This window comes from Cyprinodon tularosa, unplaced genomic scaffold (genome assembly GCF_016077235.1).
Source record: "Cyprinodon tularosa strain WSP-4 unplaced genomic scaffold, ASM1607723v1 ctg666, whole genome shotgun sequence".
NCBI classification, from domain to species: domain Eukaryota; kingdom Metazoa; phylum Chordata; class Actinopteri; order Cyprinodontiformes; family Cyprinodontidae; genus Cyprinodon; species Cyprinodon tularosa.
The window spans coordinates 143,677-215,765 of record NW_024039414.1 but is presented as its reverse complement, the minus strand read 5'-3'; the positions used below and the strand labels follow the sequence as shown (position 1 = coordinate 215,765).

Below are 72,089 nucleotides of genomic sequence, written 5' to 3'. Positions count from 1 at the left end.
GGTCACTGGAAACACTGCATTGTCTATAACTGAACAATTAAACCTCAGTGTTTTGGAATCTGGTAGCAGAACCATTTGGAACAGCAGATTAAGAAGTCACTTGTAAAGACAAGGCCACATTTACCTCTCTAGATTAAATCCCTAAACAACCAAAATATCTGATTAGGTCACATCACTCATTCAGTGACAGATCCAACCCTGTCAAGTTACACAGGGGAGTTTTTGGAAAGGGCAAAACTTGCACAGTGTTGCTTTAATATGATCTCCATCAGGGGTGGATTTAGGAAATTTGGGGCCCTAGGCAAAGACAGGCATGGAGCCCTATTAATTAAGAAGACAACACATAAAACAGACCCATTATATGGATACAGAAATGTTTATAGACATACATTATTTTTTCTACCTTTTGTCCCTCTCTTCTTAACCTTTTCCTTGCTGTTTTCCTGTCTATGTTTTATTTTGTCCCCTTTTCTTTTCATATTGCCAATGTACTCAGCTGACTTTTAATGCTAACTTAGCTGATTGCTCCTTCCTGTGTTTCCAAGAAGGTAAAAGTAAATAACACAATCCTTCTTTTCACTGTAGACAATCTAATGATAGCTGCATGAATCATGACAGCAGACAAAATAGAGGAGAGCAGGAGGTGGGGTTAACAATCTACTTGCTCTGGAGAGCAGAGTTTGCTTCCTTTTTATGTTGTCGCAAAAATCTCTAGTAGCAGAAAAAAGCAGCTAGATTTGGCACTAGGCGCTTTTTTCAAATAAAAGTCCTAGAGGAGTCTGAAAAGTCACTAAATATTGTGACAAAAGCGCTAAGATGGCAACACTGCTCTTTGCATCGTTTGTTTTCAAATGGTTTACTGCTGTCTGTTTGGGCCTTTCTGAACATGTGCAGCAAATAGACTGATGAGACACACTTGATATTATAAGCATTCTGATGGCATTTTAGCGGAAGGATTATTATCAAAAACATAATTAGTGTGCACAAATAAAGAATAGTTCTAATAACCATTCATGTAAAAGGAGTTTTATTGGGCCCCCAGGATCTTGGGGCCCTAGGCAACTGCCTAGTTTTGCCAAACAGTAAATCCGCCCCTGATCTCCATAGTGGTGCCACCACAAGCTAACCCTGGTTTGTTTTTCTCTTTTCTGCAGATTGTCTCCAAACAATACGGTGATCTGGTAACTCACGACTCCCATGCTGAATCTCTTAAAGAACCTTATTAAATCTTCCTGCACCACTTATCCACAAGGAGCTTCATTAAAAAGTCCTTCTGGCAACCGATTCTTTAGTGCTTCAAAGTGTTGGTTTCCAAGTAAATCTTTATTCTTCAATGACTTTCTCAGCCTCTACCTCAAAGTTTAAGATGGCTTCTGGACTCCATGCTTTAGATTCAGTAATGGGTTTAAGGGCTAAACTCCCTTTCAGAGTGGAACCAGGAAAACCTTCTATGCCGACCATGTTCACCTTGATGCTGTTTATCTGGTGTTTCCTGTTTGTCTCCCATGTTGGCTGCCAAAGTAACTTCACACCTCAGCCTCTTCAGTCAGAAGTGGGGATATCTGAACTGCCCAACAACGACCCCCCTCCTCGACTGGCCGCAGTCCATCGTACTTCAAACACAGAGACGCATATCTCACAAGAGACTGTTAATAAACCGCCAATCTCGTTGGACTCTGAAGAAGGAAAACTGAAGGCTTTGAACAAACCTAAGCCCAAACTTGATAAAAAACCTCTACCGCCCATATCATCCTCCAACTCATCAAAGACACAAACGCCCCCCTCCTGCCAGCAGAAAACCTCAATAAAAAGTGCTTTCAAATATGTTAACACAGTGCTGTCCTGCTTGATCTTTGCTGTTGGGATCATTGGAAACGCCACCCTGCTGAGGATTATCTACCAAAATAAAAGCATGAGGAATGGACCCAACGCCTTAATAGCCAGCCTCGCCCTGGGAGACCTCATATACATCGCCATAGACATCCCAATCAATGTCTACAAGGTAGAGTTCTTCATGTATTTAAGCCTTTTGCTTAATTGGTTATTTCCAAACAATCTAATTTGGTTGTATCGAATCAGGAAGAACTTTCTGGCTGTAGCTCCTTGTGTTGAGAGTCTCTGTCAGGAGGTTGAGTGTTATGCTGATAAGAGCACAAAAATACCCCTTTGATTGTGATAACACACCCCACACACACTTCCTTCAGATAGATCACAAAGACTCCCTGGTATCATGTTAATCTCCTGATGACTCGTTGCTTTTTTCTTCTGTGCAGCTCCTGGCGATGCAGTGGCCCTTCGCAGACAGCCTCTTTGGTCTTTTCCTCTGCAAGCTGTTTCCATTCCTGCAGAAAGCTTCAGTCGGCATCACCGTCCTCAACCTGTGTGCTCTCAGTGTGGACAGGTAATGCATAAACACAAGTTGGACTTGCAAATTTAAGCAAAAAGCATAGTTTTATAGATGGTCCTAAAACTATGTAAAAGAGACTGTAGAAAACATGCTTGCAAGATCAACCATTAAAGATTTTTAGAATAATGCTGCGATTTTTTAACCTTAACAGTCTATGAAATGTAATAAAACAAACATCTGGATCTTGTTGGTGCTTATTCTCTTTAAGATATCTATAAAGTTGTTTTAAATGGATCTACACTGGTTTGAGGCTTTTTTACTCCAAGCCCAAAAGGGAGGAGAGATTTTAATGCCTTAAACTGATGTTCCTGTGAAAGGACATGGTTTATTGTAAAACAGCTGCAGCACAGAAAAGACAGAAAAAGATTTGAGCAGATGGCGTTTCTGTCTCTTGAGCCGACTGGGTTTATACCAGAATTGGATAGTTTTTAGTTTTACTTTGTGAACCCTTCATAAATCCTCAGGCAGGTAAGCTTGTTGACGGAGTGTTGTAATCATAGACCTATTACAGTAGACACAGCATCACCCAATCCAACACAACTTAGAGCTCTATGCTGCTCAACCATATAGTTACCTTCCTGTTGTGAGAATATTGGGTTGTTATGTTGAAGGCATTCAACACTGCAAAAATGATCTAGAAATAAGTCAAAATTTCTTAAATAAAGCTTTTTTTTTTTAACCCTTTTTATCCTTAAACTGAGTAGGTGAATAATGCCAATGGATAGTTAGATAATATGCACTTGAAATAAGACAATGCAATTTATTTTCTTATTTTAAATGTAAATTGTCTTGTTTCATTGGCAAAGTGTCTCACTTACCTACTCAATTCAAGAAAAAAATGCATTTATTTTAAGAAAGAATTACTCATTTAGATTTTTTCCAGTGAAGGAGCTGACCTGATCTTTAATCATAAAGGTCCTTAGAGAAAAGTGTTTTAAACTAAAGCAACCAAGATTAACTTTACCCTTAATCCATGTTTGCTACTACAAACGAATAGTTTAAGCGACACGTTTACGTTAACATTTTCCCTTCCCTTATGGCCTTTAATTTGACAAAGCAAAAATCCATTTAGTCATTTAGAACTATAATGAAATTAATTAGTACTATGTCTGAATGGTGAGACATTGAGACAGGAAAAATAAAAAACATGGAAAAGTTTAGCTATTAGGAAGGAGATGGGTTCCATGCCACAGAAAAGAAATGGATTTCAGTAACAATGAAACCTCTCATACAGGAAAAGGTTTTTACTTTAAAACAACTGGCCTTCTCCAGTAAAGAGCTGCAATTGGACAAATTTTGCATTTGTCCAATTGTGATCTACAAATAAGGACCTAAATTTTTGAACATATGCCCTTTGGTCTAATTAAGCTTGAAAAGTTTGGCCATGGTGGCTGCATTTTTTAGGAAAAATGAGGGAAGCCTACATGCCTAAGGAGCCTAACTGGTAAGCCTGGTGGTAGGAGCATCATTTGTTGGGGAATCTAAAGGAGTAAACTAGAATACACAGGAAATAAAACACATGAAATAACTAAAAACTAAACCACCACAGATTCAACTAATATGGGAAAACCTTTTAAACCTAAACACTGTCGGTTGAGCTTAAATTAGTTTCATTGATGCATAATTTAACTTTGTTTGCAGGTATCGTGCCGTGGCGTCCTGGTCCCGGATTCAGGGCAACGGCGTTCCCACGGTAACGGCGATAGAGATCGCTGTAATCTGGCTGCTGTCCATTGTCCTCGCCGTGCCGGAGGCCTTAGGCTTCACCATACACACCTTCGAACGCCATAACATCACCTTTAGGACCTGCATCCTGCAGCCCCAGACTCCCTTCATGACTGTGAGTTCTCACAGGTTGGAGCTGATAGTGTGTTCATGTGTGGGAGGCGTTTCTGTGTGAGGTCCACATGTGTGTGGCAGGGTGAGTGCGTAGATAGACATCTGTGGCGGCTGACTGCAGCTTCTGTAGTCATTTATACATAAACACACGTTTCGAAGAAACTTTAAACATTTATTTCTGCATCTAAATAAACAAGTTACCTCACTAAAAAGGATAATTGTGGAAAAGAGAGCAAACCCATCCCATTAAGTCTCAGATTTTCCCAAAAGACTGCAAATCAAGTTGATTTTCAATTTCTATAATCCTGTAGAAGAGCTCCATGGTGGGTAATCATGAATACTTTAGGGTGGAGGGGTTTAGGCCCAGCTCCACAGGACCATGCTTTATCTCCAGCAGTCTGGTCCACTTCCATGTCCTCTTTGTTGTTGTGTTTCTGGGCGAGGTCTCATTGACTCCGATAGTTTAGAGCTACATTTCCTGTTTATGTCTCCAGGTCATGACTGGAACGAAACATGCTCTGAACAGGCACTTAAATCTGAACCCAGGTCAGCTGATTTACAGTCAACCATTAGGCGGAAAACTTTCCCCGCTGCTACTAAAACCCAAACTGATGGAAGAGTTAAAACAAACAACTCTTAATCAATAAATCACCTAAATAATATTGTAAAAAAAAAAAAAAAAACATGTTGTAGAGGAATATCATTACAAAATGGATGTAATACATCACGGTGAGGAGGTCGAAGCAGGATATCTTGTTTATCTGTATGGAGTGTTATTAATGCTCAGCCACTGTTCTCCATTGAAACAATAAGCTTCAGTTTTTAAGCTAAGCATCTGGAACTTCGCTTGTTAACATCCTGCAGCACTGAGTCAGATTTATATCCTTGTACTGATTGAAATTTTCCACCTGTCATGACAAGGCTAATAGGATAAACCTGGAGCTGAAGCTGCTTCCACACAAAAAAGGTCTGTCTGTGAAATAAGTTTTAAAAATGGAATTGCATCAATCCCATATGAGTTGTTAATTAGGCTTAACCTGTACGTCCTCTTATTGTTTTTTTGGATTATCTGCCTGACTCGCCGCTGTTCTAGTGGAGTTAACTGAAAATAGTATTTTTCTTGACCTCTGACCTGGCTTTGAAGCTTAGTCCTCAACATTTTAAAAAGGTTAAGTTCCTTGCTGGCTTTATCCATTACAAACCACTTTACTTTTTTAGTTTTGTTTTGGGATATTTTACCAAATGATCAAGCTCTGACCAAAACTGAAACACTCAAATAAAAATGAATTGGTCAGGGTCATCAAGATGAACCCAGCCAGCATTGAGACTTAATTTCCTCATAAACTAAAAGCTGCTGAAGCACCAGCGTCAGTTTCCACCCTAAAGCCAATTTATTATCACATACTAGTTGAAGGGAAGGACAGAAAGGAGCTCCACTAACGCTCACTGACATTAGCAGCTTGTGAACAGATAAGCCATTTTTTGTCCAGCAAAGTTTGGATCAATTCAATTCAGTTTATTTATATAGCGCCAAACACATGTCATCTCAAGGCACTTTACAGTTCAACCAGATCATACAGTCAAATTGATTCAAAGTTTTCTATCTAAGGAAAACCAGTTGATTGCATCGACTCATTGACTCAAAGGCAATCCCTCACACTAGCATGCTTGTAGCGACAGTGGAGAGGAAAAACTCCCTTTTAACAGGAACAAACCTCCAGCAGAACCAGGCTCAGTGTGAGCGGCCATCTGCCGAGGCCAACTGGGGTTTAAGGAGACAAAAGTTAGTTCTGTTTGGCTGTAATATGATGGTGTTGTGGTCATTCATGTAAAACTTATTCTTTTAGATTTCTGTTTAGTTTTATACTGTAGACAGAATACATTAAAGTTAGTTTGAAACAAATTTCTTTTTTATATTCTGAATTGTTTTATATTACTCTGATAAATGTTAGCCCCGCCCATTAATTTAGACGATGAGGAACACAAAACAGGGGCAGGGAAGATGTTTTGTTGTTGTTCAAATGTCTGGTCTGAGGACGTGAGGTGGTAAAAAAAGATTTTTTGACTAAAATGTTTTGGCCCTCCATGTTTCAAAACCAAAATTTCCCTGAAAGCCGTGGATGGCAATGGGAGGTGTTTCATATTAGCACTTTTAACCATTTTTGAGGGCTTTTATTTAAGCTTTGAGATATTTTTTTTTGTTATATTCTGTCTTTTTTATTGCTGGAAATAAAATAAAAACATTCATTTTTCCAATTAAGAAGTCAGTATACGAAACACCACCTGTTGCCACCTTTTTTTTTGGAACATGGAAGGCTGCTACAGATGGTAATAAGTGAAGAATTGAGGATAAAGCTTTAAACCCAATCAGTGCTTTAATTGTCATCTCTGAAAACAGGTCACTTCACATAGATGGTGGGATGGTAAATGTTTAACAGATTATGTGATTATTTCACCCTAAAGAGAGAACGGTTAAGCTATCAATTAACTTTCATGAACTCGTATATAAACTTCTGACAGGATCTAGTGCAAAGCTCCTGTAATGATGCAGGTTATCTATTTAGTTGTTTCATGAATTTGTCTCATAGCTCCCTCAATAAATCTGCTAACATTTTTATCTTAGATATTTGCTCTTTTGGCTTAGTAAAATTCAAATATTGATTATTTTTTGGACCAAAGAAGATGAAAACAGGGGAGGGATGGGGTTGGGGGGGCTGAGATGTGCCTATCTCCAGCAGCCCTGAGTGAAATCTAATCAGAGAAATTAGGCAGGAAAAAGATCCTCCTTAGTAGTCAGCAAACATCCGGCAGGATTAGGGAATTAGCAGGAATTCATTTCTGTAACCCAGTTATCAAAGCGACGATCAATCAGACATGGAGGCAACCGAATCGCTTCAGGTAAATGGTACATTTAAAAATGTTTTCTTGTGGCTGAATCAGACATTTCAAGCTGGGTGATCATCTGAATCTTTCTGTTTCAGTTCTACCGGGATGCCAAGGACTGGTGGCTGTTTGGCTTCTACTTCTGCGTCCCTCTGGCCTGCTCAGCTGTTTTCTACGGCCTCATGACCTGTGAGATGCTGAGGCATCAGAAGGGACACCTGAGGATCTCGCTGAGTGAACACCTTAAACAGGTTTGCAAATAAAATATCCTTAAACCAAAAGGGAAGACAACATTTTAACAGATTTATTTAAAATGCATCCCAAAACCCTTGATCTAAACCATTATTTAATTTTTAATTCGTAACACAAATCAAATTCTAAAATTTGGAATTTGGTTCAATATTTTATGGAGCAGTATTACAGAATCAGAAATACTTTAATAATCCCAGAGGGAAATTACTTTTGTTACACGCTCCAATTAAAGTTTTTTATATGTATATATTTATATATATATATATATATATATATATATATATATATATATATATATATATATAGACATCCAACTACACGAGATAATAAAGATAAAAGTAAAACAGATAAAATATATACACATATAGCTCTTCTGTATATATATATATGTATGTATATATATGCATATGTAAAACTAAATCCAAGTAATGGTCAATTACGGGGAGGGGGGGGGGGGGTCTGAATCATTTGAGGGAGGCATTATAGAGATTGATGACCACAGGTAGGAATGATTTCCTGTGGCGCTCTGTGGTGCATCTGGGTAGGAGGAGTCTGCTGGACCAGTGTGTCATGGAGAGGATGTGAGTCATTGTCTAAGATGGACTGAAACCTGGACAGCGTCCTCCTCTCTGACACGCTCGTCAGAGTGTCTAGCTCCTCCCCCACAACATCACTGGCCCTCTTGATCAGTTTGTTCAGTCTGCTGTTTTCAGCAACCCTCAGCCCACTGCCCCAGCATGTGACAGCAAAGAAGAGCGTGCTAGCAACAACAGACTTATAAAACATTCTCAGCATCGTCCCAGATGTTAAAGGACTTCAGCCTCCTCAGGAAGAATAGTCGGCTTTGGCCTTTTTTGTAGACCGCCTCGGTGTTTCTAGTCTAGTCAAACTTATTGCTAAAGTACACTTTATATACCGGGGTCCCCTACAATTCCTTTTTAAACATCAATCTTTGAACTAAAATATTCTTTCTGTCATGATTTATGGACATTAAGATCTAAAGAAAAGCATCATCTTCTGGTCAGACCATGTAATTCAGTGAAAGGGTTGACTCACTGGAAAAAAATATGCACGCCCACACTGCAAAAACGATCTAGAAATAAGTAAAAATGTATTTAATTAGGTGTATTTACCCTTAATTTGAGTAAGTAAATAAGATAGTTTGCCAATGGAATAAATATTTTTACTCTTAAAATAAGATAATTAGATAATATGCACTTGAAATAAGACAAAGCAATTGTGTTTTCTTATTTTAAATGTAAATTGTCTTGTTCCATTGACAAAATGTCTCTTTTATCTCCTCAATCCAAGAACAAATGGACTTATTTTAACAAAAAATTACTTATCTAGGTTTGGATTTTTTCCAGTGCAGGAGAACGCCAGCGGCTGGAATTTTGCTGGGAACTGCAGGGAAGTGGGCTGCCATTCAGCTGGCGTTTGACTGGGAAGGGCCGGTTTGAGTGGCTGCTGCTGTAAATGCACAATTCATAGCAACAGAAACAAGAAGGAACTCAGACTAATTAACTGCAGCACTGAATTCAGGTTTTCACAAACAAACTTCATAAATTTGGGAGTTTTTATAGGATACATCTAATCTAACAAAATGATGTACTTTTTTAATCAGTTTGTAAAAATAGTGGATTTAGTCACAAAAAAACAAACAATAGAAAATAGCTGCCATAGACTGTAATTGGTTTAACTTTTCTATTTTTGGCAAACAAACTGGTGAAGAATATATAAAACTAATGGTCGATGGTTAGAATGGTTGTCAATATCTACTTTTTTCCCCCATGTAAGAGTCTCATTGAAGTTAAAAGGTCTCATGCCTGTGTAAAAGTTTCTTTTCCAAAACTTTCCACAAGTTTGACCTTTCAACTTTCAAAATGCCATCCCTGACTCTATGTACAAGATCATCATAATAATTGAACTTAACCCATCCCCTTGGGGAGCAGTGGGCTGCTATTGTGTGGCGCCCCGGGGAGCAGTGTGGGGTTAAGGGTCTTGCTCAGGGTACCAGAACTAGTAGGACTTGTAGGGGATAGAACTGGGTACTTGAAACATCCTCAAAGCACAAGCGCCCTGCTCTAACCCACTACTCCAAAAACCTTAATCGTTTATTATATATTTTCCAACACAGAGGGACAAACTGATCATAAAGCCAAAATAGCATCTATTTTATCCTCTAATAGAATCTAATAGCAGAATTAATCCTAAAACTAGATCCTTTAAATTTGATCTAAAGGAAGTAATAAAAATACACCTAGAGTCAAATGTCTTTATGCTTAGATACTGCATGATTGCATTAGATTTGAATCGCACATAACATCCGATTCTTAAAGACGAGTGATTTTTGCAACACATAGTTTTATGGGGAAAAAATACCACCTGGTGAAAGCTGGCTGTGATTTTATGGCCTCGTGAGACCATCCTGATCTCGCAAGCTTTCAAGGTTTCACTCCCAGATCAGTCTGGAGACTCTCCGTTAAAGAAAATTTGGAGCCGTTCACCAAACGAACGTCCAATAAGCGTTGGCTTTGAGGCGGGTTGAGGTGTGACGCAACGAGAAGCGCGACAGTTCAGTCTAAAGAACATGGCAGCTTCAGCCGATGAAACTAGCGTTAGCGTGGCTATCAAGCAAGTTTTATCGGAATTACAGAGTATTTCTTCACTGAAAGAAGAGCAAAACACTGCTCTGGAGGCTTTTCTCAGAGGAAAAGATGTTTTTGCTCTTCTCCCGACTGGTTTCGGCAAGAGTAGCCTGGCTTGTGGTTGTGTTTTCGTCGTCGCTCTGTTAGTTTCATATGCTTCGTTGATCTGATTGGTTTATTTGGCCCGTCTATCACCAACATAGGCCAATCAGCTAACCAGTATTTTCGCCCCTTCCCAAATTACTTCAACGGAAGGTTTCCAGATGGATATGCGGAGCAAATCCATCTTACGGAGTCAGGTTAATTATTTTAAGGCAGCAATGGAAAAAGCTGCTTTCATTACGATTCTCATTTACTCTCTGCAGCGCCGTGAAGTGGCTAAAGCCGTATTCTGTCTGGTGGTGATCTTCGCACTCTGCTGGTTTCCGCTTCACCTGAGTCGACTTCTAAAGAAGACGGTCTACAAACCGCATGATGTTCACCGCTGCGAACTCTTGAAGTCGGTGCAAAGCTTAAAGCAAATATTGAGCCATTTCTCCTTCTCTGGTTCTATTTTCAAATCCTCTCTTATGTTGGTTGCAGCCTGCTGCTGGTGCTCGACTACTTCAGCATCAACATGGCGACCATAAACTCCTGTATCAATCCCATCATCCTCTTCTTTGTCTCTAAGAAGTTCAAGAACTGCTTTAAGGTAAGACATCTCGGTGCTTTGTGTGTGACCACAGTGGTCATCGGGTCCTGAGAGACAGATTTCAGACTGTGGGTTTTTACGATGTTTTGAGATAGCAGCTATCAGCGGGACAGTAGGGAGTCGATTGACACAGATGGGTCGCGACCCGTGATAAACAGTTTGTGGGAAGAATGCTTGTTTAGAGGGACACTCCTCTCAGTTGTGACATGTTTACTATCTTGTTCTTTTTATATTTTCTGAGAATATTTGGAGAACTATTTCTCTCTCTTAGCCCCATACTGTTTTTTTAAATAAAAACAACAATTACGCAATTAATTTAGCAGTTAACGTTAACAGGATTGTTGTTTCTGACAAATAAGGAACCAGATTAAACTAAAGTGATCTGACACATTATTTAGATATGTAGACAAATGCAAAGATTGAAAAAAAAAGAGTAAATTTGATGTAAATAAATGCAGTCCAGTGCCCACAGCATAATACTGCCACCATCATGTTTCACCTAGGGATGAAGTGCAATATTAGTTTTCCACCATGCACGATGTTATTCAAGTAAGTCAAACTGTTTTAATTTGTGCTGAACTGAGAGCACAGCTGGCTAGATCGACAGGTAAGTCAGTCACCCTGCAAACGGGAAGCCTGGGTTTGGATCCCAGCTGGGAGGAATGAGCTGCCTGCTTTCTGGTTCTGATTTTAAGCCCTACTCCCATAGCCTGACACTCTGGCTCTCTGAGCAAGACCCTTAACTGCTCCCTGGGCGCCGCACAGAGAGTTGATTTTGTTACTTGGTGCTTGTGACAGTGTAATGACAATAAAAATGTTGGGGGAAAAAAAAAAACAACTTCTCCCACATGTTAGAATAGACATAATGTCAGCGAAATGTTCCACCTGAGCTGCAGATCTCTACAGCTCCTCCAGAGTTATAGTGAGGGTCTTGGCTGTTCTGATTAAAGCCCACCTCATCCATCAAGTCAGCGTTCATTGAAAATTTAAACAATAATAGGAAATAGAACAATGTTTTAAATGGGTTTCATTATATGCTTGATCATTTCAATCTGAAGCTGGTTAAATTTTCCTAAAGAATGACATTCCTAAACAGGTTCATTTTTTTTGATTAATGGATATTTTCCTTAGAACAAATTTAAAATGTTAGTGCCTTGTATTCCTGAATTATTGTTCCATATTGTAAAAAAAAAGTGCTTTTAAAAGGGAGAGATGGGGACTACAGACTTATTTCCAGTTTGGTTGCTGAAAAACACAGAATATAATATCACCTTAAATGAAAAAGATATTAGAATAACTTCCTCGTTTTCAACAAATGATGAATAATATTTGAATTAGTCAGATTTTCCACCCTTTCATCATAAATGACAATCTCCAACTCTTTAGGGTTTTATTCCATTAAAATTACATCACAATTTTAACATATTCTTTAAAAATAACAAGAGAAAGGTTTATTGGAATGCCTTTTAATGAGGGTCCTATTTATTATTTAGGCTGTTAACAGGGTAAAATAAGTGATAAATCATTTCTTTATATGTAAAATCCTGTTGGTTCCAGTCGACGGGATGCTATAGTTTTTTTCTGGCAACAGGAATGGATTAAATAAATGCATTTTTTGGTGTCAGCCTGACCCCCTGCAGCAGCTTCTCCATCAGGGTTTATCTTCATTCTGATGGTAATTATTTCCAGCTCTGGACGTGGCGTGGCCTGTCTGTCTGTGGAAGCAGCCGTATCGGCTGATTTTGCCTTATGTGGCTCTCGAAGAGCATCCAGAACTTTGTTAAAAATTTCAGGCATGTCATCCAGGTTATCTTGCCTCGGCCTTGGAGATTAGAAATTCATTAGGTCAAAAGAGGTGAAGTCTTGTTTCCTGGAAATGAAGCTGTCATATAAAAAAGCTGACATCACAAATATGGGAATGAAAATGGGATTCTGTCAAGATACGATCTGCTTTAAAAGGAAATGTCTACAGTGAATTCAGACATATTTTGGAAATGAATTTAACTGAAAACCAAAAGCTGGTTGTAAATTGTCTTATCTCTGCGAGCCTCTCTCCTTAACTCCCACTATAAACTCCAGCGTTGGTAAAAATGCTTCAGCCGGTTATTATTCTGCACCTAGACTGCTATGGGAACAGATTATTGGTACAAGACATAAATTCTCATAATTTGGATTTAAAAATCACTGAGAGAGACATGGACATTAAACTATAATACATTTATCAGTCTTGGTTACATAAAGGAGATCGTTTAATGTTGTCTCTTTCTGTTTGTATCTAATTATCTGAATTTCTTCTTAACTGTCTAAAAAGAAAAATTATAATTATCTGAAAGGGGACTAAAGATGATGCGTTTAATCAAAGGGTAGCGGATCAATATACTGTTACTGATACATCCGTTATTGAATTAATGGTCCTATTGGTTTAATATGTTCAGAAAGTTACAGAAGAGGCAAAATCTAATTTCCTATAGAAACCAAAACTCTTTTTTTTTAACCTTTTCTGAATAAATAGATCAGTACGGAAGAGAATTAGGGCCACTGGAAAAAAAAAATGTTTTTTTACATTTAATTTCTTTGAATTTTATTTCAGTTTAATATGAGAAAAAAAGTCTGACTTTTTTTCTCATATTAAACTGAAATAAAATGTAAAAATGAGTTAACTTTTTTTTTTTCAGTGGCCCAAATCCTCTTCCATAGATCAGTCAAACCTATCTCAAACTAATTCATTTCTGCAGTTACTTTAGTTAAGTTATATGCTGATGATATTGACAATTTCAACAAAAGGTTTAATTTACAAATATTCTTTCATATTTTTAAAAGGAAAAACATAATTTCGATTTATTCAACACTTTAATCAGAATTAACTCACCCCTTTTTTTCCTATTATTTCATTCATTTCATTGTAAAATCTTAATTCTTCTTCAAGTTTGTACAAGAGTTTAAAGTAGTTGGACTTTTTCCAGAGCCTTTTTTAAACTGAATCGTTTTATTGTTATTAAGCCTCTTGATGAGAAGTTTTCTGAATGCAAAAGATGAACTGGGTTTAGTTACAGTGTAATATCCAAATGAGCAAAGAAGTAGCCTCCAAATATAGATGTCCATATCATTTTGGACATTTTTTAGGGTCAGTTTTGTCTTTTTTGTAGAAATAATTTAGCAACTGGACCTTTTTCAGTCTGTCTAGCCTAAACTTAAATGTTGAGCAGCATTTTTAACCCATTTGATCAATCCCAACCCACTCTCGGCCACATTCGCACATCAATAGATTGCTTTAAAGAGATATCTGTTCATCTCTCTTTTTCCAAGATATTTTACTCAGGTGTAGCTCTAAATTTTTACTTTTGCAATGTGCTGCCTGTATCCTCTTATAACTAATTTGTTTTAAAATACTTCACTTCTGTCTAAGATCAAGACAATTTTTTAACAATTATAAGAAAATATAGCAACCTTCAGGTGAAATGTCCAAGTAAAAAAATCAGAATTTTGCCCATAAAGTCTTTGCTTTAATTCTAAAAGTGCTTTTCTGTCTCTCTATATTTTCCCACAGTCCTGCCTGTGTTGCTGGTGTTACCATGGCTCCCTCTCCAACAGCATGCAGCCCCTCCATCACGGCACCAGCCAGCAGTACAAACACACCGACCACTGAACCACTCCCCTCCACCGGAAGGACGTTCAGCAGCCTGTCCAGCAGAAATGTGTTCACTTCTAATATGTGCACATAACCTGTACAGCTCTGACAGCTCTCTTTTGAGGTTGGGAGACCTCTAAATATCACAGGATATGAGATTTAAAACAGAATTTAAGCTTTCAGTTTGTAAAGAGTTGGTGGTTTAAGCCCTGGTTCTGGCTTTCAATGTCATTATCAAACATTCTGTTGGTCAAAGTGACCAATTTGTATTTTTTTTTTTTTTTTTTGCCCTTTTACCAGTATAGATTGGTTATAATTACTACCAAATTAAATTGGTTATTTTAACCAAAGGATTGGTTGGACACATGACTACCTACCAAATTTTTATTCGATTAGACTGTTTTTAGGGTGTTATTTTGTTAAAACATAATTTCTTAACTCTTGCTTCTCAGTGTTAAAGGTTATATTTCACTCATATCTTTAGTGAGAGGTTAGCCACTGTAAAATGCTGAATTTATTTCACAGCCTTGTTATCATGCTTCTCTAAAGATTCCTTTGACACCATAGAGATCAGAAGAACTGTAAAGCCAGATAAGGTTCTTTATTTATTATTTTGTCTATTTTTAAGTGGCTCGTTTGTTTCTTTTCATCAGTCACCAGTCGGCTTCTCTCTGTTCTTAACCAGTAATTATGATGTAGTTCCTGATGGAGGAAGGGAGAACTAAGAGCTGCAGAATGACAGCGTTAACAAGGACATGATGGATTTTCGGATTTTTTACATCAACTAGAAGTGACTATGGTTGAATTGAATGGAAAAGGAGAGATTAAATATGTTTTTGTGTGATTATGCCTTAATAACAACAATTTCTCCCCATACAGATATGTTGGACCTCTTGTGGCTCTGTAGAAACCTTAAAACAAAACTATCAACATAACTCTGCTCTTTCGTTGTATCCTATTTTCTGCTGTGTTTTATTTAATATATCTAACTGCAATAAGTCTGTTTAGATCCGAGGAAAAGCAGCAATTATCTGTGTTACAGTGGCCTCTGGAGGCCAAAGCTAGTATTACACTTATTTTATTCTGACAATCCGTGTTTACTTCAGAGGGAAATCCTCTGTTTCATTATAGACACACTTATGTATAAAGGGAAACTTATTGTGGTGCTTTGAGGGCTACCAAAACAACTAAAATGTCACCAAAGTAATTTCATCTACATTTTATTTGTTGTGTTGTTTTTTTTAGATGTTGTATTTATCAATAAAGCTATACCAGCAACTACAAACACCATGATTATTTGTTTTCTTAAGGATTGATCCATTATCAGTTCATAAATGCTAATTTGCATTATGATTTTTATTATCTGTTATTTCCAGAGGTGGGTAGAGTATTCATAAAATTGTACTTAAGTAAAAGTAGAACTACTTCATCATATTTTTACTTAAGTAAAAGTAAAAAATATCCTGCTATCCTACTACTTAATTAAGAGTAAAAAGAGTTGGTAAAAAGGCTTCTTAAGTACTGATCTACTGACTAACCATGGTCATAACAACTAATTTGATATTTTCTGAATTATGAAACTTACAAAATCAATAGTTACAGTTTGCAGAATCGGTAAAATTACAGCACACTGTTTACTGTATTTTCACTCAATCTCCAAATGACACAGCAGACTCAGTAAATGGAAAATAACATTAAACTAATTAGCCTTGAGTTTAAAAAAAGAACAAATTTTTAAAGTAGTTTTTCACTAAGTGAAGTTACTCACAATGCATGAAGGAGCCAGACATTTTACTCAAGTAAAAGTAGCGATCCCTTGAACCCCAGTCGGCCTCTGAGCCTGGTTCTGCTGGAGGTTTCTTCCTGTTAAAAGGGAGTTTTTTCTCTCCACTGTTGCTACAAATATGCTTAGTGAGAGGGATTGCCTTCGAGTCAATGAGTTGATGCAATCAACTATTTTTCCTTAGAAAACTTTGAATAAATTTGACTGTATGATCTGGTGAACTTTAAAGTGCTTTGAGATGACGTGTTGTGAATTGGCGCTATATAAATAAACTGAATTACATTGAAGTGATTTTTAATAATCAGGGAAGAAATGTAAGTTGCATTTACTAATATATTATGGCATTTATTAATAAATTAGATGCATTTATTAATCTAATTTGTTTTCAAATCCTGTTTCTTAACAGAGATTTACACAATCACAATTTATAAATCTGATTTTAAATACCTTTCCAATTGGAAATTCAAAATAATTAGTTTCCTTTTTCCACATCCATTTTCTTTTCACCTTGCATCTTTAGTCCTTTTTGCAATTACTTTTTTTTGTGTAAAGTTTCTCTTTCTATTTGGCTTCTGCATGACCCTTTTGGTCCCTGAGTAATCAAAAAACTAATCACAGTTGATTTTTGGATGTAATCAGCTCTCTCATAATAATGCCACACTGTGGCATCTGTGTTTGGTTCAACTTGGTTACAGTAGGTCTGACATTCCCAAAATGTTATGCCATTATTGGAGAAAATTTCTCTTTTAGGTTAGGTTATACAATTTTTGTCTTTTTTGAAGAAAAAAATCTAAATAATAAATAATAATTTCTTATAATTTATTCAAATTCAGCTCCATGTTTATTTATATTTTCTCCCTGCTATTATAACCTACTTAGAGAGTAAACATCCCAGCCTATGTCTGGGCCCCGCCCACCATGAGGCTGATGGGAGCTGCCTCCGCTTCCTCCCGGTGACGTCTGGCCGTAAAGGCGGCGGATCAGCTGCTGAGCGGAGCCCTCGGACCTGACGGTCGGTGTGCGGATTTATCGACCGCTGATCAAAGAGGACTTCATTAAAAAGACCCGAACCGGACCGCTGAGCGTCAGTTTGGCCGTTCACGGTGACGGATGGAGGAGGGATGCGTTGCCTAGAAACAGAGAGCGGAGGAGGGCGGAAACAGGCCGAGCATCACTGCAAGTAAACAACCCTCTGACGCAACAGCTTTAACATGTTTACACTACAATCCTGACTGCTTTTATTAAAACAATAAAAAGATAAATGCTTTCATTTTAGCTTGTTTTTAAAGCACGACTTAAACACAGTGTTGGTCCAGAGAGAAATAGCCTACATGGTGCTGTAGTCCTACTGCTCTATTTTCTACGGAAGTGGATTAGGGCCACTGAAAAAACGAAAAAAAGTTAACGGATTTTTTAATTTTATTTCAGTATAATAGAAGAAAAAACTGACTTTTTTGTCTGAATCCTGACTAATCTCAGAATTCTGATTTTTTTCTCAGAATTCTTACTTTAATCTCAGAATTCTGACTTTTTTCCTAAGAATTCTAACTTTAATCTCAGAATTCTGCCTTTTTTTTCTCATAATTCTGACTTTATTCTCAGAATTCTGACTTTTTTCCTAAGAATTCTAACTTTAATCTCAGAATTTTGGATCTAAATGTAGATGGACACCATGAAGGAAGAGATGTGGGAGCACTCAGCTTCACTGACAAAGATGTGAGTTGTTTGGGAGGGCCAGTGACACATTGGTGGAAAATGACGGAATTAGGCAACTTTTTACGTGCCTGAGGGGTCCCTGTGATGCTACTTCATTGAGGGGCAGAAGATCATTAAATCAAGGGAGCTAGCCTCTAAAACAGACATGGCTACAGCTTGATGCTAACATGTTTGTTAGCTGTCAGTATTCAGTCAGAATTCTGAGATGAAAGTCAGAATTCTGAGAAAAAAAGACATAATTCTTACAAAAAGTCAGAATTCTGACTTTTTCCCTTATTAAACTGAAATAATATTTAAAAATCGGGTAACGTTTTTTATTGTTTCAGTGGCCCTAATCCTCTTCCATAATTGTCTAATATTTTCAAGCTTCCATTTTTCCATTTGCAATGGACTTAAATTGTTAGATTTAAAAAGCGGCAAAACTCACCAACCGTTCTGTAAGGACTGTAGACATAATATATGCTAAATAAAATACATTTTTTGGTTAAATAATCAGAAGAAAAAATACACTTTTGCCAATTTATTAAATCCTGAAGTTCACAAACTTACTTCTTACTCATTCACGCTGTAAATGTTGCAGTGTTAAAGTGACACTTTAAGAGGTAGATTTAACACCAAGCTGAGTGCATTTGGTCCCACTTTCTACGTAGTGTATATTAATGCCAGATGTTTTTGTCGTTATAACTGTAAAAGAGTCAATGTACTTTGACACTACAGATTTAACACTGTGCGTCAGTTCTGTGGTGGTTTAATCTAAAGCAAAAAAGTTGACCTGAACAGCTTTACAACTCATTTTCATTTCACAGTAATGTTGATCTTTCTTCTATTTTTCTGTTATTGCCTTTCCAATTAGATAGACTTACAGGCTTTATAAAGATATGCCATATAGATATCAACTCCTTGTTTACCATATTGAAGTTACAGTTTTTTTTATTGTAAACAGGTGCAAGTGAGTAAAGGTGAAGGAATATAATATATATATAACTATGTTTTGTAGTTGTTTGGACATTTAAGCTTTTGATTTTTTCAAATGATTTTGTTCAGTAATATTCATGTCAATTATTACCACAAAAAATTGAATTAATGATAGTATTAATGACTGAAAACAATAATAATCATATCTTAGGGAACTGAATTGCACAGTCAAAGCAGTGTTATATGCTTGTTGTCCCGTCTGTCTCTAAGATGTTGGATGAGCCTGTAAGTCTGCACTCAGGGTGAAGCAGCCACCATGCCATGTACCTGTGCAGAGTGGAGGAGATGGATCCGTCCCCTGGTTCTGGTTCTGTATGCCCTTCTGCTGGTGGCTGTAGTGCCGCTGTGCATCTGGGAGCTCCAGAAGGACAAGGTACTCATATCCCCCCCCCATTACCTCCTGATCTGCTTGTATCTGATCTATACTGAATGATTCATAGAGGTTCTGCTTTTCTGTCTGTGCAGGTCGGGACTCACAGTAAAGCCTGGTTCATTGCCGGTGTGTTTGTGTTCCTCACAATCCCCATTTCACTGTGGGGGATCCTGCAGCATATGGTGCACTACACCCAGCCTGAGCTGCAGAAACCCATCATCAGGTAAACAAATATTTCCCTGAATGAATCATAAGAATAGATCCAGCTCATTTAAGCCCTCAAGCCTGTCTCTGGGCCGAATATTACTTTTAGGGTAAATCGTTAATAGCATCATGGGTTGAATAACTGCACTGAATTAGAAAGGCTTCAGAAACTTTCAACGTTTCACCATTTTCGTTTCCTTAAGGCAAGGCAAGGAAAGTTTATCTGTGTAGCACAATTCAGTACAAAGACAATTCTAAACGGTAAAATAGAAGAATAAAAACAGAATAAATGCAAGTAACAATAAAAACATGATACAAGCAAGTATTAAAGCAAATAAAACAGTTTCACCATAAACTTAAACTTAGAAATCAGCTTGTAGATCTGATAAACATTCCTGGCTCCAGATGGTGATCTGGATCATCACTAAAATTAAATCATTCGCTGCCAGTCACAATAGGCACCTTCTCTGAAAATTTCAGCAAAATCTGTCAATAAGTTTTTTAGTTATTTTGAAAACAGAAAAGCCAACACTGATGAATATATAACCACCTCGGCGGACGTAACTAATGATACCTTAGTTAACAGTTTAACTTTAACAGTCAAAGGCAGCTCTGCAGTGGGGGGATAATAACTCAATCTTCTAGAATAGGGGTGTCAAACTGGTTCCAGAAAGGTTCCAGGTTTTCTTTCCAACCAAACAATAGCACACCTGACTCCATTCATATCATCAAGTCATCATGTCAAGATTGGACTCAGTTGATTAGATGCAGGAAGAGACAGCAGGTTAGTGACCACGTCTATGTGGAGATGGATGATATATATATTTTTTATTTATTCCTTTATTTAACCAGGAAAAGTCCCATTGAGATTAACAATCTCTTTTTCAAGGAAGTCCTGGCCAAGACAGCGGCAAAAGATTACATTACAAATTACATTACAGTTTACAATTACATCTATCTATAATTAGAAATTCATAAAACAGTTACAAACCATAGATCTCATTTCCAAACCTTTGAGCAAATATCTGAAAATATCCCAGTCGAATTTAAGATGGGTTTTCCTTGCCTTTGTCCATGCTAAGTTTCTCTCATGTAAAGCATTAGCCAGTTCTGGTGTGAACCATGCATTATCTCTTCCTTTAATTCTGATTTTTTTAAAGGGGGCATGCTTATTAACAACAGCCATAAAACACTCATAGAAAAATGACCAAGCTGTTTCAACATCAGGAATTAGGTCAATTCTCTCCCATTGGCACTTACAAAGGTCATGGTAGAAGGCTTGTTCATTCAGATGTTTTAAATCTCTTTTTATCATAATACGTGGTTTCTTCTTGTCCATTTTGGTGTTTCTAACAGTGGCTACAAGACAGTGGTCACTGAGATCATTGCAAAAAACCCCAGTGGATAAGCATGTGAGTCACTAACCTGGTCTTATAGAGGAGTCCGAGGTTGCTTCCAACTGATCAACTGCCAATGTGACACAGCTGGCGGCGCCCACAGTCCCAGACGCTGATGTATTAGTATTCGGAGAACAGGCAGGAGATCAGAACTGAGCAGACGATGGTAGGCAGGATAATCCAGAGGGCCAAGCCAAAGCCAGTAAGGTGCTCGGTAGTTAGAAAAAGGAGATCAGAGGGTCAAAGAGGTGCCGAGGGCAAATCCAATACAGAGTCGTGAAGCAGTCCCAATTTCGGTTGACAGACAGGCAGAGATCTGGCAGGAGTCCAAAGACAGATCAGGCAAACAGATCAGAAAGGGGACAGGCAGGCTCAGGGGTCCAGAGGCAGAATGGGTTTGGATCAGGCAATCAGAAATACAGAAATGCAAGAGAACTCTCACCAAAGGCTTGAATAATCTGGCACTGATGACTGATCTGAAGGCTGGTTAAATAGAGGCTGAAGCAGGTGGATCAGATGAACGGTAATGAGAACTTGGCAGAGATAAGCAGGTGAGTAAAATGAGTAATCAGACCAGACCTCAGCACCAAGATCATGACATTCAGTTTAACTGTGAAGTGTAGAAGTAGTAGCAGAGGTAAGAATAAAAGTGAAATAAAACCTGAAAACTGCTTTACATTCCTGATATATGATAAAAAATAATGATAAACATGCAGTATGAGATCAAAATTCTGAAGGCATCTAAAGTTTTTGCAGATGGTTGAATAAAGTGCATGAAACTTAAAACCCTGATGGTTTGTTTTTATCTTCCAGGATTCTGTGGATGGTTCCAATCTACAGTCTGGACAGTGTGAGTCATTAATGGGACACAAACACACAGATCAATGCTCAGCAGTCTGTCTTATCCTTTGTTGCATCCATTGCAAAACATTGCAGGGTCACCAGCCGTGATATGAAATTGGCTGAGACACTTTTTTTGTAACCACAGCTATTAAATCTTCTCCCATGTGAATCTGTTCACATGTGATTTTGAGCTTCAGTTTTCCTCCTCCCTTCATTCAGTGGCTGGCCCTGCGGTACCCCAGCCTCGCCATCTACGTGGACACGTGCAGGGAGTGCTATGAGGCCTACGTTATCTACAACTTCCTGGTTTTCCTGCTCAACTTCCTGAGCAACCAGTACCCGAGCCTGGTGCTCATGCTAGAGGTGCAGCAGCAGCAGCCACACCTGCCGCCGCTCTGCTGCTGCCCGCCATGGCCGATGGGAGAGTATGAGGAGGGAAGGAGCGGGCAAAAGTGTCTGATGAGATGATGGTGCCTGAAGTGTTCATGCTTTTCATTATTCCTCCGGCAGGGTGCTGCTGTTCAGATGCAAGCTGGGCGTCCTTCAGTACACGGTGGTCCGACCCGTCACCACGGTGATAGCACTGTAAGTTTAAGACATAAAGGCTCATCATTTCTAAGTGTTGTCCTTCTGGTCATTGTTAAACATATAAAATGTCATCTGTTAGTTATTCTCTGTCCTCTCTAAAGGTTCTCTAAAGCTATTTTTAGCTTTATTTGCATTATTTATTTATTATTTCTCAGCCTGTCAGAGTATTTTTAAAACTGGTTCCTCATGGCGATGACTGGAATATGCATCGTTGTTGTTTTGTCTATTTCTGCAGCATCTGTCAGCTCTTTGGAGTTTATGATGAGGCCAATTTCAGCTTCAGAAACGCTTGGTCCTACCTGGTTATTGTTAACAACATATCCCAGCTGGTAATCAACACCTCAGCGACCGGACATTACCGTAGGAACGACACATGAAAGAACTTTATAATCCAATCCAATCTTTATTTATGTAGAACTTTAAAAACCAACAGGACCAAAGTGCTGCACAAAAGCAGAAATACAAACACAATTTAATGCACTCAGATTCATGAAAAAAGAAGGAAAGTTACAAATGAAATAAACAAAAAAATAAATAGAAATAAGGCCACTGGTTGCTCAGGAACTTTGAAATATAGACTTAACTCTATTTATAAAAAAAAGAAAAAAGGTATTTTAAGTTGTAATAATCTGCACATATATTTATTAATTCAAAAGAGTGAAAACTGTTTAAAAAATAGTTGCTACCTATGGGTGTTTCTGCTTTTATAAGGTGTCTTGGTTCCACCATAAGGTGCCAAGCATCTCGAATAATAAAATGTAAACAAACCATGAAGCCTTTCAGGTTTTTTAGAGGGAGATACACTATATTACTAAAGTCGTAACACTTTAAAATTAAAAGGTAAATATTTAAAGCTAAATATATCTACTATAATTTGGTGGATTTCTATGAAACAGCAACAGAAAGTAGTAGGAGCATATGAGGAGGGAGGGAATATACAGACACCAATCCGTTTTTTTAAATTCAGTTTTTTTTATAGAGAATAACAACAAAAAAACTACATTAAGAACAACAAATAAACAGAAGCTAGATGGGCGATAAAGATGAGCAACTGAGAGGCTGTCATTATCACTGGATTAGCTGCAAAGATCCACAGCTAAGCTGGAAGCTTCTGTTCAGAGAAAAATTCTGATTCAAATATTCTACAATTATCCCATTTGCAGAACATTTGCAAAAAGAAAGTAGTTAAAAAAGAAAGAAACAAAAAACTGTAATTTTAGCCTTTAATTTGCAACAAACCATGCAGAAAGTTCTCTGGTCAGACTGAATAAAATGCCACTTTCTTTTACACAAAAATCACAGTTTTGTGAAATTTCTCTACACATGGACATGGATCATACTGTCCAAACAAATAAACATGGTAGTGGCAGTATTATGTTTGGAGACATTTCTCTTTAGAAGCAACAGACAGCTGGTCAGTGTTTGTGGGAGGAGAGGTGGAGCTAAATACCTGACAGTTCTACTTTCCAGCAGGACAATTCACCAAAATCATACTATCAGAATTATACAGGATATCAAAACATAATAATCTGTTAGAAAGACCTAATCAAAGTTCAGAAATACGTTTAATTAGAAATCTATAGTAATGCTTTAAATATACTGTTCACAGCTTTAGTTATTTTGCAGTCTCAGTCTTTAGAGGTGAATTGTTTGCTGGGACATAACCTTTAAGACCTGCAGCCAAAAATGGTTAACTGGGTGATTGTAAAAAATGGTTAACCAGAGGAAGGTTAAAAAAAAACAAAAACAAAAAAAAAACGCTCTTAAGTCCCACCTTTTAGATTAGGTCAGGAAAACTTTGGAAAAGTAGGTATCAGTTTGATTAAATGTTGCCGGGGAGTGGTGGCCTAGGGGTTTAGAACATTGATTGGAATCCAGAGGTTCTGAGTTCAAGCCCCACTCCCACGGACTGCCACTTTGGCCCCCTGAGCAAGACCCTTAACCCCACACTGCTCCCTGGGCGCTGCACAATGGCAGCCCCCTGCGCCCCAAGGGGACGGGTAAAATGAAGAGTTCATTGCGTTGCTCTGTATTTGTAACAGTGTAATTACAATAAAAAAACAAAAAATTAACAAATCTGCACTACTATGTATATCACACTTTAACACTTTTTTACAAAATACTCATATCAGTAAATCAGGTTTTTAATGCATTTTTTGTTTTTTTTCCCTACAGACATAGAGGTGACAGTTGTTCTTCTGATCTTTCTGATTAGAGTATGATTATAGACTGATGCCCTGAGAGATGAGCTGACTCCAATCAGGCCCGTTGGAAAGTTCCTCTGCGTAAAATTGGTGGTGTTTGTCTCCTTCTGGTAAGCAGGACCGTACTTGTATGGTACCTTATTCTTATTAAGGAAACGTTATAAGGTTTAATAAATGCTGGTGGTTTTTTCTGCAGGCAGGCCGTTTTCATAGCCTTCCTGGTGAAAGTAGGTGTGATCTCTGACAAACACACCTGGGACTGGGACAGCGTGGAGGCTGTAGCTACTGGACTGCAGGTCAAAAATCATTATTATAAAGAAATACACCTCTGGCATAATCAGTTACTTATTCATACCTACAGTATTTTTGTAAATATTTAATTCCCATGCTTATCAGGTTACATAAAATCTAAGCCAGCATTTTGCTTTTCCTTTCTTTCTATACCCCAGTACTGGTTCTTTAATTAAACAAGTAAAATTGGAGGTTATATTTCACTCATGTTTTAATTTTTGAAGATTTGTAACTGATTCTTCACTTTGTAAACTGCTTGACTGACCAAATGTATGATTGAATTTATAGGACTTCATCATCTGCATAGAGATGTTCCTGGCTGCTATCGCTCACCATTACACCTTTACCTACAAACCCTATGTCCAGGTAATCCATCCATCCATCCATCCATCCATCCATCCATCCATCCATTCATCCATCCATCCATCCATCCATCCATCCATCCATCCATCCATCCATCCATCCATCCATCCATCCATCCATCCATCCATCCATCCATCCATCCATCCATCCATCCATGTAACTTCCAACTTCCACTCTTTGCCTACTTTTCCCAGGAAGCAGAGGAGGGCTCCTGTTTTGACAGTTTTTTGGCCATGTGGGATTTCTCTGACATCCGAGCTGACGTCACTGAGCAAGTCCGCCATGTTGGTAAGTGTCATGGGCAGAGTTTGTTAGTCTTTAAGGTTTATTTAAATACATAATGTTTCAGGACTACATACTTGATAATTTCCCCACAATTTAAAATTATTTGATTAAAATGCCTGTTAACTTTTATAAAACTGCATTCAAGCTTCCTGCTGTTAACCTTCTTTCAATGTATAGTCTAGTCAGTGTACCAGTACTTAGTGTCTTTTACCTTCAATGGACATATTTTGGTTATTTCCTTAGTTGGTATTTGCAGAAAGCTACGGAGCCCCTGAAGGGACACTGAAGAGAAATAAAAAAATAATTATTGCGGCATGTTGATTGCCAAAAGGCCGCGGTCTACTGCTTCCAGCAGGTCTCTGTTCGGTCAGTTTTTGACGTACTCGCTGCATGATAGCAGACTTCACTCCTGGAGTTTGGAAAGTCTCAATTCTTTGCTGACAAGATGCTTTTACTGCAAGTCGGTCTCCATATTTCACAATATATTGTCCCAGCTCCTCGTCGGTCATCACATTTATGTGTCATCACATTTAGATCACACAGACAAACTATTCTTTTTTTTTTAAAGCTCTAAAATAGTATTTAAATAGTGTCTGATTGAAGAGGAAGGTTGTAATGGCACGTGCTGTGCTATTGCTAATCTGCATATTAAAAGGATATTACAACACTGTAATTAAATATTATGCTAATGTCTTACAAACCTAGTATATTGATTAAGAAACCTTATCTTTCCTCAGCTTTTTGACGACATTGTCGGGAATATTTGGGGTTTTCAAAAGTTTATTAAATCTTTGCCAGCCATCTCTTTAACATCAGCAAAAAATAGAGGCAATATCAGGTGCGCACGAGAAGCTAAAACTGGTGCGCATGAAAAACTAAGTGGAGCGCACGAGAAAGTATCTGGTGCGCACAAGAAAATAAGTGGTGCGCACGAGAAAGTATCTGGTGCGCACGAGAAAGTATCTGGTGCGCACGAAAAACTAAGTGCTGCGCACGAGAAAGTATCTGGTGCGCACGAAAAACTAAGTGAAGCGCACGAGGAAGTATCTGGTGCGCACGAGAAAGTATCTGGTGCGCACGAGAAACTAAGTGAAGCGCACGAGAAAGTATCTGGTGCGCACAAGAAAATAAGTGGTGCGCACGAGAAATAATTTTTTTTTATTTCTCTTCATTGTCCCTTTAGGGGCTCCGTAGAAAGCTGGACTCATAATGAAATAATCTCCAGAAGCATACTTACTGAATTTATCAAGCACCTTTATGACGAATGAGAAGTTTCTATCTTCCACTTATCTATCAGGGTGATGGTGGGTCTGATGCCTATCTCCAGTAGTCTATAGATGAAAGGCTGGTACACCCTAGACAGTTCACCAGTCAGTCACAGGCAAAAGGGTGAATTATTAGCATGGGCGTAGGTTTGCATAGGGACCATAGGGACATGTCCCTACCAACATTTTGAACCGACCTAATTGTCCCTACCAATAATTGGATGTGAGCAACATGTTTATAATTTACAGCAGTAGTTGTTGCAGCAGTGGCTTCTTTTCCTCTCGCAGCTCCTCTGCCTGGTCTCTCCTGTCCCTTTCATGTATCAGCGCATGGAACTTTGCTGCGCTATTTAACTAAACTCTCATTGGTTGTTTTGCCTTAAGTTCCGCCTTCTCTCTCTCTGATTGGCTGTTTTCTAGTCCGCGTGTGCTTGGAGCACAACATTGAAAATTTATTCACACTAGAATGCAGCGGTTACTACAATTAATAGTAGGCTACAAAACTAGTCCCAATAAAAAAAATGAATATCATGTACACTAGAAAACAAAAACCTTTTTTTTTCTTTTATAAAACAAAATATTCTGAGTCAGCCAGGAGTTCTGAAGACTGTTGGAAAAATGGGCAAATAAAGGCTGTAAGCCATCAACATTTCTGATTCTTAGCCACAGCCAGCTAAAAAAGAAAATGTGAGGGTTTCCTTTTTATCGATATTTAGTTGATATTACTGTTTTCATTTTTTTTGTTTTAATTTTTTCCAATTTTGATATAATAACTGATCTAAGTGGGTTGCTCTGTGGGGAAAGGCACATTTTACATTTATATTAATGTATGTTTTAAAGTCTCTATACTCCAGTTAATGATGAATCACTCACTAAATTAGTTGACAATTATTGAAATAATCAATTAATATGATTCATTTTTTCAGCCCCAGATGAAATACATGAAATTGGCTTCACAGAGTAACTACAGCCCAGATGTTCAACTTTTATAGTGAAGTTAATATTTTAATGAATGTATTATTTTGCTTGATACAGAGAGAGTATAGCAGGTAAAAAGAGTGGGGTTTAACTCTGCACAATTCTATATCTTCAAAAGAAAATACTGTATTCACCTTCTCTCTTAGTCGTTCAAATGAAACCGTTTTCAAAGTGGAAAACAGTCCTAATTCCACATTCATCAGAGCCGGTGATGCTTCAAACATTGATAAACAGCATCTAATGAGTGTAGTGCTTATACAATTTTTATTAATGTAGCAAAATGATGCTTTTCTCTTTTAACAATGAATTCCTCTTATCAGTACGGATGCTCACATCGAGCATAAAAAAGGGCATGCATATTGCATAGCACCAATGACACCCGACCAATAGTGTCCCCACCAAAGTTCAAATCAAACCTACGCCCTTGATTATTAGTAATAAATCACATAATTCACCATATTTTCCCAAAACTAAAATAAACTCAGAGTTTACTTTCTCAAAACACTTAATACATGTGGTACTCTCCCTGACCTTACTTTCCAGACATTAGCTAGTTCTTTGAGCCCAGCAGGTGTTTTTTTTATTTTTTATTCCTGCCATAACCCTTGAAGTTTCCTAGAGAAGGAGATCCTCAATAATAAAACATAAACATTAAATGTTGGATAACATTTGTTGTGCAATTTTATCAGCAGATTATGAATATATTATTAATTAGAACTTGAAGGTATAATGAATAAATATGTCATTGAAATCAATGATCTTTAGTTAAATGATTATAACTGACAATGTGCACAATTACCAGGTGTTATTAATTGCTTACATTAATGGCTGAGCGTTTTCGACCAGCTGTTAAAAATCTAAAATGTCATTAAAATCAGTAAATGTCAATGACTTGGTTTATAATTCAAGCAGATTTATAAATCATTAACCATATGGAAAATATTTCTCAGAAAATGTTTATGGTAAATCAAACACTGGCAAACCAGGTGTTCTGGGGTTTTAGGGTATTTTCACACATCTAGTGGAGTAGTGTGACAACTCTTCTGGCTATACAGGGCTCGATGTTAACCATCGCCCCATCTCCCGGGGCAGGTAGTTTTTATTGTTGGGATAGTACAAATTATGCAAAAAAAATTTATTCATCACTCAAAATTACTTTAAAATCACAGACATTCGATGAAAACAACCCAGAAGCGTTGCCGGTGCCATTTTTGTTGTTTTGAACACATTCTCGCGTGATTTGAAAAAGGCGCGTGTTTTGAAAAAGCCGGGTGAGTTTCCACCAGATGACGGAATTTTGTCCACCTAGCTGTAATTGTGATATAGTTACCAAAACGACAAACGGCTGCATTTATTTTGTCAGGGCAAACTAATCCTGAGTCAGTTAAAAGTCAGGGAATTCTGAAATTATGTAAGACTGTGGAAACCCTGTATAAAATAACTATGTATAATGATTCTCTAGAAAAGTCAAATTATATTAATAGTATTATCTTCTATAAACATAGAAGATGTTAATAAATAAAAGTTATTCATTTGTGACATTGACTTCTGTCTTGTGATTTATCTTAAGTTTTTAACCTGTCAAGTTATTTTTTAGATTTTTAACATTACAATTTTTATTTTTCCAAGCACACAACAGTTTAAAGCAAAGTTCAGTTTGAAAAGAATGTGCAGGAAGGTTTGAAAAGCATGTTAACACGGTAATGTAGGCTTGAGTTCATTATCTGACGCATGCATATACACACCTGGAACCTGAAAACTTAAAAAATACTGAATTACAAAAAACATTTAAAAAACAAACATGTTTCAGTGATATATATACAAAAATGAATGTTAGGAACTATATTTATCAAATATTATACTGGGCAAGTAAAAATTGTTTCTGGGCAAATGAAATGTGAGAGTCACTTGCCCAAAGGGCAAGTGGTAAAAATCCTTAATGTCAACCCCTGCTATATCTCTTCAGGTCGTACTTTCCTGGGACGCCCCAACAAGATGTACTTTGGAGCAGCTGCACGACCTGAGCATACTGAGCACACTGGGTTGCTGAACTCCACCTCCCAAGATCCCATCGTCACAGCAGCAACATCTATGCCCGCCTCACCGTCTTCTATCGGCCGGTACCAAGGCCTCGGCCACACGCCTGCCACTCACTCTATATCTGCACCTGCAGGTTTCAGGTCTTCATCCTGGGAGGACGACAGCGACTGTACTCCCCCTCAGCGGGGAAGCGAACAATAACAAGACAAAAACACTGTCAAATATATAAAGCAAAAATGTATGATAAAAACAAAATCAAAGTGAATGGCTGAAGAAAAAAGGAGGATTTCTGATGTAAAAACCATAGTTGCTCAGAAAACTGGCATAATAAAAAACATTCTCTGATGTAAATTCCTATTTTTCTCTGAGACGGTGTAGTTTTGATCGATGTGTCAGATGGTGTGAAGAAAGGAAGCAGCTTGTTGTCTTGGTATTGTGCTCCCAGTGTATTTCAGAAAGCTTTAACGTCTGTTCTGATCACAATAAAAAGAAAATTAAAAAAACAGAAACTGGAGCTGTGCTCATGTTCTTAAAAACTGTGTGTCTGTCTGTCTGTCTGTCTGTCTGTAATGCACTGGCTCCTGCTTTGCTCCTGTTCAGCCCTCTTTTACTTTCTTTTTTCTTCCCAGCCGGTTCATCACTATTGCAAAGACAGAGCGGCTACTAGCTGATGAGATAAGATATTTAATTGTCCAGTTAATCTATATACATCTATATATAATAAAACACCATGCTTTCATGTATTATATTGTAAAAAAAGGAATACACACATATTTAAAATAAACACCTTTATGCACCAGCAATAAAACACCAATATACACATTGATTCTATATGCAGTCATAATTCATATATAGAACATTTTAAAATCTACTTTACTCCCTTAACCTTGGAGAAAACCATTTCAGTATTTCTTCATACAAAAAGGGTGACAGGTAAAGAACCACAGATTTGTTTTATTTTGTTTTTTGTAATTAGGTTGACTAACACTAAATGTTTACAGTATATAATAAATGTTTCTACTTTTTTTCTTACCATCATATTACTCCTGTATTTTTGCTTCTATAAAAACATGCACACATTAATCTATGAATGTCTCAAAATTAGAAATAAATCTTGAACACTTTAATTTAATGAAGGTAAAAAGACCAAATATATTTTTCTAGCACTGGGCCACTTCTACAGGATTTGCAAGCAGGAGAAAGAGAGGGATTTTTCTTTTTTTTTTTTACATTATTAACGCCCATTTGCTTATGTATCAGGTTACAACATACCTACAGTTTATTTATATAGCACATTTAGGTAGCAAAACATATATATTTATAGTTCAATGGAAATAAAACCTATTTTACTGATACTTATTTTTAAATTCTATATTTTGAGTGATTTGTCTAAATCTTTCAGATGTAAATCACTTCAGATTTCAACATATGTAAAACAATTTGCATATGTAATATAATTTTCTATACCAAATACTGTTTGATTTGATGAAATAGAGTATTTTTCTATTAAAAATTGTACACTTGTTTTATTTATTTTTTTTATTAGCAGCTTACAGTCCTGTACATCTCCTAATGAAGATCCATTATCCATTCCTTGTACTAAAGTTGTCCTAAAAAGGGTCAACAAGTACGCATTACACAATATATAGAAGTAGTAAGATTTTGAAAATAATAATAAGGGCAGAGTTGACATAGGGGGATTGTCTGATGTGATACTATAGAGGATAATATATGACAACTCACCTCTGCTTAGTTTTTTTCCCTTTCTATTTATTTAGCCTTCGTTTAACAGAGCAGCTGAAGGTCAAAGAGTCACGTCATTTGTTTCCAGTTTGTCAGTGTTAGTTTTCATAGGGAAATTTGCTGTTTAAATCACCCTTCCTCTCAATGTAAAACAGTATGAAAACTAACGTCCTGAATGGCAAAACAAAGGTTAAGGTTAGACAAGAATCATGTTAACCCTTTACCTACGAGGCCAAAAATGCTTTAAGTCAGGAGTCTTCAACGTTTTCCAGGCCAAGGACCCCCAATCTGATGCAGAGATGCGGGGACCCCCTAATTATATATATTATATAAAAATGTATTATATCAAACTGGTCCTATAGTCACTCTCTAACAGATGGAGTAATGTAACGAAAATACTTTTGCCCTGGGATTATTAAAGTATTTCTGATTCTGATTACTGGTTGATGGGTCAGGTGTTGTGAATGAAGCCCAGCCTGAAAGAGCTCCTGTGTGTCGCTGAATGTGAGCATTGATGACTGAAAGACATCTTCTGCCTCTATTTATTGTTGAATTCATGTTAATGTGGATTTAAAGACATTTCAATTAGTGGAAGAAATTGCAGGGGAGAATAAAAAACAAAACAACGTTTTATCAACCAAAACTTTCACGACCTCCATGCAGTACCTCCTTGGACCCCCTAGGGTTCGAGGACCCCTTGTTGAAGACCTCTGCTCTAAGTTTTAAATATTTTGGTTCTTTTACTCAATTTTCCAGCACCTGGTTCTGGTCCAATTTACATTATAATGAGTTGTCAGCAGGGAAGGGACCCCTCATAAAGTATGTAGTTGCGCCCATGATAAAATTCTATAACAAAACATTGATCTGCCTCTAGTCGGAGCTGTCGCTAGCATCGCCAGTTAGTTTGAGTCTTTATATAGACAAGGTCTTTTCTTGCTTGGAAACATGCAAATTGAAACCGACGAGCGGGTCGTTTTGTTCCATTGTTATATCTGAAAGCTCTCTATGATTCTGAAGGTCGGTCGCTGTTGGAAAACTAACAGGGTCTATCTCTATCAGTATTGTTAATTGGTGGTGCTATAGAGCTGATTATTATGATAAATGGTAAACGGCATGTACTTAAATAGCGCCTTTTTTCAAGTCAGGAGACTTGAAAAAAGCGCTTTACACTACATTCATTCACCCATTCACACACACACTGATGGTGGCAAGCTACATTGTAGCCACAGCTGCCCTGGGGCTCACTGCCGTACACTGGCGCCACCGGGCCCTCTGACCACCATCAGTAGACAATGCAGGTGAAGTGTCTTGCCCAAGGACACAACGACAATGAATGTCCGAGCCTTCGATTTCAGGGCAAACTCCTACATCCAACGCCCCTGTCATCATTTTATTTGGTCCAACATAACCTTAGAGGCATTAATGCTGATACTGGCACAGACATTTTTTAGTTTATAAACCTAGGTCCTCTTTTATTCAGAATTTATATAAACTGGTGATTTTTTTCCAGAGGACACAGTTCTTGATGGCACTGGAGACACTCCTACTTATGCCATTACACTTTTGCAGAGAGCATTAAAAGATCCCCTTAGAGTCTTGGGGAAATAAAATGGAGGGTCACACATTCACGTATCTGAGCATTTTGAGGATGGCTCCCTAAGTTTTAAACATGGAGAATGTGGAGAAGAAGGTTAAAATTGAAGCTGGGTTTTGGATTGAAAAAAGTTCTGTTTTTTATTCATTGGTAGAAAACAGCTTGTCAGTGGAGTTTTGTAAATGTTTGCTTAACTTGCTTCTTCACAATTCTTGAGTTTTTCCTCTTTTCTGAGGTTCATTACAAACTGCAATAAGTAAACAAACTATTGGTCAGGTGTGGCTGGTTAAAATAATACCCTTTGGTTGAGTTTTATTTATAAGGCATTACCTCGGCTGCTTATTGCTTAAATCTATTCTGCAACTAGACCGGGAAATTAAGCTTAAGCGTAAATTCAATCTGGAAGATTCTTATCAGCTTTACCTGAAACACCTGCGATGTCCCTTGTTCACCTCCAGCCAATCAGCTCAGGGGCCGCACCTTCTCCAAAGCTGCTCATCTTGCCCAGCTTCTCTCTCCCGAATGCAAATTAACTTTCACCCATCTCCTCCCTCATTGTCAGTCCCACTCATCCTCTGGCTTATTCCACCACCAGTGTCCGGGCCATGGGAAAGATTACTCTAATCCTTTTCTAGGTTACTCATCCAAGCAAATGTTGATTCACAGCATCTTCTGCCAGAACTCCAAAGAACTTATTTAATTTATGTCTTTATCTGCTTCTATCTCCTTCAACCATAGTTTGCCTCAGCAGATGGCCGCTCACACTGAGCCTGGTTCTGCTGGAGGTTTCTTCCTGTTAAAAGGGAGTTTTCCCTCTCCACTGCCTTAGATAGAATTATTTAGACAGATTTATTTTGTCATTTTGTATACACGACTGTATACAAAAAGAAATTTCATTTAAGACAGCTCTAGCCAATTTCATTTTTTCTTTAAGTGCAGCCTTGAAAACAGAAATAAATACATTTAAAAAGTAATATAAACATATGGCTGTATATTTACAGTCCTAACATTATTGTTTTATTTTTATAAATAAAATAACCCATTTTACACAACATTCAGAAGTCTAATGGCAGTGGAGAAGAAACTTATGCAATCTGCTGGACCTGCATCAGATGCTACAAAGTCTCTTCCCCGAGGGCAGCAGGGAGTAGTCCATGGTGGGGGTGTGAGGGGTCATATTTGAGGTTACGGGCTCTGGACACGCAGCGCTGGAATGAAATGTCTTTTATGGAAGTAAGAGGAGCCCGAATGATCGTCTCTGATGTTCTCACCACTCTTCTCACCGTTTTCAAGTCACTCATTTTCTTCCAGTCTGAGGCGCTGCAGCCTTCACACCACACAGTGAGACAGCTGGTCAGAAATCTCTCTATGGTGCTTCTGTAGAAGGTGATGAGGATGGGTGGGGGTTGGTGGGCTCTCCTCATCCTCCACAAGTACATGCGCTTCTGTGCCCTTTTGACCAGTGAGGTGGTGTTTACATTCCAGGCTAGGGTGTCTGTGATGTGATCCCCCAGGAATTTGGTGCCGTTGGCCACCTCTACAGCTGAGCTGTTGATGACCAGTGGAGTGTGGTTAGGCCGGTTCTTCCTGAAGTCCAAGATTATCTCCTTTGTCTTCTCCCCGTTCAGGATCAGGCTGTTATCTTTGCACCAGTCCACCAGCTGCTCCACCTCCTCTCTGTAGTCCAGGTCGTTGTCGTCTCTGATTAAGCCGACCACCGTGGTGTCATCTGCAAACTTAACAATGTGATTGGTTGGGAACCTGGGAAAGCAGTCATTTGTCATTAGGGGAAACAGCAGGGGGCTCAGGATGCAGCCCTGAGGGGAGCCTGTGCTTAGGATGATGACATCAGAGGTGTTGTGTCTGACCCGGACTGTCTGAGGTCTATTGGTGAGGAAGTCTACCAGCCATTTTTAAAGCGTTGTATTGAAGCCCAGCTGTTCGAGTTTGCCCATCAGATGCTGTGGGATGATGGTGTTGAAAGCTGAACTTAAGTCCAGGAACAGCATCCGCACGTGGGTGTTCTTCTCCTCCAGGTGTGCCAGGCTCAGGTGGAGAGCAGCAGAGATGGCGTCCTCAGTGGAGCGGTTCCGTCGGTAGGTGAACTGGAACAGGTCGAAGGTTGGCGGCAGACTGGAGACGATGTGTTCTTTAACCAACCTTTCGAAGAACTTCATCATGATGGGAGTCAGTGCGACAGGCCAGTAATCATTTAGTGAGATGACCAGAGGCTTCTTTGGACACGGAATAATGGTGGCAGACTTGAAGCATGCTGGCACTATGGATTGGTGAAACAAGGTGTTAAAAATGTCTGTGAGGACACCAGCCAGCTGATCTACACACTCCTTATACACCCTCCCAGGTATGTTATCAGGCCCTTGGGCCTTCCTCGGATTGACTCTCCTCAGAGTTTTCCTCACTTCAGCTCCGTCCAGGTTTAGTGCCTCCTCCCCCTGGTGTGGAATGACTTTCACTGATGGAGTGCTGTTTAGTGCCTCAAACCTTCCGAAGAAGTTGTTCAGTTCATTTAGGAAGTCAGTGTTTGCTGCATCTACTGAGGGGGAGGGGGTGTTGTAGTCCATGATCATCTGAATGCCTTTCCACATCCTCCTGGTGTTACTGACGTCGTGGAAAAGATCCAGGATCTTCTGGCTGTGGTTCTGCTTCACTGATCGGCTTAAGTTGTTACGCGTTGTTCTCAGTGCTTCTTTATCACCAGACTTGAAAGCTGAGTTCCGTGCTTTTGGAGATTTCCAAACCTCTTCATTTATCCAGGGAGGTTGGTTGGCCCAGGTGGTGATTTTTTATGCTGACGTCCTGAATGCATTTGTTGATGTAGGCTGACATAGTCATAGCATACTCATCAATATTTAATAAGTTGTGATATGTTGCTGTAGCCTTGAAGATGTTCCAGTCAGAGCATTCAAAACAGTCTTGGAGTGTCTCCATGGCACCCTCAGACCACACTCTGACCTTTTTAAACTGACAGTTTAGCCCTGATCAGCTGGGGCTTATATGCAGGGATAAGCATGACAGATAAGTGGGGCGGGGAGCTGCTCTGAATGCATCTTTGATGTTAGATGAAACCAGGTCTAAAATGTTTACACCTGAAGTTGCAACGTCCTCATGTTGGTAAAAAATTAGGGAGCACAGTCTTCAAATTAGCCTGGTTAAATGATGAAAATGCCCTCTGTGTGCGGATTGAAGCTCAGATATAACCTGATATAGGATCTTAACGGCCTCTTTTGTATTAGTGCTAGGAGGCACATATACAGCAGTAATGCTAATCAACCTAAACTCTCTGGGCAGATAGAAAGGTCTGCAGTTAACAGTCAGAAACTCGATGTCTGGAGAGCAGAAGCTGGTGACCGATCTAGCATTTTTACACCAGCTGTAGTTGATGTAAACACAGAACCTCTCACCCCGAGTCTTACAGCTTAGTTCTTTGTTCCTATGTGCACGGTATAGCGTTAGTGTTAGGTCAAAGTGAAAAAAAAAGAAAAGAAGCTCTTCCTTACCCATCCGTTTTTCTTCCAAGCCCGGGTCCTCTACCAGAGGCCTGGGAGCTAGAGGGTTCTGCGCAGTATCTTTGCTGTTCCTAGAACTGAACTGTTCTGGACCGAGATGTCTGATGTATTTCCAGGGATCTGCTCTAACCACTCCTCAAGTTTTGGGGTCACTGCCCCGAGTGCCCCAATGACCACGGGTACCACTGATGCCTTGACCTTCCAGGTTTTCTCCAGCTATTCTCTGAGCCCTTGGTATATCTCTAGTCATGTTCCTTTGTCGATGTTGGAGTCATTGTGGTTGCTATGTCAACCACAATGGCTTTCCTCTGCTTTTTGTCCACCACCACAATGTCCGGTTGGTTAGCCATTACCATTCGGTCCGTCTGTATCTGGAACTCCCACAGGATCCTTGCTCGGTCTTTCTCTACCGTCTTTGGAGGGGTTTTCCACTTTGACCTTAAATTTTATAGGCTTTTCTTCAGCAAGTTGCTCTAGATGTTAATCGCTCTAGTCAGGAAATATCTTCTGTCTTTATACTGAAAATCTGGTAAATCCTTTGACTGAAGACTGTTATGTTTCTGGCCTGTCAACTAGTATTTGTTTTCATTCCCCTCCCCCTTCTGCTCTGTGCATTTGGCCCTCCTGTGCTGCTACTGCTCAGCCTAATTGCCACTGATTCCTCTCACCTGTTTGCCAGCCTTCTTAAGCAGGCCTCTGACTAGTTGACAGTGCCAGATTGCCTGAAAGCCTTGGTTAGTAAACATCCAGCATTTTTCTGTTTGTCTACCTGATCCTGACCTGTTTCTGCCTCCTGATTTTTTTAGCCTGCCTAGCCCTCGTTGGATCTGTTTTTTGTGCCGCCTGGATCCCTGACCTGTTTCTGTGCCCTGACCTTGTCCCTGGATTCTGTTTTGGATTCTCTCAAAATCTGATCACCTGGCTCTGACCTTGGACCTCCTTTGACCAAGATTGTCTGCCAAGCCTCAGAGAGAATTAACTGTCAAGGAACCAAAGTTTTCTGGAACCAAGACACCCCGCCTGGATATTAAGGACAGTTAGTGGCTTAGCAGTTTGAACTTTTAATCAATCTCAGCCACTAACCTTTTCTCTCCCCTCCACAGGCTCTAGCTCCCCTGATCCTGAATAACCTGCAGTATTTCTTCAATAAATCTTTTAAAGTTATTTCCTGTTGTGTTCTGGTTGTATCTGGGTCCTCATTCTGAATCTTAACAAAGACGGTCTGTTGGTGTTGGTGATTAACAATCTTCTCAAGAAGATGCTCAGGGTTTTTCTTAATGTACATTTTATGATGAAATTTTCTTTATTATATAAGAGGTTTTCAGAACAGAGCTGACCTTCTGAATTAGCTTGTTAACCTTCTTTCAGTCATTTGCTCTGATACTGCTATTCCAGTACATGATGACGGAGGATCTCAACCTCTTCACTTATAGAGACTGATAGAATGCAGCATCTTGCTTCAAACACTGAAGGATCTAAGCTTCATCAAAAATTACAGTCTAGTCTGTACTACTAGACACAATTAACACAGTTGTGTTATTTTTAGGAAACATTACTACTTCTTCACATCCGCCTCTTCTCCCATGATCGTAATAGTTTTTGACCTCCTGTTTCTCCTGAAATCTACAATCATCTCATTGATTTTGACTTGATCAATAAACCTCACATAAAAATGAACAAAGAAAAACAGAACAAAGAAGTTAAAGAAATTATACGGGAACAAGGTAAAGCAACACTATGCAAGGTTTGACCCAAGTATTAGCTTAATTTAAGATATATCACATGATTGATTTTTCAGGTCAATGGCACTTAGTGAGCAGTGACTTAAGCCCATGTAAAGGAAATGGTGAACATGTGACTTCTTGTTACTTCTTGATGCAACTTCAGTTTTACATGTGTTTTCCATTTGAAGGAAGCGTGATTTGAATACAATCAGAGAAGCAAACACACTGTCCAAACAGAAAGTAATAAACAGTAACAAAAACAGTGAGAAAAAAAAAAACAACCTTCTATATATATTTTTTTCTTTATTTAATATTTCTAGGGGAGTACCTGTTAAAAATGTATCATGACTAATTTATTAAAACATCTGTGCTCACTTTAATGAAGCATGAGCGATATTAATTTAAAATATTGGCATCAAATAGTGCCAGAGGTTTGACAGTGTTTTTTTCTTCATTTAAGCAGTTTGGTCAAAGTCACACTAGTTTTGACACTTTTTCTTGAACGTTTCTGTTTTTCTCAGCAAAGGTTAATCAAATGTTCGTATGTTACTCCAAACTATACAAAATTGCGCTGTTTTGATCGGTCCAAAAAAAAGGGTAAAAAAAACAATCCACTGGACTTTGTTTCCTAGTTTAAAGATGTTTCGCTTCCCATCCAGAAAGCTTTCTCAATATAGAAGTGGTTTGTTTTGTTAACCTTTATTTGTAATGACTATGACCTGGATGACTGAAAATCTTCACCAACTTTTTTGTTCTTTGTTTTTCTGTAGCTGTTCTACCAGCAATATTTTGTTTTTCTGCCCATATTACACTTGGTCTTGTGAATTTTAATGTTTTTTCCCAACAGTTTATTAAAAAAAGGAATCTAAATTATGAACAACAAAAATATATTCAATCATTTTTTTTAAGAAGAGAAAGAGAGAAAAACATAAATGAGATTCTATTTATTGACGCCTTTCTCTAAAGAACAAATAAATACAGTTAGAGATCAAACATTACTAATCAAGTTATTAACTAGTGAATAAATATGCATTTCTGATTAACTATCAGAATCAGAATAACTTTATTAATCCCTTACGGGAAATTCTTTTCTTGCAGAGCAACCGTTTACAGAGAGAGAAAAATAAGATTCTAAGTACGTAAATATAAAGTAAGTTAAGTTAACCCTAACCCTAATAAAACACAATAATATAAATAAAATTAGTAAAATTGCAACCCACACAGTAAAATTACACCCTTCACCATAAACAGTTTAAAATAAGACAAGGATCAGACTATATACAGTCGACAGCATTTACAGTGCTGCTCAGTACCAAATTACAATGGTAATACGATGGATAAACCTTAAAATAAACATGATTCATTCAGACTGTAATTAATGGTTTGTTCTTTTATCTGCTTTACTTGCACATAGAAAGGTGATTAACAGAGGTCAGACCAGGCAACCAAGCTACTTTAATGTTTGAGTTAGAAATGATAAAACTTTAACAGGTTTCGTCACTACGGTCTGGAAAAAGCCTGATTTAAATCTAACAATAGGGAGATTAAGCTGGCAGCTCATCAATGAAATTAAATGATTAAAATCACCAGTAGAAACATGCATGAAACTGGTCAGAATTACAGAACTGATTATGAGAAAGCATATTCTCTAGACCAGAGGCGTGCACAGACATTTTGGGGGGCAGGTGCTCAGGAGGGGGGGGCACTTTTTAGCGCATGTGGAACACTTAATTATAAAAGAAATACACGCATGTTGAATGAAATTTGACTTTTATTTGTAACATTCTCTAAATGTGAGTTTTCAATGAAAAAAAGTCACACCACCAACAGAACAGACTAAAGCTCATCTTTCTTTTTCTTTCATCTGGCTCATCTCCCCGTTTTCCCTCATCCATCTGCTCTCCCTCATCCTGCTGTTCTCCCTCATCCTGCTGTTCTCCCTCATCCTGCTGTTCTCCCTCATCCTGGTCTTTTTTGTCTCTGTGTCTTCCCTGAACTCTTCCTCATCTCCTGTCCTGGTAGATGTTGATGGTATAGAGCTTCCCTGCTGTGACTGGCTACAATATAATAATAATAACCATCATGACAATAATAATAATAATAATTATAATAATAGCTTTAACAAATATGCCACATTAGTTTAAATAATGGGCTATTACGGCAACATGACTGGAAGTCTTGTCACGTGGATATGACTTATGGTAGCCTGTAAAATAATAGCTATTTTAATACCTGCTTCACAAACCACTTAAAAATAAAATGTGAACAGCTTTTAAGATTTTTCACAGCGATTAACCCTCCTTTCTTGGCATTGTACTGCAATTACTAAATCAATATACAATTAAGACAATAAAGAGACCAAAATGTGTTAATTTATGTTGCCTAACAAAACCTATACAACAGAATTCTGAGATTAAAGTCAGAATTCTGACTTTTTTCCCATACTAAACTGAAATAAAATGTAAAAATCAGTTAATTTTTTTTTTCCAGTGGCCCTAATCCTCTTCCGTATTTGCAATTGCAAACTCTACCAAAATTATTTGTAGCCTATGTGGTCGTCCTCACGTTATCTGTCATTGACTTGGGCTACAGTGTAAAACTTTCAGAATCAGAATCAGGTTTATTGCCATTGTTAGTGAAGAGTTCACAAACTAGGAATTTTTTGTGGTACAATCATGCAACATGAAACATATAATATAGAATAGGTAAATAAAATTATAAAAATATCTAAAAACTGTGGGTATACGGCATACAATAAAATAGACTAATATATACACTTAAGATAAAAATATGGATATAAAATATAAAAAGTAAAATAGCATCTTACAAGGAGACAACTAGTTTATCAGGTGACCACTCGGCAAAAATGCATGTTTGGTGCTGCTGAATGAGACATTTTAATGCACAACAAAATGATTTAGCTTGATCTGTATATTACCTGGCTAATGGGGCACGGGAGAAGCAGCCTGTCAGCGACCGTTCCTGCTATCTGAAGACGCTATGATGCTGCACACCTGGCATGCCCTGCGGGCGACCGAGCGAGGTCACGTGACAAAGGAAGTGAGAGAGGGTCGTTTGTGCGCAAGTAGGTGGCTCATTTCGGGGCATTGTTTCAGTCGTTTTTAATGGCTCAGGTTTTCAAAAGATCATTTCAAAACCGACCTCAGTAAAATCTTATTAATATTAATAATAATAAAAAAAAAAAACGAGTTTCAAAAGGGCATTTTCTTTGATAAAGGGCAAACTTCCTAGTGCTTTAGCACCACCTAGTGTCTATGTATGCACGCCCCTGCTCTAGACAATGGTTATAACCCTGATTTTATTGATTCCACTTCTAAAATGTTTTAATGAACATTGAAGATATACATCTAAATATGTTTCATAGTAAATTAACATTAGTTTAGTTCTAAAAAGACAAAAGCAAAAACATCAAACTTTATTAAAAAGTACTCTTTGATTTTATCAAGCTGTTATTTTATCAAGTTTCTATGACAAATCATTTGTAGGTTAACTTCTATTTTGTGTTAAATTTACAAAGCTTTTCATGGAGATCCATTCCTTTTGCACATCTTCTCCTTTATTATGGGTCATCAACAGCAGGTTCCTTGGTAAAAACTTTTCCATCCGAGTTAGTTTTCCACCGTAGAGTCAAATTTCCAGTTATGTTCTCACTTGCTTTCAGCCTTATCTAGGGAAAAAATATATTTACATTGTTGTTAATTACAGCAAAAATGTTTCTTGAATTGTTGCACTCAAATTAGTTAACGTACACGCTTCCTTTAGGGGGATCATCTGAGTCCATATGATGCCATATGGACCAAATCATGTTAAAATTTTTTTTTTTTTTTTTTTTTTTTTCATGCATTTTTGGGGCTACACTGGAAAAAATAGAATTCTAGATAAGTCATTTTTTCTTAAAATAAGTGCATTTTCTCTTGGATTGGGGAGGTAAAAGAGACCTTTTGCCAATGGAACAAGACAATTTACACTTAAAATAAGAAAACCCAATGGCATTGTCTTATTTCAAGTGCATATTATCTAATTATCTTATTTTAAAGTAAAAATACTCATTCCATTGGCAAACTATCTCATTTACCTACTCAAATTAAGGGTAAATGCATTTAATTTAAGATAGTTTTACTTATTTCTAGATATTTTTTCTAGTGTAGTGTTTCAAGAAGGACTGCTGCCTTGCACACACCCCTCCTTCTAGCCAGATTTAGAACAAATAAAACTGGGCTCACAATTACAAGATACTGAATAATCTACCCAGCTCACTCTGCTTCGGATTCAGACACAGCTAAAATATGTTTTACACATCACTTGTCTTCATTACGGGGAAACTGCTCTATGTTCATGAGAAGCTCTCATTTCTTCTGTTAGAAGTACGATAATATTTTCATTATAAAACATTTTATTCTACTCTATAGTTAGAATTTCACACAGAGGGTTAATATGTAAAGCCTGATGACGTGCATTAGAAGGAGATTGTCCAGGATGTTGTCTGTTGATTCATGGTGAACTCGTATAAAGCATTTACATATGTTGCACCACTTGCCTCCTTCATTAGTTTTAATTGACTGTTTTCAGATCAAACTATTTTTATTATTTTGACTTCTGTAACACTGTAACCACGTCATTGAAAGCTCTTGTGACCTATTCTCCACTGCTTGGCTTTTATTTATCCTTTAATCCTGCTGCTCAGCCTTCAGTCAGCAGCACCTTGATCTCCAAACCAGTAAAGTTTTTCTTCTTCATTCTCTATGCCCTATTCATGAATGAATGTGTACTCTTATATGGAATTATTGGTTTGGTAATTATGCAGATTTGCAGAAATTATCTTAAAAGACAATTATTTGGACTGCATCAGGTTTACAAGAATCATTCATGACCATTAAGTGAAGTCAAGGACTTTTAAAAAAATCTGATGCGGTGCGTTCGCAGGGAGCTCATAGGAGAAAATGCATGAGAAATTTAGGGCAAGAATATGAAAATATTGTTGCCTGAGGCGCATTGTGTTGGACTTGATTCCCAAATCACTGTTATTATAACCTTTTTAGAAACAAAGCGGATCAAAAGTGCTAAGAGATATTTTTTATAAAGTTGCTTGCCTTGTTTTCTATAACTAGATAGATAGCCAATCAGGGGAGTCACAGAATACCTACAGTTTAAACAATCATTCCCTAAACCTCATATTTCTCAAAGGACAGTAGAGTATAATGAAAGAAGCTGCTGACTCACTAATCTGCAAAGTCTAAATGTATGGTAATCTGCACCTTTTGAAGGATAAATATGGAAAAAAAGATTTAAAGACACAAGGATTTGGACCTTAACTTTAAATGAATCTTAACAGCAGAGGCTTTTAGCTGACTCTCATTTTTCATTTTCCTCTCGCAATTTTTGGCTATTTAATTACAAAACATTTCTTTCTTCTTTGACCATATTGATTTCTAGTTTGGGCTTAAACTGTAGCTCAGGAAAGAAATTTCAATGATGCCTGATGGTTTTGTTTTCATTTAATGATTCAAACACTTTGATGAATATAAAATTTGAACGCTTTGTCTGAAGTGTAATCGGTTTAGGAGGAAACATCATTCGGTATTTTTGTCAATGGATGAACAAAGATGATTAAACAGATGAGTCTAAAGACTTACTTGCTCCAAGATGCTGTTTTGCACTGCATGGTCATTTAGATCCAATGTTGAGCCGCTTTGGCTGATTCTCAGTTTTATGAACCGCAGGTTGTTTTCTTCAACAGAGCAAAAATGAAAAACACCTTATTTTTACTTCTCCATAGCATAGATTTAAACCTAAAGTAGTTAAATATTGTTAACTAAATAAAGTTGTAATAATGTAAATAGTTTCAGATGATGAGCTTGCATCAAGAAAACAACGAGAGTTCTGAAAAGACTGGGTTGATAACTGTCACCTTAACAGAGGAAATATGGCCAAAAATAACTAAGGTTTGCTCAATACTTCTGCATTATGATAACTCCAATATAACGGGTATTTTAAGACATCTGAGATAGAATAGAAGGGAAAAAAGAAATAATTTCTGCATTGATGGCTGATCTTAAGTCTCCTCTCCAGGGTTATATTTAAGGTTAATTTTCAGCTGAAGCTGGTTTTAAATCACCTTTATAAGCAACTGAATTTGCAAGAATGTACAAAAGGTGAATGGTTAAAACTTGCGAACAGATCAAGAAAAAAAAAATACTTACTGCATTTGCAGAGGAATGGATGTGCTTCTGTACATATCTTAGATCCCCATTTACCAGATTGCGTCTTTAAAAGAGCAACACAGTCCTCTGAACTTTTACGAATATACTCCTGTCGATACCGCCAGTACCTAAATGAGGAGTCTGACATGTCTGACCATTCCCATGAGTCTCTGAAGAGACCGACAAACAACTCCTTTCCCTGAGACATATTCTGAACAATCTGATACTCCGCATCATTCCTCAAGCTGACCAGGTCCGTGTATTTCTTTCTGCAGTGATCTCGAGAATCCAGCCAGTCCATTCTCTCTTCTATGGGGATGTACTGATCAACTCCTTGTTTTGTTTCTAAAAAGACAAGTTTTACAGTTTTAATGCATATTTGAGAATTAGCTCCTGGCAAAACAGAAATGACACATTGAGTGAAAAACCTGTCTAAAAAGTCTGTTACAAGTCTTTTAACCTTTCATCTATGGTTGTTGAGGACATCAGCTTCTAATAAAATAATAATTAACATCCACTGTGAAATAGCTGAGTCATTATAACAAAACTTCTTTAAAATAATTTCAATTTAGGCAACAAGGCAAGGCAAATTTATTTGTATAGCACAATTCAGTACAAAGACAATGCAAAGTGCTTTACATGATTAAAATACAGGAAGATAAAACAGAATCAAAGCAAGTAGGAAAAAATAAATAATAAATAAATAAATAAATAAATAAATAAATAAATAAATAAATAAATAAATAAATAAATAAATAAAATAAAATAAAAAATGCAGAAACAAAAAAAGAATATTAAAAACAGTTGGATTAAAGAAAATATGTTTTAGCTGAACTGTTTAGCTAGAACAGTCGAAGGCAATCCTAAACAAATGTGTTTTTAGTCTTGATTTAAAGGAACTCAGGCTTTCCGCACTTTTACAGTTTTCTGGAAGTTTGTTCCAGATAAGTGGAGCGTAGGAACTAAATGCTGCTTCTCCATGTTTAGTTCTGGTTCTAGGTATGCAGAGCAGGCTGGAGCCAGAAGACCTGAGTGGTCTGGAGGGTTGATACACTGATAGCAAGTCTGTGATGTATTTAGGTGCTAAGCCATTTAGAGATTTATAGACTAACAGAAGTATTTTAAAGTCTTATCTCTGAGATACAGGGAGCCAGTGTAAGGACTTTAGAACTGGGGTGATGTGCTCTACTTTCTTAGTCTTAGTGAGGACACGGGCAGCAGCGTTCTGGATCAGCTGCAGCTGTCTGATCCACTTTTTAGGCAGACCTGTGAAAACACCGTTGCAGTAATCAATTGGACTAAAAATAAACGCATGGATTAGTTTTTCCAGATCATGCTGAGACATTAGTCCTTTAATCCTGGAAATGTTCTTCAGGTGATAGAAAGCCGACATTGTAATTGTCTTTAAATGCTTTTGGAGGTTCAAGTCTGAATCCAGCACTACACCTAGATTTCGGGCTTGATCAGTATTTACTAGCTGAAGCGACTGAAGCTGTGTGCTAACTTTAGATCTCTCCTCTATTGGTCCAAAGATTATTACTTCAGTTTTGTTTTTATTCAGTTGAAGAAAATTATGGCACATTCAGGCTTTGATTTCTTCTAAGCATTTCCTCAGTGCTTGAATTGGTTCATAGTCACCTGGTGACATGGTGATGTAAAGCTGTGTGTCGTCAGCATAGTTATGGTAGCTGATGTTGTTGTTTTTTATTAACTGAGCAAGAGGGAGCATGTAGAGCATGTAATTTAGAGCATAACTTGCAAAAAAAAAAAAAAAAAAATGAAGGGAAAGTATTTTGAATATATCATCCTCCACTGCTTAGGCACAATACAAGATTTTCCTAATTATAGAATAAATAAAATCATAAAGAGCCTTTATTAAAACAAATAAAAAATAAACAGGACACTGTGTTTGCCTAACATGAATATAACTCCTGTTGTGCCATATGCCATGATCATGGTTCTTAGACATTGGGAACCAGTGTCCATGTTCCATCTTGACATGATGACGGGAGAAGAAGCCGCAGCTTTGGTGAAGAAAGAGCTGTGGAATTTCTGCAACCCCCCATTTCAGCCAAGGCCTCCACAGGTGTTGGGATCTGGAGCTGTACCACCTTCCTCCAGCAGAGTGCACCGTGGTTCTCCAAGGGCTGGAGTCTTCCAGCACACCTGAGGTGCATCTCCTCGTCAGAAACCTGCCCTATATAACCAGCTGCCAGACCTTGCTTCGACGCCGCAGTGTTGACCTAGTTTGGTTAGCGACCTGAGCCTAGAACCTAGAATCTTTGCTGTCCCTTGAGTGAGATCTTGATCCTAATTCTTCCTTGTTTTTGCCTCACAGGAAACCTGTCTCTACCTGAGGCTCTGGATGAGCTTAACCTGCCGAGATTGCCCTCGTGAGCCAAACCTGAAGATTCCTTTGTGGACTCCCCTGCTGCTCTTGGCTAAGAGCCAGAAACTCAGATCAAGGTCTGCCTTCAAAGTCAGAAGCAAGATGCTGCAGCTACTCTTGGACTCTGATGAACAAACAGTCTCTGGACCCAACAGTTCCTTCTCTCTCAAGGAGAAGCCCGGACACCCTCAAGGTATTCTGCTGAGTAAACAAGGACTCATAAAACTCATCACTCCGTTGTCTAATCAAACTATCATCTCTGCAGACTCCAGTGTTCCAGCCCTGATCAGTTCCAGTTCCAGTTTATGATCTTGTGTTTTGTGCAACCAAATAAACTGTGTTAAACTTTTTACCCAGCCTCCGTTATGTTCTGCATATGGGCTTGAAGCTTTAGACCCATCATGACAGAACACTGCGGCCAAACACAAGGCCCAGCAGATCACCTCCGTCGGAGGCTTGAGGAGCAAGATGCTCAGATCCATGGACATTCGCAAACCCTCCGTGAGTTACATACCATGATTGAATACCAGAACCAAATGCTTCAAACATATGCTAGCTACATGGGCAATGCTAACGCCACATCAGCGGCACGTCCAGTTCCGGATCCACTTCCGCCTCCGAGGTCACCGGTCGTGACGTCATCTCCTGAATTCAGACCCAGTCTCCCTGAAAAATTCTCAGGTAACCAGAAGGATTGTAAGGGACTTTTGTTTCAATGTCGACTTATTTTTGAACACTCTCCTGGCAGTTTTTCAACTGATAGAAAAAAGATAACATTTATTTTGTCCCAACTCACTGGGCGAGCCCTAGAATGGGCGGAGGCAAAGTTCTCTTCTGAAGCCAGTTTCAGGTGTACTTTTTCTGATTTTGTCTCTGAATTTTCCCAGGTATTTAACCATGACTCTGATCAAACCATTGACTCCCGAGCTCTACTAAATTTGAAACAGGGAAATTCCACAGTGGTGGAGTTTTCCATCGACTTCCGGGTCAAAGCCGCACCCTCTGGATGGAACGAATGTGCACTTAAGAGTGCATATTTTAAGGCCCTAAATGACAATATCAAGGATGAACTAGCTACGCTCGACGAACCAGCTAGTTTAGAGGAATTGATCCGTTTAACCATTAGGTTGGACAACAGACTTCGAGCTAAAAGCAGCTCTAGACAAAAAAGTCTACATTTTTCTGTGCCTGCTCCTGCATTAAATAATGCTTCTGTTTTTTCTGGATCCACAGAGCCTGTTTTCAAGCCAAAATCTAAGAATCAGACTTATTCTGTTCCTGTCCAAGTCTCCCACTCAGATGGAACGGGGGTCGAACCCATGCAGATTGGACACACAAGGCTAACCCCTGAGGAAAGACATCGACGTTTCAGGGGCAATCTGTGTCTATATTGTGGTGAGACTGGTCATTTCATTGCTTCTTGCCCGGCTAAGTCAAAAGCCTGGGCCCGTCAGAGGAACTGAGGAGTCTGACGGGCCATTTGAAAACTGAAAAGTCTCTTCATCTGATGCTACCTGCCACTCTTTTTCTCTCTAACCAGAATCTCACCTTGTCTGCTTTCATTGACTCTGGATGTGAGCGTAACCTTATTGACTCTAACCTGGTCCAGCAGTTACAAATTGAAACAGTTCCGTTATCCAAGCCTCTCAGTGTCTCTGCTATTGATGGAAAGAAACTCCATCAAGTTACTCATCAAACACAACCTCTAGAGCTGTTAATCTCCGGAAATCATCGTGAGACATTAACCTTTTTTGTTTTTCCCTCTGCATGCTCTCCCTTGGTGCTTGGTTTTGAGTGGCTGGAGCGACATAACCCCCATATCAACTGGGCTGAACGCCACATTGAGTCTTGGTCTACTTCTTGCCATGAGACTTGTCTTCGTTCTGCACCTCCCGCTGTTCAGTTCCCTAGAGGTAGGGGGGAGATGGACTCTCCTGACCTTACTTCTGTTCCTTCCGAGTAACATGATCTGTCTCCAGTCTTCAGCAAGGTCAGTGCTACGTCTCTTCCACCTCACAGACCATATGACTCTGCCATTGAGCTATTACCAGGTGCTCCCTTGCCCAGCAGTAGACTTTATAATACAGGTGCTGGTCATAAAATTAGAATATCATGAAAAAGTAGATTGATTTCAGTAATTCCATTTAAAAAGTGAAACTTGTATATTATATTCATACATTACATACAAACTCATATATTTCAGATGTTTATTTTGTTTAATTTTGATGATTACAAATGACAACGAATGAAAATCTCAAATTCATCATATCAGAAAATTAGAATATTACTGAAGACCAATAAAAACAAAGGATTTATAGAAATGTTGGCCAACTGAAAAGTATGAACATGAAAAGTATGAGCATGTACAGCACTCAGTATTTAGTTGGGCCTCCTTTGGCCTGTATTACTGCAGCAATGCGGCGTGGCATGGAGTCGATCAGTCTGTGGCACTGCTCAGGTGTTATGATAGCCCAGGTTGCTCTAATAGTGGCTTTTAGCTCTTCTGAATTGTTGGGTCTGGTGTATTGCATCTTCTTCTTCACAATACCCCATAGATTTTCTATGGGGTTAAGGTCAGGAGAGTTTGCTGGCCAATTAAGAACAGGGATACCATGGTCCTTCAACCAGGTACTGGTAGCTTTGGCACTGTGTGCAGGTGCCAAGTCCTGTTGGAAAATGAAATCTGCATCTCCAAAAAGTTGGTCAGCTGCAGGAAGCATGAAGTGCTCTAAAACTTCCTGGTATGTGGCTGCGTTGACCCTGGACCTCAGAAAACACAATGGACCAACACCAGCAGATGACATGGCACCCCAAACCATCACTGACTGTGGAAACTTTACACTGGACTTCAAGCAACGTGGATGAAGTGCCTCTCTTCTTTTCCTCCAGACTCTGGGACCTTGATTTCCAAAGGAAATGCAAAATTTACTTTCATCAGAGAACATGACTTTGGACCACTCACCAGCAGTCCAGTCCTGTTTCTCTTTAGCCCAGGCAAGACGCTTCTGACGCTGTCTGTGGTTCAAGAGTGGCTTGACACAAGGAATGCGACAGCAGAAACCCATGTCTTTCATACGTCTGTGTGTGGTGGTTCTTGAAGCACTCACTCCAGCTGCAGTCCACTCTTTGTGAATCTCCCCCACATTTTTGAATGGGTTTTGTTTCACAATCCTCTCCAGGGTGCGGTTATCTCTCTTGCTTGTACACTTTTTTCGACCACATCTTTTCCTTCCCTTCGCCTCTCTATTAATGTGCTTGGACACTGAGCTCTGTGAACCGCCAGCCTCTTTAGCGATGACCTTTTGTGTCTTGCCCTCCTTGTGCAAGGTGTCGATGGTCGTCTTTTGGACAACTGTCAAGTCAGCAGTCTTCCCCATGATTGTGTAGCCTATAGAACTAGACTGAAAGACCATTTAAAGGCTTTTGCAGGTGGTTTGAGTTAATTAGCTGATTAGAGTGTGGCACCAGGGGCCATCAATTTTGAACCTTTTCACAATATTCTAATTTTCTGATATGATGAATTTGAGATTTTCATTTGTTGTCATTTGTAATCATCAAAATTAAACAAAATAAACATCTGAAATATATGAGTTTGTATGTAATGTATGAATATAATATACAAGTTTCACTTTTTAAATGGAATTACTGAAATCAATCTACTTTTTCATGATATTCTAATTTTATGACCAGCACCTGTATCTCCAAGCCCGAACGTGAGACTATGGAAAAATATATTAACAAGTCTCTAGCTGCCGGGATAATCCGTCCATCTGCTTCCCCTCTGGGTGCTGGTTTCTTTTTTGTGGGCAAAAAAGATGGTTCCCTACGACTCTGTATTGACTACAGAGGCCTTAACCAAATAACTGTCAAAAATAAATACCCACTTCCTTTACTAGCATTCGCATTTGAACCTGTTCAGGGGGCTACAGTCTTCACCAAGCTCGATTTAAGAAACGCTTATCATCTTCTCCAAATAAGAGAAGGGGACGAATGGAAAACAGCCTTTAACACCCCTTTAGGTCAATTTGAGTATCTGGTCATGCCTTTTGGTCTCACAAACGCTCCTGCATGTTTTCAAGCACTTGTCAATGATTTCCTCAGAGATTTTTTGAATATTTTCGTGTTTGTTTATATTGACGACATTTTGATCTACTCCAAGAACCTTTCTGAGCATAAAAAACATGTCCGCTTGGTCCTTCAAAGACTGTTGGAAAATAAGCTTTTTGTTAAAGCTGAAAAATGTGACTTTCACCAACCATCTGTCACCTTTTTAGGGTTTGTGCTCGAGGGCGGGCAGGTTAAGCCATCCAAAGACAAGATTAAGGCAGTTTTGGACTGGCCGACACCTGAGAACCGCAAACAGCTGCAGAGATTCCTTGGTTTTGCAAACTTCTACAGACGTTTCATCAGGAACTACAGTCAGACAGCTCTACCTCTCACAACTCTAACCTCTGTTAAAGCTGCAGTCTGTAACATTGAGGAGACAGCAGACTTCGACTGAAAATTTGAAGAAAAACAGGTTTCACGCCACTCCCCCACCCTCTCTGCTTCACTCATGCCCCACCTCCAAGCTCCACCCCTCTCACAGCATCTGCGCGGCTACCGCATGCGACCAGAAAGGGGGGGGGGGGGGGGGGGGGATTCAGCGTGTGTGAGCTGTGATTGACACTCCATCAGACGCTCCTCTTGCTGTGATTGGTTGTTTTGACTCGTCCCGAATTATTCTTTCGGGATTGAAATACAGGCAGTATGCGGGACCAATTGAAGCAGTTTTTTTCACAGGTTACATATCAATCAATCAACAATGGACTCCGGAGGCGCAAAGAGCCTTTGAGAAATTAAAGACCCTGTTTTCCAGAGCTCCTATTTTGATCCAGCCAGATCCTGCTAAACAGTTTATCCTTGAAGTGGATGCCTCTGACTCTGGTGTTGGTGCAGTGTTGTCCCAACAACTCGACTCTGATCAAAGGATTCACCCCTGTGCCTTTTTCTCCCGTAGACTCTCACCAGCGGAACAAAACTACGATGTTGGGGACCGTGAACTTCTTTCAATCAAACTCGCTTTGGAGGAGTGGAGACACTGGCTCGAGGGGGCCGAGCATCCAGTTTTGGTGTGGACCGATCACAAGAACCTAGCTTATCTCCAGTCCGTCAAACAGGCTAACCCACGTCACTCCAGATGGTCTTTGTTTTTCTCCCGATTCAATCTCATAATCTCTTACAGACCCGGTTCCAAGAACATCAAACCCGATTCTCTCTCTCGTCTTTATTCTGCTGATCAACCTGAGACGCCTGAACCTGTTCTTCCTGCCTCCTGTACTGTTGGAGTGGTTTCCTGGGAGATCACAGATCTCATCAACTCTGCCCTAGCTTCTGAACCTGACCCAGGTAACGGTCCTCCTAATAGGACCTATGTCCCTTCTTCTGTCAGATCCCGTTTGATCCAGTGGATGCATACAGCCAAGTTTTCCGCTCACCCGGGAGTGAGCCGAACAATCGCCCTGATTTCTAGACGTTTCTGGTGGCCATCTTTACACAAAGATGTAAAGGAGTACGTATTGGGATGTTCCATCTGCACCAGAAACAAAGCCTCACACCAACCACCTTCTGGTCTGTTGCATCCCCTACCTGTTCCTGCTCGCCCGTGGTCTCACATCGCCATCAATTTTGTCACTGGTCTCCCAATCTCCCGAGGTATGTCCACCATTTTTACCATCGTCGACCGTTTCTCCAAGTCTTGTCATCTTATTCCCCTCAGAAAACTTCCCACGGCCTTCCAGACAGCACAGCTTCTGGTGAAGCATGTCTTCCGGCTCCATGGAATCCCTCAGGAAATACTCTCTGACCGCGGTCCTCAGTTCTTCTCCCAAGTCTGGAAGGCTTAACCTGCCGAGATTGCCCTCGTGAGCCAAACCTGAAGATTCCTTTGTGGACAGATTTGTGGACAGATTTCACAGTGGAGATCCAAGGCCCAGGAGGAGCCGAGATTTCCAGAACCCTCAAAGATAAGTCATTGTGGACCTTTCAGCACCAAACTGTTGTAAAACAGACCTTTTGCAACACATTTCTCTTGAGTTTCATAACTTATAGAACCAGGCTGGAAAGAAGGCCTGCCTTTATGAACCACTGTGACAAAGAGGACCCCTACTGTGAGCCACTGGCAAAGAGAGTCTGCCTTGCTGTGGCCTGCCTGCTAAACTTCAGCTAGATGAAAAAAAGAAGGGTGGGTGGGGGATGGGTGGGGGGGAGAAGGGGACAACAACAAATATAAGGCAATGTGAAAAATGACAATAATTATGAAACACTCAACCCCAATGTACAGATGGGGAGCTATTCAAAACTGATGTAGGGGTAGCAATCTGAGATTGATAAAAGAAATGACTGAACAGTTCCAAGAATCATCCTGTTGATTTTGAAGGAGACATTTTACAGTTTCTTTACATGTTTCCAAAGCAGAGGGACAGAAAATCCACCTCAGGTGGAGATGCAGCCTTAGCTGCTGCTTTTCCATATGACCTCAATTATGACGAAGATGATATTAGGCAACAAACCACAATAATACTTTTGGACATTAAGGATAAATGTCCATGTTTCATCTTATTTTTATTATCAGATTATGGCCGAAAGTAATGTAATGGGAATCCTTTTGTCTGCTGATGTCTAGCTCACTTAAAGAACACTAAAAATCAAATAAGGTTATTATTTCCTCTCAGGTCTGACCCTGTTTCTGTCCCAGTACCAAGGAGTTTTAGGTTTATCTCAAGGGTGTAACTTTGTGATGGAAGTTGGTGGCGACACTCTAAGGGTGGGGGCTAATGGACCTACAGTTAAGGGCTGGTTATACTCCTGCAGCAGTGTGTTGCAGGAGCTTGACGCAGACATTTTTGATTTATGCCCAGTATTGAAGCGCAGTCTGTGCTATACGCTGTGGGTCTAGATACGGCCGAGGCGGTGAGGAAGTGGGGGTGAGTTTGTCCGACAACGGAGGGACATGATGGTGAAAGATAGCGGGGATCAAGGTGGGAAAAGGGTCCCTGCATTCTTGCACACCTCGCTCTTCTAGCTGGTCCAACTTCACGAGTTGTTTTCCACAATTTCGGTCATAAAAACAAAATAAGCCGGCCTCCTATCTGCGGCCTTGTCTGCGGTCACCTACAATTTGGAATAGGTGCAGCAGAGTGTCTGAGGAGGGGCAGGGGACTCTTTATGTTCACTGCGACGCCTACACAGACGACCTCGTTTTGAAGTAGAAAATGAGCCTTTACTCGACATAAACGCTTTCAATAGGGTTTGTATTTTCTAAAACTAAACTCAAACATATATTTATTGAATGATTTCCTATTGTTCAGAACACAAAAGCACCATAATACACTGATATGTATGGGTAGTTAGACATTAATGTATCAAAAAAAGAATTAATAACAGCCGGTTCTGATGCCAGCAGCAATATATCATGCCTCCGTAGTAAGCGCACAATTTCAGTTTCATTCACCCGTCAGGAAAAATGTGGATTGATTGATGGATGTTTTCCCTTTCAGCTACTTCAGTGATTATCCTCCATCAAAAGCGGAAAATTTCTAAAATTGTCCCACATATTGCTGAGAGCCAAAATCTATGTATTGAAGTTATTGGTGGGGACATGTCCCCACCAGTCCTTCAGAAAGTTACGCCTGTGGTTTATCTTGGGACTGCCTCTGAGCTCTTGATTGTCTCTCTGTCCCAGTATTTTCTTGTGAGCAGTATGCACTCTATCAAAGCAGTTCAAGCTGGCAGTAACATCACCATTGAACCAACCATGTTCTGAACACTGCAATTCAGCATCCTCAATCCAACAAAGATTCTGAGAAAGTTGGTGGCTTTATTTTTGTTTCCTCATTTCTTATTGAGATCCAACTCAGCCACAAACCGAATCTCTCTTCTTCAGAGGTTCCTGTTACTACTGCTGATTAGGTTCCTGGTTTCTTTGTTGATATTAATACTTTTATGATCCATGTTGTTTCTGGTTAATTCCATCTACAAGAGTTTTCTATTTCTTTTTTCATATCTAATTCTTGGTAGCTTTCTAGTGAGGAGGGTGTTCTTTTTTATAGTCTCCTCTAAGGATGTTTATTGCAGAAATAAATAAAATTTTACTCTTAAGTTATAGGATTTTTAAAGACACAAATATAGTTGGAATTACTTACTGTCGAAGCAGAATGGGTTCCTTATGGTTGTAAAATATGACCCATACAGTCCCCCTTTGTAGTAATATCCACAGGGATGGTTATGTGTTATGGTCCATTTTATGTGATTTCGTTCTCCCTCCTTGTAGAATTCCTTTCCTGCAAGAGACCAGTGCCACCTTTGTGTGCTACCCAAATGCAGCCCAATCCACACCGCATCACTGTAGCCGTTTCCAACAGTTTTCAGGACCCTTTCCATCTCATTCATGTCATCAATTGTGGCCAGGTCGATGCACGATTCTCTGCAGTAGCTCTGTGCCTCAACCCAGGTTTTAGGAGTGTTGTAAAAGACATATTGGTGTTCATACACACACAGACCAACAGAACATAGTTCTGCAAAACAATAAAACATTTCTTTTCTCAATTAAGAATCATAAAGGTACACAAATAAAAAAAAAAATCAACAATTTTGATTAATAAAAATCAATGCTTAGATGGAAGCTCACCTGAAAGAAGCAGTAGTGTAATAATGCTTTTCATGACTTTCAAGTCTTTCAAAGATAACTTTATATTGAAAAAGTGACAAAAAAGATAAATCTTAAAGTATATAGCAGCAGTAGAATTGAAAATATAAGTCAGAGCCTGGTAAAAGGAAGACCCTAGCGTGATGGCTTAAGAGCTAAAGCCTGACAAATGGGTCTGTGCATTGTTTCCAGTTCTCAGTCTTGATTTCTACAGGGAGATTTCCTATTCTAATTACCCTTCCTCTTTATGTAAAACAGTATGAAAACCAGCCTAGTTTGACACTATGCCAACACCCAAGGTTTAAGTTTGACAGGCAGCAAGACTAAATTCAGATAAGATCACTCGGGAAAAATCCTTTAAATATCACTTTAACATGTATATGTATTCAATAATCATGAGACATGACACCAGATTATGACAGAAATTGTAATCTTACTCAGACCATAGAAGTTGCTTAGGGTTACCGAATGCAGTGGTTACCAACCGGACTTGCTTCTTGTTGAAGTGGCCCTGAATCCCAGTTCTGCCGCAACTCAATCTCATCATAACATCATACATTCTTGTAAACCAGGAGACATACATGGCTCCAGGCATATAAAACTATAACTCAGTGTCCAAGATAAAATTCAATTCCTTTCAGTGTATTTATATAGCTCCAATTCACAACACATGTCATCTCAAGGCACTTTACAGTTCAACCAGATCATACAGTCAAATTTATTTAAACTTTTCTATCTAAGGAAAAGCAGTTGATTGCATTGACTCATACGCAATCCCTCACACTAAGCATGCTTGTAGCGACAGTGGAGAGGAAAAACTCCCGTTTAACAGGAAGAAACCTCCAGCAGAACCAGGCTCAGTGTGAGCGGCCATCTGCCGAGGCCGACTGGAGTTCAAGGAGACAGAAGCAGAGATACAAAAAGCAGCTGTAAAAGGCGGCACTGTCCAGGAAACACACAGCCAGGCAGACGAGCTCCGAGCCAGCTCCCAAGCCAGAGGACGAAAAGAGCACATCAGCCAGTCACGGTCAGAGAAACAGGACTACACTGGAAAATAGGCCGATCTCCAGCATCTATAAATAAGGGTGCTGATGGAAGCAGCACAGCTGATATTTCTCTCCAGGATGGTATCACAGCCAAACAGGAAAAGACCAGATTAAGCTACTATGAGAAAAAGCAGAGAGAGCAGAACGTTAGAGATTAAACTAACATATTCTGCAGATTGGGAGAATACAGAAAGAATGAAGCAGAATGATGAAATGGGGGTCTGTATGTCCTCCAGAAGTCTAAACCTATAGCAACATAACTATAAAGATAGCTTAGGATAACCTGAGGATAACCTATAATCTTTATCAAAAAGGAATATTTTAAGCCTAGCCTTAAAAGTAGACAGGGTGTCTGCCTCACGGACTAAAACTGGTAGTTGGTTCCACAGGAGAGGAGCCTGATAACTAAAAGAACTGCCTCCCATTCTATTTTTAGAAATTTTAGGAACCACTAGTAAACCTGCAGATTGAGAGCGAAGTGCTCTGTTAGGAACATAAGGAACAATCAGATCTCTGATATAAGATGGAGCTTGGCCATTTAAGGCTTTATATGTAAGAAGGAGGATTTTAAATTCTATTCTTGATTTAACAGGAAGCCAATGAAGAGAAACCAGGATAGGAAAATATGATTTCTCTTTTTAATTTTCATCAGAACTCTGGCTGCAGCATTTTGGATCAGCTGAAGGCTTTTAACTACAGCTTGTGGACTTCCTGATAGTAAAGAATTACAATAGTCCAGCCTTGAAGTAACAAATGCATGGACTAGTTTCTCAGCATCAATCCTGGATCTTGCAAGATTCCTTTCATTTAGCTCTTGGCCCAGCATCTCTCTCCCGAATGCAAATTAACTTTCACCCACCTCCACCCCATCTCCTCCCTCATTTTCAGTCCCACTCATACTCTTGCTTATTCCACCACCAGTGTCCGGGCCCCGGGGGAAAACTTTTCTAATCCTTTTCTAGGTAACTCATCCAAGTGATTGTTGATTGACAGCATCTTCTGCCAGAGCCCAAGCGCCAAAGAACGTATTTAATTTATGTCTTTAACTGCTTCTATCTCCTCTAACCCCACTTGGCCCCAGCAGATGGCTGCTCACAATAAGCCTGGTTCTGCCGGAGGTTTCTTCCTGTTAAAAGGTAGTTTTCCTCTCCACTGTCTCTACATACATGCTCAGTGCAAGGGATTACAGAGTCGATGAGCCTGAGCAATCGGCTGGTTTTCCTTAGAGAGAAATATTTATATATAAGAATATGATTGTTACCTTTATAAATTAACTTAATGTTTTCTAATTGCAACTTTCCTCTGTGTGAGTCTCTCCAGGTTGAAATGTCAACAGGTGCATTATTTACATACATACACTTTCTATCCCTTTTCCTCAGAATGAATTAAAAAATCTAGAAGGTGTTTTCAATTAAGTGAAAGTAAGTAAAACCATTTACATGTTTTTCATAATTTGTTTTATTTTCTTTTTGCTATGTACTGTTTGTGTCATAATGGGCTTTAAAGATCTGACCCACATGCAGAGAAACACTCAGAGACCAAGGCTAAAAGTTAACTGGTTTATTGAGGGTTAGCAAAACCTCAGCGGACTGGTGAACCAGAACCGGAAACTCTGAAGGGAAGATCACAATGATCAGTTCAGGGACCGTGGGAAAAAAGACAGAGGCTTGTATATTGCTTGAGAGGCACTCATGATTTGGGGGGTCTTGGTTATTCCTTGGATCCAGTTTGTGGGGTTAAATCCAGAGAAGAATGAAGAGCGGACAGGCAGACTAACGTTGGACCCAGAGGAGTTAAAGAGCGGACTGTCACCTGATTTTCCAGAAGTGGACTTTAACAGATCATGTGGAGGTTTCCCCTGCTCAGTGTGACTCAGTTAATCCTTCCAGGGGTAGAAGGTCCAGGCTTATCCAGGGATACAGGAAGGCTACCTGCCGAAGAACAAAGACAAAGCAAGTTTAGACTCAGGGAGACAAGACTAAGGTTAGACTCTGCTAATCCCAGCTTGGCTAGAGTACCCAATACTGGCAAACACTCTGCCTTCGAGGTAGTGGCAGCCCGCTGCTCAAATACTCCTCTGGGAAAGACCCAACGAGGCGCAGGTGTGCAAGGAGGCCCAACGAGAGCAGGGCACCATCTGGTGGGGAGGACATAGTTTGGTTTAAAGGCTTAGCTTAACAATTTGATGTTCTATTTGAGAAGCAGAAATCATAGAACTAGGGTAACTCAGTTCAATTTAAATATCCTTTATTATCTCATAAGAAAATGGAATGTTTTAATACTTATAGGGGTTTCTTCAGCAAGTTGCTCTAGATTTTAATCGCCGTAGTCACGAATTATCTCCTGTCTTTATACTGTCAATCTGGTAAATCCTTTGACTGAAGACAGTCTGTTGGTGATTAACAATCTTTTGAAGATGATGCTCATGGTTTTTCTTAATGTTCTTCATGTTATGATGAATTCTTCTTTATAAAATCAAACAAGTTCTCAGAACAGAGCTGACCTTCTTAATTAACTTGTTAACCTTCTTTTAGTCATTTGCTCTGATACTGCTATTCCAGTACATGACAAGATCTCAACCTCTTCACTTATAGAGACTGATAGAAGATATGCAGCATCTTGCTGTAAACACTGAAGGATCTAAGCTTCATCAAAAATTACAGTCTAGTCTGTACTACTAGACAACAGTTAACACAGGTGTGTTATTTTGAGGAAACATTTGTGGTGTCTGAGCCTGTTTGTGCAGTTTAGGTAGTCCTCTCTCTCTCTCTCTCTCTCTCTCTCTCTCTCTCTCTCTCTCTCTCTCTCTCTCTCTCTCTCTCTCTCTCTCTCTCTCTCTCTCTCTCTCTCTCTCTCTCTCTCTCTCTCTCTCTCTCTCTCTTTCTGATAGGTGTGGCTTGGGAGTAGCTGGCTGCACACAGCTGAGACTGATCTTCATCTGGAGCAGTGTTTAAAGCCTGGCTACCTGTGTGCTCACTGCCTGATGGTCACCGTTTGTTGGTAGATGTGCCAACTTCTCTCCCTCGTGGAAATGATCTCTTCAGATTTTGAAATTGAAAGAATTAATCTTACCTGTGCTCTGTCTACCCAGGATCCAGCTCCAGATCAGTCTCCAGCTACCAAGCCACACCACCCACCTCCCTCTACTCCAACGGCTGCAGAGAGCTTGCCTGCCACCTCCAACTGCCCCTGATTCCAGAGACACCTTCCTTCACTGTCAGCCTGTGAACCAAAGAATAAACTTTGCACCTTTCTCCTAGCCTTGCTGTCTGCATTCTGGGTCCAGCACCTAGCTCCTCACAACATTACTACTTCTCCACATCAGCTTCTTTTCCCATGATCGTAACAGTGTTTGACCTCCTGTTTCTCCTGAAATCTACAATCATCTCATTGATTTTGACTTGATCAATAATCCTCACATAAAAATGAACAAAGAAAAACAGAACAAAGAAGTTAAAGAAATGATACAATGTAATTACAATAATTACAAAATGCAATGATACAAGGTAAAGCAACACTATGCAAGGTTTGACCCAAGTATTAACTTCATTTGTGATATATCACATGATTGATTTTTCAGGTCAATGGCACTTAGTGAGTAGTGACTTACGCCCATTTAAAGGAAATGGTGAACATGTGACTTCTTGTTACTTCTTGACACAACTTCAGTTTTACATGTGTTTTCCATTTCAAGGAAGCGTGATTTGAATACATTCAGAGAAGCAAACACACTGTCCAAACAGAAAGTAATATACAGTAACTAAGACAGTGAGAAAAAAAACAACTTATGTTTTTTTTCATTTAATAATTCTAGGGGAGTACCTGTTCAAAATGTATCATGACTAATTTATTAAAACATCTGTGCTCACTTTAATAAAGCATGAGCGATATTAATTTAAAATATTGGCATCAAATAGTGCCAGAGTGTCATGTTTGGGTTTTCAGACTCTGAATAGGAGCAATAACGGAGGCAATGATCAGTTAAGGGTTTTATTGAAGTTTTGTGGTGTACAGAGAGGAGTCCGGCAGGCAGGGCTGTCAGTATACTGCTGAAAGAGGTTTGGTGACAGGTGAGAAACAGTTCGGTGCAGGTAGAGGAGTGAGGGATGTGTGAGACTCACAGAGAGGAAGGCTTGGCGTCTGTTTGGGAGGATGGTGTCCAGTGGTCCAGTCTATTGGTGCAGGTCCGATTGGTGAGACCAGATGTTGGTGTCTGAGGGTGGACAGGCAGGTGAGCTCAGGCAGGAGGGCTTCTTTGGTTCTGAGGCCAGAAGCCTCACTGGTTCCTAGAGGCTGACTGAAAACGCCTCTAACGGGGGTCCAAAGCGCAGAGGTCTCTGGAGTGGTTTCTAGGCTTGGGATCCTGGATTCAACGCTGGAGCATTAACGAACTGACGCCCTCCTCCTGGTTCCAGCTCCTTAAAAAGGGTGGGAATCAGCCTGATGAGGAGCACCTGCCCATCCAGCCCTGCAGAGAGAGAAAAAAAGGACAAACCCAGCCTGCACCAATACACGCGCCCGCCAGTATCCCCAGAGTTACTGGCGGACCTGGTCTTTTGGGTGGAGGGGACACGACAAACGGAAATGACCGGTACCGCTGCAGTAAAGGCAAAGTTGGCCCCTTATGCGCTTATCCCGCTCCTCAGCTGACAGGTGGGCTCTACCTATCTGCATGGGCTCCTCGGTGGGCTGGCTAAGGATGGGCCGGGCTTGGGAAGGCACGGGAGGAGCTGAGGGGGAAGAACGTTGTACCGGAGGCTGATCGTGACTCCGCCTCTCACGAACCCTCTCCCTGAGTCGCTCGTCTACCCGAATAGCGAGGTCGATTAAATCCTCAAGACTGTCGGGTTTGTCACGGCTGGCTAGCTCGTCCTTTAATCTTTTTGACAGAGCATTGAGGAACACGGCTTTTAAAGTGCGGTAGTCCCAGCCAGCTTGAGCTGCCAAAGTGCGGAAGTCGACTGTAAAGTCGGCAACCGATCGACTTCCCTGTTTGAGCGACCATAATTTCTTAGCCGCCTCCTCCTCCCCCATGGAGGAGGCGAACGTTCTTTTGAAGCGATCCAGAAAATCGGCATAGCTGTAATCGAGGATTGTTTCCTCATCAATAAAAGACTCAGCCCATTTTAAGGCTCTGTCTCGGAAAAGACCTATTAAATAGGAGATCTTGTGGGCGTCGTCAGGAAAAGACCGAGGAGAACGACTGAAAACTAGAGAGCATTGTAAAAGGAATCCCCTGGACTTACTCAGATCTCCAGTGAACGGTTTGGGGACCGGAGTGGAAACCCCCACGTCGGGCGCAGATGATGCTGCGGGGACAACGGGAGCACTGGCTGCAGGCGGAGGAACAGAGGTAGGTGGGTTAACATTCAGCAACGTCTTCACATCCTGCAGTTCCCGGGTTAGGGAGCTCATAGTCTGCATAACCTGTGTCTGCTGTTGAATCATGGTCTGAATCAGGGCTTCATGCTGGCCTAGCAGTAAACCCTGGTGGGAAATAGCGCTGCGTAATTGCTCTCCAGAGTCAGCTTGGTCAGTTCGTTCTGTCATGTTTGGGTTTTCAGACTCTGAATAGGAGCAATAACGGAGGCAATGTTCAGTTAAGGGTTTTATTGAAGTTTTGTGGTGTACAGAGAGGAGTCCGGCAGGCAGGGCTGTCAGGATACTGCTGGAAGAGGTTTGGTGACAGGTGAGAAACAGTTCGGTGCAGGTAGAGGAGTGAGGGATGTGTGAGACTCACAGAGAGGAAGGCTTGGCGTCTGTTTGGGAGGATGGTGTCCAGTGGTCCAGTCTATTGGTGCAGGTCCGATTGGTGAGACCAGATGGTGGTGTCTGAGGGTGGACAGGCAGGTGAGCTCAGGCAGGAGGGCTTCTTTGGTTCTGAGGCCAGAAGCCTCACTGGTTCCTAGAGGCTGACTGAAAACGTCTCTAACAGGGGTCCAAAGCGCAGAGGTCTCTGGAGTGGTTTCTAGGCTTGGGATCCTGGATTCAACGCTGGAGCATTAACGAACTGACGCCCTCCTCCTGGTTCCAGCTCCTTAAAAAGGGTGGGAATCAGCCTGATGAGGAGCACCTGCCCATCCAGCCCTGCAGAGAGAGAAAAAAAGGACAAACCCAGCCTGCACCAAGGACTAGGAGTATGACACAGAGGTGTTAGGTTTATTCAATGATGATTATAAAGTTAATGTGTGTGCATATGAAACATTGAAGAAATAAGATGCTACATTCTGACCTGTGATTCAATCAGGAGGGTCATTCTAGAAATTGCCGTCAGCCAGAAGGCATTTACAGGGTCATTTCACTCTATGACCTGCCTCCGGCCAGTTGGTCATAAAACAGGGTCACTCTGTTTTATGACCTGCATCCAGCTAGATAATCATTGCAGGGTCTTCTGCCCTAAGACCCACCCATTGTGTCATGTTCTGTTAATAAAAGACTCTGCTGTTCTGTTGGGATGAAGAAAGGTGCTGAACTGTGAGCAGCTAGCCTTTCTCCTCCTGCAGGAAGCTCTGTTTGAAAATCCCTTTGTGCATCAGATTCATTTTTGTCCTATATTAAATATGAACTCACAATATTTAAACCCAACAGGCGGTTTGACATTGCTTTTTCTTTATTTAAGCTGTTTGGTCAAAGTCACACTAGTTTTACACTTGGTCTTGTGAATTTTAATGTTTTTTCACAACAGTTTATCAATAAAAAAAATAAATAAATAGGAATCCAAATTATGAACAGCAAAAATATATTCAATCTTTTATTTAGGAAGAAAAAGAGAGAAAAACATACATGATTTTTCTATTTATTGATGCCTTTCTCTGAAGAACAAATAAATACAGTTAGAGATCAAACATTCCTAATCAAGTTATTAACTAGTGAATACATATGTATTTCTCATTAACTATCAGAATCAGAATAACTTTATTAATCCCTTAGGGGAAATTCTTTTCTTGCAGAGCAACCGTTTACAGAAGAGAGAAAAATAAGATTATAAGTACGTAAATATAAAGTAAGTTAAGTTAACCCTTACCCTAATAAAATAGAATAATATAAATGAAATTAGTAAAATTGCAACCCACACAGGAAAATTACACCCTTCACCATAAACAGTGTAAAATAAGACAAGGATCAGACTATATACAGTCGACAGTATTTACAGTGCTGCTCAGTACCAAATTACAATGGTAATATGATGGATAAACCTTAAAATAAACATGATTCATTCAGACTGTAAGTCATGGTTAGTTCTTTTATCTGCTTTACTTGCACATAGAAAGGTGATTAACAAAGGTCAGACCAGGCAACCAAGCTACTTTAACGTTTGAGTTAGAAATGATAAAACTTTGACAGGTTTCCTCACTATGGTCTGGAAAAAGTCTGATTTAAATCTAACAATAGGGAGATTAAGCTAGCAGCTCATCAATGAAATTAAATGATTAAAATCACCAGTAGAAACATGCATGGAACTGGTCAGAATTAGAGAACTGATTATGAGAAAGCATATTCTCTAGACAATGGTTATAAACCTGATTTTATTGATTCCACTTTTAAAATGTTTTAATGATCATTGAAGATATACATCTAAATATGTTTCATAGTAAATTAGCATTAGTTTAATTCTAAACAGACATAAGCAAAAACATCAAACTTTATTAATAAGTACTCTGATTTTCTAAAGCTGTTATAGTTTCTATGACAAATCATTTGTAGGTTAACTTCTATTTTGTGTTATATTTACAAAGCTTTTCATGGAGATCCATTCCTTGTGCACATCTTTTCCTTTATTATGGGTCATAAACAGCAGGTTCCTTGGTAAAAACTTTTCCATCCGAGTTAGTTTTCCACCGTAGAGTCAAATTTCCAGTTATGTTCTCACTTGCTTTCAGCCTTATCTAGGGAAAAATATATTTACATTGTTGTTAATTACAGCAAAAATGTTTCTTGAATTGTTGCACTCAGATTAGTTAACGTACACGCTTCCTTTCGGGGGAATCATCTGAGTCCATATGATGCCATATGGACCAAATCTGTTATGGTTCTTATTTGTTGTTACTCTGAGTTTTCTGTTATCAGTTGTTTTGTTTTTATTTTCCATGATCTTCAAACATTCTTTAGTTACTCTCTGTTGCCCGCTTGTGATTATTTTCTTTTCCCTTGGATTCCCTCTTGCCATTTCCACCCACACCTGCTCCCCATTCAGCTCGTTAGTCCATCCTTTTGTTTGGTTGTCCTTAAATACTCCACCTCTGCAGTCACTCAGTGCTGGTTCCTTCTTGTTGCTGTACTGTCTACTCTGCTCGTCTCTCCCCGGCTCCTCAGACTCGTCTTTACCCTGATGTCTCCATGATTTTGGTTTGTTTTATATTTTAAGTTGGATTTCTGGATTTCTGCCTCTGCTGCTTTTTGGTCTACAATTAAACCTCTCAGAACTCATCCCTGCTTCACTTGTCTCTGCATCTGGGTCCTCAAGCAACCTCACCACCCATTGTTGACAACATCATGTTAAAAATTTATTTATTTTTTTTTTCATGCATTTTTGGGGTGTTTCAAGACCATCTCTTTGTGTTTATAGAAGGACCTCTGCCTTGCACATGCCCTTCCTTCCAGACAGATTTACAACAAATAAAACTGGGCTCACAATTACAAGACACTGAATAATCTACCCAGCTCACTCTGCTTCAGACACAGCTAAAATATGTTTTACAAATCACTTGTCTTCATTATGCTCAATGTTCATGAGAAGCTCTCATTTCTTCTGTTAGAAGTAAGATAATATTTTCATTATAAAATATTTTATTCTACTCTATAATTAGAATTTCACACAAAGGGTTAATATGTAAAGCCTGATGACGTGCATTAAAAGGAGATTGTCCAGGATGTTGTCTGTTGATTCATGGTGAACTCGTATAAAGCATTTACATACTGTATGTTGCACCACTTGCCTCCTTCAGTAATTTTAATTGACTGTTTTCAGATCAAACTATTTTTTATTATTTTGACTTCTGTAACACTGTAACCACGTCATTGAAAGCTCTTGTGACCCATTCTCCACTGCTTGGCTTTTATTTATCCTTTAATTCTGCTGCTCAGCTCTCAGTCAGCAGGACCTTGATCTCCAAACCAGTAAAAATTTTCATCTTCATTCTCTATTCCCTATTCATGAATAAATACCTTCTGACAATCGTAGGAAGTGATACCCTTATATGGAATTATCGGTTTGGTAATTATGCAGATTTGCAAGAACGTCATAAACGACAATCATTTATGCACAGATGGATGCATCATGTTTATGAGAATCATTCATGACCATTAACTAAAGTCAATGACTTTTTTTAAAATCTGATGCGGTGTGTTCGCAGGGAGCCCATAGGAGAAAATGCATGAGAAATTTAGGGCAAGAATATGAAAATATTGTTGCCTGAGGCCCATTGTGTTGGACTTGATTCCCAAATCACTGTTATTATAACCTTTTTAGAAACAAAGACGATCAAAAGTGCTAAGAGATATTTTTTATAAAGTTGCTTGCCTTGTTTTCTATAACTAGATACATAGCCAATCAGGGGAGTCACACAATACCTACAGTTTAAACAATCATTCCCAAAACCTCCTATTTCTCAAAGGAAATAGGAGAATAATGAAACAGGCTGCTGACTCACTAATCTGCAAAGTCTAAATGTATGGTAATCTGCACCTTTCAAGGATATATATGGTCATGAAAAGCAAACAAAGATTCAAAGACACCAGGATTTGGACCTTGACTTTAAATGAATCTTAACAGCAGAGGCTTTTTTCTGCATCTTATTCTTCATTTTCCTCTCGCAACCTTTGCCTATTTAATTACGTAACATTTTCTTTCTTCTTTGACCATATGGATTCCTAGTTTGGGCTTAAACTGGAGCTCAGGAAAGAAATTTAAAATAAGCCTGATGGTTTTGTTTTCATTTAATAAAATGTGAACGCTTTGTCTGAAATGTAATCAGTTTAGGAGGAAACATCATTTTGTATTTTTGTCAATGGATGAACAAAGATGATTAAACAGATGAGTCTAAAGACTTACTTGCTCCAAGATGCTGTTTTGCACTGCACGGTCATTTAGATCCAATGTTGAGCCACTTTGGCTGATTCTCAGTTTTATGAACCGCAGGTTGTTTTCTTCAACAGAGCAAAAAAGGAAAAACACCTTATTTTTACTTCTCCATAGCATAGATTTGAACCTAAAGTAGTTAAATATTGTTAACTAAATAAAGTTGTAATAATAGTTTGAGATGATGAGTTTGCATCAAGAAAACAAGTTCTTAAAAGACTGGGTTGATAACTGTCACCTTAACAGAGGAAATATGGCCAAAAACAACACTAAGGTTGCTCAATACTTCTGCATTATGATAACTCCAATATAACGGGTATTTTAAGACATCTGAGATAGAATAGAAGGGAAAAAAGAAATAATTTCTGCATTGATGGCTGATCTTAAGTCTCCTCTCCAGAGTTATATTTAAGGTTAATTCTCAGCTGAAGCTGGTTTTAAATCACCTTTATAAGCAACTGAATTTGCAAGAATGTACAAAAGGTGAATGGTTAAAACTTGCAAACAGAAACAAGAAAAGAAGTACTTACTGCATTTACAGAGGAATGGATGTGCTTCTGTACATATCTTAGATCCCCATTTACCAGATTGCGTCTTTAAAAGAGCAACACAGTCCTCTGAACTTTTACGAATATACTCTTGTCGATACCGCCAGTACCTAAATGAGGAGTCTGACATGTCTGACCATTCCCATGAGTCTCTGAAGAGGCCGACAAACAAATCCTTTCCCTGAGACATATTCTGAACAATCTCATACTCCTCATCATTCCTCAAGCTGACCAGGTCTGTGTATTTCTTTCTGCAGAGATCTCGAGAATCCAGCCAGTCCATTGCCTTGTCTATGAGGATGTACTGATCAACTCCTTGTTTTGTTTCTAAAAAGACACGTTTTACAGTTTTAATGCATATTTGAGAATTAGCTTCTGGCAAAACAGAAATGACACATTGAGTGAAAAACCTGTCTAAAAAGTCTGTTACAAGTCTTTTAACCTTTCATCTATGATTTTTGAGGAAATCAGCTTCTAATAAAATAATAATTAACATCCACTGTGAAATAGCTGAGTCATTATAACAAAACTTCTTTAAAATAATTTCAATTTAGAGCATAACTTGCAAAAAAAAGTATTTTGAATTTATCATCCTCCACTGCTTAGGCACAATACAAGTTTTTCCTAATTATAGAATAAATAAAGTCATAAAGCACCTTTATTAAAGCAAATAAAAAAATAAACAGGACACTGTGTTTGCCTAACATGAATCGAACTCCTGTTGTGCCATATGCCATGATCATGGTTCTTAGACATTGGGAACCAGTGTCCATGTTCCATCTTGACATGATGACCAGAGAAGTAGCCGCAGCTTTGGTGAAGAAACAACTGCAACTCCCCATTTCAGCCAAGGCCTCCACAGGCAAGTCACGTGGCATCCCACAGAGGTGTGACCAACCACCCCCCTCTGTGTGAGGACAGACAAAATCACCACAGTGGAGATCCAAGGCCCAGGAGGAGCCCAGATCTCCAGAACCTTCAAATATAATTCATCATGGACCTTTCAGAACCAAAATGCTGTAAAACAGACCTTTTGCAACACATTTCTCTTGAGTTTCATAACTTATAGAGCCAGGCTGGAAAGAAGGCCTGCCTTTATGAACCACTGTGACAAAGAGGACCCCTACTGTGAGCCTTTGGGAAAGAGAGATAGCCTGCCTTGCTGTGGCCTGCCTGCTAAACTCCAGCTGGATGAAAACTAAACCTTCCAAATGGACATGGACAAAAAGGTTTGCAGGTCTGGAATAATTAAGGACAGAACAAACAACATGTGTTTACTGATGAGTAAAGACAACGCTAACAGAATAGACTGCGTGCTATGCTATGCTACAGGAATATATGTTGAGCTGTTGCTGAAGCTTGGACAAGCTTTATTTCCTTAAGGGTTTAAACACTGATATAACATTAGAGTTCATGTATTCCTCATATGCTCAATACATTTCCATTATGACCAAGAGTCATTTAGTGGAATCCTGATGTCTATTCACTGCTAGCTATTTCAAAGAGGGTAAACAATCATGGAAATACATGGAGACAACAACAAATATAAGGGAATGTGAAAAATAACAATGATTATGAATCACTCAATCCCAATGTACAGATGGGGAGCTATTCAAAACTGATAAAAACTTGATAAAAGAAATGACTGAACAGTTCCAAGAATCATCCTGTTGATTTTGAAGGAGACATTTTACAGTTTCTTTACATGCTTCCAAAGCAGAGGGACTGAACATCCACCTCAGGTGGAGATGCAGCCTTGGGTCTAGATACGGCCGAGGCGGTGAGGAAATTGGGGGTGAGTTTGTCCGACAACGGAGGGACATGACGGTGAAAAATAGCGGGGATCAAGGTGGGAAAAGGGTCCCTGCGTTCTTGCACACCTCACTCTTCTAGCTGGTCCAACTTCACGAGTTGTTTTCCACAATTTCGGTCATAAAAACAAAATAAGCCGGCCTCCTATCTGCGGCCTTGTCTGCGGTCACCTACAATTTGGAATAGGTGCAGCAGAGTGTCTGCGGAGGGGCCGGGGACATCTTTATGTTCACTGCGACGCCTACAGAGACCACCTAGTTTTGAAGTAGAAAATGAGCCTTTACTCAACATAAACGCTTTCAATAGGGTTTGTATTTTCTAAAACTGAACTCAAACATATATTTATTGAATGATTTCCTATTGTTCAGAACACAAAAGAACCATAATACACTGATATGTATGGGTAGTTAGACATTAATGTATCAAAAAAAGAATTAATAACAGCCGGTTCTGATGCCAGCAGCAATATATCATGCCTCCGTAGTAAGCGCACAATTTCAGTTTCATTCACCCGTCAGGAAAAATGTGGATTGATTGATTGATGTTTTCCCTTTCAGCTACTTCAGTGATTATCCTCCATCAAAAGTGGCAAAATAAAATTTATAAAATTGTCCCACATATTGCTGAGAGCCAAAATCTATGTATTGAAGTTATTGGTGGGGACATGTCCCCACCAGTCCTTCAGAAAGTTACGCCTGTGGTTTATCTTGGGACTGTCTCTGAGTTCTTGATTGTCCCTCAGTCCCAGTATTTTCTTGTGAGCAGTATGCACTCTATCAAAGCTGTTCAAGCCAGCAGTAACATCACCATTGAACCAACCATGTTCTGAACACTGCATTTCAGCGTCCTCAATCCAACAAAGATTCTGAGAAAGTTGGTGGCTTTATTTTTGCTTCCTCATTTTTCATTGAGATCCAACTCAGCCACAAACCGAATCTCTCTTCCTCAGAGGTTCCTGTTACTACTGCTGATTAGGTTCCTGGTTTCTTTGTTGATATTAGGGCTACAACTAACGATTATTTTAAAAATCGATCAATTGGCAAATTATAAATTGTATTTGGAATAAAAATGAGAGAACTAGGGGTGCTAAAAAACACATCCTCCAAAGACAGATATTTACATGGGAATGTGGCATATAATTAATTGACATATTACTGATCTTGCTGGATTTTATTCTGCTTTACTTCCATAAATTGCAGGATCTTCTTTACTTTATCTTTGCCAGAAGATTTAAACTTTAAAAGCCTTGCCCTCATAATTTGCAAGTTAATTTATTTATAAAGAAAATATAAACGCTGCTTTAAGCTAATTCAAATGAAATTAAAAGTAAAATAAGTAGCCAACATTATCACTGTCTGTAACCTACTAACACGGTAAGGAAAGCATCAGATGAGCTACCTGAGAATCTAACGTTACATTTCTCCACTTTAAAACGAAACAAACATGGTCGCTCACCCTGCTGATCAGCTCTCTTCACTGCCATCAAAGGCTCCAATGTGTTTCCTTTTCAGGTGCTTCCGTGCCATGATAATTTGTTTTTACAAAAGCTGCATGTTACGACTTTTTTCGCTTTACAAAGAACAGGCTGTCTGCGAATTGAGACGCAGCTTGCGTTTGCGGTATCGGTCATTAGAACAGTTGACGTTACTGCCTTTTGAAAACAGCCTTTGCTCACCTGCGGCGCTGGCTCGCTCTGCCGTATTTTTTTTTTCTTCCCCCGCTTCAGTCAAGTGGCAGTGATGACGGCGGCAGCGGATGACGCATTAATCGCGCGACTCAACTAATCAATGATGAAATTCGTTGCCAACGCTTTTAAAAGTTGATTTTTATTGATTTTATCGATTCGTTGTTGCAGCCTTAGTTGATATTTTTACTTTTATGATCCATGTTGTTTCTGGTTAATTCCATCTACAAGAGTTTTCTATTTTTCTTTGTTTTAGTGTTTTTATATCTAATACTTTGTAGCTTTCTAGTGAGGAGGGTGTTCTTCTTGTAGTCTGCTCTAAGGATGTTTATTGCACATATAAATAATATTTTAGTCTTAATTCTTGATTAATTCTTAATTCTTAAAAGATTTTTAAAGACACAAATATAGTTGGAATTACTTACTGTCGAAGCAGAATGGGTACCTTAAGGTTTGAAACCATGACCTATTCAGTGTTCCTTTGTAGTAATGTCCACAGGGATAGTCATGTGTTATGGTCCATTTTATGTAATTTCGTTCTCCCTCCTTGTAGAATTCCTTTCCTGCAAGAGACCAATGCCACCTTTGTGTGCTGCCCAAATGCAGCCGATTCCACACCGCATCACTGTAGTCGTTTCCAACAGTTTTCAGGACCCTTTCCATCTCATTCATGTCATCAATTGTGGCCAGGTCGATGCACGATTCTCTGCAGTAGCTCTGTGCCTCAACCCAGGTTTTAGGAGTGTTGTAAAAGACATATTGGTGTTCATACACACAGAACATAGTTCTGCAAAACAATAAAACATTTCTTTTCTCAATTAAGAATCATAAAAGTACACACATAAAAAAAATCAACAATTTTGATTAATAAAAAAACACTGCTTAGATGGAAGCTTACCTGAAAGAAGCATTAGTGTAATAATGCTTTTCATGACTTTCAAGGCTTTTAAAGATAATTTTATATTGAAAAAGTGACAACAAAGATAAATCTTAAAGTATATAGAAGCAGTAGAATTGAAAATATAAGTCAGAGCCTGGTAAAAGGAAGACCCTAGTGTGATGGCTTAAGAGCTTAAGCCTGACAAATGGGTCTGTGCATTGTTTCCAGTTCTCAGTCTTCATTTCTACAGGGAGATGTCCTATTCTAATTACCCTTCCTCTTTATGTAAAACAGTATGAAAACCAGTCTAGTTTGACACTATGCCAACACCCAAGGTTTAAGTTTGACAGGCAGCAAGACTAAATTCAGATAAGATCACTCGGGAAAAATCCTTTAAATATCACTCTAACATGTATATGTATTCAATTAGATTAGATTAGATGAGCTTTATTGATCTCACAGCGGAGAAATTCACTCGTCACATGTTGGCATAGAAGTTACAGA

At 39.1% G+C, this 72,089-nt stretch overlaps 3 protein-coding genes across 4 annotated transcripts; 2 read left to right on the top strand and 1 right to left on the bottom strand.

Annotated features, from left to right (window-relative positions):
• The first annotated feature begins 1,169 nt into the window (after positions 1-1,169).
• LOC119771356 (endothelin receptor type B-like) lies at positions 1,170-14,589 on the top strand. Its single transcript, XM_038267225.1, has 7 exons — positions 1,170-2,002; positions 2,274-2,401; positions 4,049-4,247; positions 7,228-7,380; positions 10,395-10,528; positions 10,612-10,720; positions 14,268-14,589. Exons 1-7 carry the CDS (start codon positions 1,334-1,336, stop codon positions 14,364-14,366), a joined length of 1,491 nt encoding a protein of 496 aa, XP_038123153.1. The 5' UTR covers positions 1,170-1,333; the 3' UTR covers positions 14,367-14,589.
• Positions 14,590-17,044: 2,455 nt separating this feature from the next.
• Positions 17,045-30,009, top strand: LOC119771334 (transmembrane protein 184C-like). The gene is given in 12 exon segments (XM_038267203.1): positions 17,045-17,311; positions 19,033-19,195; positions 19,288-19,418; positions 21,610-21,646; positions 21,859-22,064; positions 22,150-22,224; positions 22,463-22,556; positions 24,411-24,541; positions 24,628-24,727; positions 25,011-25,088; positions 25,280-25,373; positions 29,580-30,009. Coding segments are annotated over 11 exon segments (1,338 nt in total). The 5' UTR covers positions 17,045-17,311; positions 19,033-19,078; the 3' UTR covers positions 29,855-30,009.
• Positions 30,010-41,794: 11,785 nt separating this feature from the next.
• LOC119771359 (C-type mannose receptor 2-like) lies at positions 41,795-71,789 on the bottom strand. 2 transcript variants are annotated; one of them, XM_038267230.1, is made up of 5 exons: positions 71,604-71,789; positions 55,035-55,406; positions 44,463-44,807; positions 43,896-43,990; positions 41,795-41,929 (listed from the first exon to the last, which is right to left on the bottom strand). In XM_038267230.1, exons 1-5 carry the CDS (start codon positions 71,635-71,637, stop codon positions 41,822-41,824), a joined length of 954 nt encoding a protein of 317 aa, XP_038123158.1. In that variant the 5' UTR covers positions 71,638-71,789; the 3' UTR covers positions 41,795-41,821. The 2 variants fall into 2 exon arrangements, with proteins under 2 accessions (XP_038123158.1, XP_038123157.1); XM_038267229.1 differs by lacking the exon at positions 71,604-71,789 and adding an exon at positions 55,520-55,677.
• Positions 71,790-72,089: the final 300 nt, after the last annotated feature.

Bases quoted from the DNA above. Each gene is read 5' to 3' on its own strand.
- LOC119771356 (XM_038267225.1), top strand. From the start codon at position 1,334: ATGACTTTCTCAGCCTCTACCTCAAAGTTTAAGATGGCTTCTGGACTC. The intron at 2,003-2,273 runs GTAGAGTTCTTC...TCTTCTGTGCAG, and splicing joins TCCCAATCAATGTCTACAAG to CTCCTGGCGATGCAGTGGCC. The intron at 4,248-7,227 runs GTGAGTTCTCAC...TTTCTGTTTCAG, and splicing joins CCCAGACTCCCTTCATGACT to TTCTACCGGGATGCCAAGGA.
- LOC119771359 (XM_038267230.1), bottom strand. From the start codon at position 71,637: ATGAAAAGCATTATTACACTAATGCTTCTTTCAG. The intron at 43,991-44,462 runs GTAAGTATTTTT...GCTCTGTTGAAG, and splicing joins TCCATTCCTCTGCAAATGCA to AAAACAACCTGCGGTTCATA. The intron at 41,930-43,895 runs GTAAGTCTTTAG...TTTTTTCCCTAG, and splicing joins AAAACAGCATCTTGGAGCAA to ATAAGGCTGAAAGCAAGTGA.